The 72,089-nt window shown below is 40.2% G+C and overlaps 2 protein-coding genes across 5 annotated transcripts; both read left to right on the forward strand.

The window, feature by feature from the left end:
• The first annotated feature begins 5,118 nt into the window (after positions 1–5,118).
• LOC139416903 (tumor necrosis factor receptor superfamily member 14-like) lies at positions 5,119–46,934 on the forward strand. Of its 4 annotated transcripts, none has more exons than XM_071166074.1 (11): positions 5,119–7,875; positions 9,771–9,890; positions 10,153–10,252; positions 10,522–10,650; positions 10,773–10,928; positions 11,088–11,175; positions 11,290–11,468; positions 11,638–11,657; positions 11,896–11,938; positions 12,157–14,039; positions 46,148–46,934. In XM_071166074.1, exons 2-10 carry the CDS (start codon positions 9,861–9,863, stop codon positions 12,180–12,182), a joined length of 771 nt encoding a protein of 256 aa, XP_071022175.1. In that variant the 5' UTR covers positions 5,119–7,875; positions 9,771–9,860; the 3' UTR covers positions 12,183–14,039; positions 46,148–46,934. The 4 variants fall into 4 exon arrangements, with proteins under 4 accessions (XP_071022175.1, XP_071022177.1, XP_071022174.1 ...); XM_071166076.1 differs by having other exon boundaries at positions 11,415–11,468; XM_071166075.1 differs by lacking the exons at positions 5,119–7,875; positions 9,771–9,890; positions 10,153–10,252 and adding an exon at positions 10,372–10,410.
• Positions 46,935–50,947: 4,013 nt separating this feature from the next.
• Positions 50,948–62,693, forward strand: LOC139416908 (tumor necrosis factor receptor superfamily member 14-like). Its single transcript, XM_071166084.1, has 11 exons — positions 50,948–53,027; positions 53,086–55,640; positions 57,525–57,644; positions 57,972–58,071; positions 58,168–58,293; positions 58,425–58,580; positions 58,741–58,828; positions 58,943–59,124; positions 59,504–59,523; positions 59,762–59,804; positions 60,023–62,693. Exons 3-11 carry the CDS (start codon positions 57,615–57,617, stop codon positions 60,046–60,048), a joined length of 771 nt encoding a protein of 256 aa, XP_071022185.1. The 5' UTR covers positions 50,948–53,027; positions 53,086–55,640; positions 57,525–57,614; the 3' UTR covers positions 60,049–62,693.
• The last annotated feature ends 9,396 nt before the right edge of the window (positions 62,694–72,089 follow it).

The raw sequence follows: 72,089 nt of genomic DNA on the forward strand, positions 1-72,089 counted from the left end.
GACTCAGGTGGCAAAAATAACCATCATTGGGACGGCACACATATGATTTCTGTGAGTGCTGGTGTGCCATCCTGAACAAATGCTCTATTGATTTAATGACATTAATTGTTGACCAGTTGAAGAAGGATTTTATTGAAATGGATAACACGATTAAAGACAAACGCACAGCTCTACAAACAGTTGTTCATGATGATGGCATATTCAATGAACTGATGAAAACTAACCAAGTGCTCTATGACAAGTTGTCTACAGAAATAAAGGAACTTAAAATCAAGAAATTCAACCATGACAAAAAAGACAAGGCCGATGGTAAAGTCTACTTCTGGAGAAACCCTGACAAAAGAGGTCCTGCTCCCCCTCTCCCTGACAGACGCAGGAGGGATGCCGCTTACTTCTATCCACCCTTGTCTGATCAACGCTCCGCAACCAGCGCCTCATCGGCTTCCAGTGGTAGTTTTTTATTAAACGAGAGACTGGACGGACGGAAGGGCGGAGGAGGCCGCAGGCACGCGCATCGACGAGATGTCGCACCCGATGGGGTAAGAAGAAACGACTATCAGAGGCAGAGGAGACCGTTCACACGGTCCCAGAACTTACGGGACTGAGTGTTTTTAATTTATCAAGCAAGATATTGAGCCCTGCCCATTTCTCTTTGCTTAATAAAGGGTTATCTTTTGTGCCTACAACCCAGTGCAACGATTTTGATGTTAAGGTAGACATGTTTAAGTTTTTTTTTTAGAAACATCCGTTTAAGGGAATACTTTAGCTCCCCTAATTCTGACACTTCTATTGAACCAGTAGGTTGCTCTCCTGCACATACTCCGACTCCTTTTAGAAGCAAGAGTTATTTTATACCTCCAGCCAATCGCAATCACTCTATCGAGACATATTGCAGACTTGTGGAAAATGATTTTGGACATCTCCTTAAGAATAAACAGGGATCCAAATCTTTCCATAATTTACCTAAGAATGAAAAACAAGCTTTGCTTGATTTACAATCCGATACGTCAGTCCTTATTCGTCCCGCTGATAAGGGTGGGTCGGTTGTACTCGTGGATAGGACAGCTTATGTACATGAGTGTCATAGACAGCTGCTTGACAACACCTTTTACAAGAAACTCAGAAGTGACCCCACTTCCCAATTTCAGAATACTATCTTGTCTGTCCTAGATGGGTATTTAAGTTCTGGTCAGATAACCAAAAAAGAACATGCTTCAACACCCTAAAATTGCCACTTTCTATACTTTGCCGAAATTACACAAGAATGTTACACAACCTCCAGGGCGCCCTATTGTAGCGGGCATTGATGCAGTAACGGCCCCTCTATCTACTTTTGTTGACTTTTTTATTAGACCACTCGCAGAACAGCTCCCCTCCTTTGTAAAGGACACCAGCAGTATGATCTCTATCATTGAATCTCTTGATCCTCTCCCTGAGAATACCTTGTTAGTTACTTTTGATGTTGAGTCGTTATACACTAATATTCCACACGAGGGCGGTATTGAAGCTATGGAACATTTTCTTCTGCAACGTGACCCTAATGAACTACCTTCCAGTGCATGCATTGTAACATTGGCTGAAATAGTACTCACTACCCGCTATTCAAAGTGCTCTGAACAAATTAAGGGAATTGTTCACAAACATTGGCACATCCTAAAATCCGATGATAGTCTCGGTAATGTGTTTTCGGACCTTCCCTTGGTCGTATTCTCGCGGGGCAGAAATCTCAGAGACCAATTGGTAAACTCTGATTTACCACCCCAAGATATTCCTGAACAACGTCTATTTGCGCCCCTACTGGATGGAAATTACAAATGTAATGGCTGTGCTCAATGCACTGGCACTTATAAATGTAGATCCTTCAAACACCCACAAACAGGGAAATCGATCCCAATAAAAGGTGTTATTACGTGCTCTAAGGCAGTTATTTATCTTATAACTTGTCCTTGTGGTAAAAATTATGTAGGTAAAACAAAGCGCGAATTAAAAGTATGTATCTCAGAGCATCGTAGCACCATTAGGTGTAAAAACTTTACTTATCCAGTTGCGGCCCACTTCTTGGAGGCAGGCCACTCGATTTCGTCTCTGCGTTATATTGGCATCGAACATGTCACCCTCCCTAGGAGAGGGGGTGACCTTGATAATTTATTGTTAAAACGAGAGGCTGCCTGGATCTTTAATTTAAAGACCCTTGCGCCCTTCGGTCTCAACGTAGACTTTGATCTGAAGCCATTCTTGTGATTATTGTGACTTGTTATAGGCTTGTTAAGAGTGGCCTAATATCATTGGTTAATAATCAAATATTAAAATGTCATACAAAGAACAGCATACAAACAACAAATGTAATTGTTTGTAAGCTTGTGTAGTCAAATTAATCTATGATCGTATGCTATCCATTTGTTGTTTGTATGCTGTTCTTTGTATGACATTTTAATATTTGATTATTAACCAATTATATTAGGTCACTCTTGGCCATGATTACAGACACCTGTGTCTTTTGACACTATATAAACGAGTCTTATTTTCAGGAATTTCTATTACCTCAAGGTTTGCACTTTTAGTTTTATTGAGTTGAGGTTTCCTTTTACTAGGTATCAGACAGAAGGAACATCAATGCTGTTTGTGGGAACAAGAACAGGTAAGGTAGCCTATAACATCAGAATGGTACAGTATACTTGAGTTGTCACGTTCTGACCTTTTATTTTCCTTTTGTCTTTATTTAGTCTGGTCAGTGCGTGAGTTGGGGTGGGCAGTCTATGTTTTGTGTTTCTATGTTTAGGTTTCTGTTTCGGCCTAGTATGGTTCTCAGAGGCAGGTGTCGTTAGTTGTCTCTGAGAATCATACTTAGGTAGCCTGGGTTTCACTGTTGGTTTGTTTCCTGTGTCCGTGTTTGCCACACGGGACTGTTTCGGTTATATTCACTTTGTTATTTTGTATTGTGTCATGTTAAGTTTATTCTTTTAAAAACATGGACACTTACCACGCTGCGTTTTGGTCCGATCCCTGCTACACCTCCTCTTCAGACAATCTGCCGTCACATGAGTTCATGAATTTCAGCCAGATTTGAGCTAAAATGTGTTATGAATATTATACAGATTCAAGCCTCCAGAACATTCTTCAGAACAATCCAGTCTAATGTGTGGTTCATTGGCTTGAAAACTAGACTAGGCAGTAGGGCCCAATTTCTGTCCACTACATGGTGAATGTGAGCTAGACTTTGTTTTTAAATAGAAGTTGGAGGCTGGCACATTTGTTTTGTGGTGTAAAGATTAAAAAGGCCATGACCTTGATAGACAGGCTGTCTTCCAATACTGGGGATGAAGATGGAAACCTTCGGAGCCTGGTCTGTTCTGGGAAAGGTCAGGTGTGTCCATGATTTCAAATGGTCAGTCCAAGTCAGTTGACGGTAATTGGAATAAAACACAAAGGAGATTTTGTAAGACACTGCACCTGGTCTTTGGATGCTGGTGCCAGATACATTGAGCAAATGCCCTTGAACTGAGGAAGTCTACAGATCACAACATCTCCATGGACCTTATGGAACTTGTGATGTACTGTAGATTCTGTTGAGACAAACTGTGTAAAGGACATACGAATGACATTTCCTGGACACAGGTATGGGAAAAAAATAGACTCCACTTGTTGAGTGTGACCCAAATTTGACTTTGTTAAACTAGGCAAGTCCGTTAAGAAAGTCTTATTTACAATGACGTCCATGACGATTGTGGGGACCCTATGGGACTCCCAATCACGGTCGGATGTGATACAGCCTGGATTAGAACCAGGGACTACGGTGACACCTCTTGCACTGAGATGCAGTGCCACTGGGGAGCTCTGAAGCAAAGCAATGGGACGAATGTTTTGTATACAGTTCTATTCTTAGTCCTCCTAAAATATATATTTTGTCACACGCTGGGATACGTACTGTGAAATATGTTTTACAGGGTCAGCCATAGTAGTACTCTGCCCCTGGAACAAATTAGGTTTATGTGCCTTGCTCAAGGACACATACAGATTTTTCACCTTGATTGTATAGTTATTTGTATCTTTGCTTTGTGTATTTTGTAGGTATTGTATTATACGTTGCACATTGATTGTATTGATGTTTTTGATTCCATGGGTTTAAAGTCTATTCTATTGAATCCATTTGCTTCTCTGTAAGTCATGGGTTATGCTTGTTTCACCAGCCATCAGTGCTCAGTCTGATATATATTGTTCCTGTAAGTGTATTGCTGGTGACGAATGTCCCCTCTTGGGATTAATAAATAGAGGATCTGCAATACAATTAAGCCAGCTAACTTTCTTATGTTCAAGTGTCCCAATGATGTTAGCTACATTGTAAAAATGCTATTGAATAAAGCACAATGTGAAAACTGCAAGGGAGTGAGTAGGTCTGTTTAGTTCATCTGTATAATGAACCTCCTGATATTTCAGACGTGTATTATTGACTAAATTCCAAAACGATTCTTAATATCTTTAGAGATTCCAAACGAGAAGGATTATATTGACCTTCCTTTAAAGTGCATCCTTCCTTGAAGACTTGCACGCAGGCGGTTTGGGTTCCGTGTGTGTGCCATCGTACATACACTGATTTTGTTAAGAGTCATCAGCCAGTTGGGAAATTTTGATTTCTTTGTTAAATGGTTAAGCCGTACAGATTTGCATTATTCAGAATATCTAGAGATAGAAGTTCAACAACCTAAATGGCGAAATTGGGCATCCCTGTCGTACACTTCTGTTGATACTGAATCTTTTGGAAGTATTAAGGTTTAACACGGAACTATTTTATATCTTTGTAAAACATGCGAATGACTTCAATATAAATTTCACAGAATCCAAAAAGTTTAAGTGACCTAAAGAGATTCATCTTCAATTGTGTCAAAGGCTTTACAGAAGTCCAGAAATGAGACAAATGCATCTGAGTCCATTGCATCTTAATAATCTATTAGGTCCAAGACTAAACAAATGTTAGTTTGATGGCCCTTCATAAATCCTGTTCGAGTCTCATTTATAATGGTATCTATTCCTTTAATATTAAAAAAAAAAAACAGAGCAATCAATTAGTAATATTTAATAAAGTAATTGGTCTCCAATTATCAATGAGAGAAGGGTCTTTATCAGGCTTCGGGATCCGTGAAATAAGGCCCTGTTTCATAGTGGAGACCATTTCCCCCTTTTTAATGCAATCTTAAAACATGTTAAAAATAGGGTCTTCTAGTAACTCAAACTGTCTACAGAATTCAACTGACAGGTCATCCGGGCCAGGTGATTTCCCTTTTTTCATTGACACAGGTGAATCGCAAACTGAGTGGAAATCATCCTCAATTACAGGGACATTAATTCTGAATGTGGCAGATGTAGCTTTCCCAACCATCTTCCAGAAATTGTGAGTTGTAAAGGTTTCATAAAAATAATTTACAAATGTTTTTGTAATGGGATCTTTGCATAAAACATTAATTTTGAGTGCAGTTAGATTTTTTTGTAGTTTCTCTTTTCAAGTGCAAAAAAAGTCACTAGTGTTTCTTTCCCACTCTTCAATCCATTTTGCTCTTGACTTTACAAAGGCACCCTTTGCCAGGTCCGTGTAAAGCTGTTCTAATTCTAGTTGTAAAAACTTAAATACAGACTCTCCAACTTGAGTTTTCTAAAGAAAGGTAATCTGTCAAGCTTGCTCATCAACTCCTTTTCTCTAAGGTTCTTTAAGTGCATCAGCTCTTTGGCACGTTTAATGGCAACAACTCTGATTTTATATTTGAAAAATTGCCAAATACTTTCATGACCCAAGACTTTACTTGCAAAACAATTTGTTTCCAATGAGAGTAGGATCTTTAAGTGTGTTTAATCTCCAATATCCTCCAGTACCTTTTAGATTTTTTTTAGTAGCTTGCAAATTCAGGGAAATTAAGTGATCAGAAAAGGGAGTCAACTGATGATCTACATCTATAACAAAATGGGAGAAATTAGGAATAATCTATTCTAGATTTACGTGACATAGTTTGGTTGGTCCAGGTATAACCCTTTGTATCCGGATTGAAATAATGCCAGGCATCAACAGAGATCCTTGCATAATGTAGTGATGATATTGCTATTTTGAAGGCTTTGACTCGTTCTAGGAGGAAAACGATCAACAGATGCATCAGGTGTTTAATTAAAATCCCTTGAAATAATTAGAAACGCCTCTGAGTATTTGTGTAAATCCTGTACTTTTCTGGTAAATTGGGTAAAAAGGGTCTTATTAGGAGCATGTGAGTTATGTCCATATACATTACAGATGATGAAAATAACATTGTCAAGTTTAACAGTTACTATGACCCATCTCCCATCCTGTGAAGATGTGGATTCTAGAATGTCACCTTTAAACTTGTGAATGTGTCAGTGTCAAAACACCAGAATGATTTGATCCATGACTGAAATAGACCATATCTCCCCATTGTGATTACAAAAATTTCAAATCACTTTCACCCGAAATGAGTTTCCTGCGTTTACAATATAAAAATAAGGCTTTCCTTTTTTGTAAGATCTCTCAAACCCCTAGCATTCAGACTAAGGATATTGAGTGAGTTGAAAACTACCTCCTGCATTTAAAAAAAGAACAAATTAGATAAAAGAAGTGGTAATGTGAACAATAAAACAGTGAACCTTGAGAGGGATTACTCCGACGGAAAATTACGCACAGCTGAGGTAGCGGTGGTTAACAGCAAAAATGTTAATTTCCTTTATTTTTGGGCAAGTGTTCATAGGTTAACTTAGTTCATGCAGTACATTTACTCATGGCAGTACTCACAGTTCCAGTTCGGTTAATGTCAACAGAGTTACCCAGTAATCATTATTTTTTCGATAAACGCGTGTGGGCCCTTGAACCCAGCCTTCTTTTCCTCTTGTCGTGCCTTGCCTTCTGTATAAGCGGCCACACTTTCTCCCTGGCAGCCTGATCCTGCGGTATCAGAGCCTCTTTGATGCGGAGCTTCTTCTCGTCCAGAAACGTGTTCCCCTTGGTCATTTTCCAGATTATGTCCCTGTAATGGCGCATAGTTAAGCGCAAAATGATATTGCGAGGTGGTCCATCATATCTTCGTTTCCCAAGTCGATCACGTCTCTTAGCTTGTCTTTGATGCACGGAGTCACCTTTCCCAGGATATTAATGATTGCTTCCCTAATATTCCTCTACCTCTTTTACACCTTGGATTTTCAGATTCCACCTGCGAAAGTAGCTTTGAAGTTCAGCTACATTCTCACAGGTCATTATTTGGGGGTTGCAGTTTCTAAAACTCATTCTCTAGGAACGTTATATTTTCCTCGTTTTCGCTCACAATTTTGTGAAGCTGACTGACAGTTTTTGACAACTGATCGATCTTCTTTGATGTATCTTCGGTGGCCCGCTCTGATGGACTCACTGAAGAACGTGGCGTCTTGTTTAGTGGACAGGGACTGGATTGCAGAGAAAAGTTAAGACATGGAAATGTCTTACTTTTTTCACCGGTGGATTTTTAATTGGAGTCTGAGGTAAAAAAAGGTCGCAGGACTTTCATCCTGGTCTGTTTTGTTCTTTCTCTTGCTTGAGCTCGCAGCATCTTGTGTATCCATGCTGCTTTGGTTCTCGTCGTGGCCAGCTAGCATGTCTGCCGTCTTCTGTGAGGCTTGGATATTCCGTTTATTATTGTCTTTCTGTCGTGTTCTTCCAATTCAACTTGACAAAAACGAAATCTAAACTTATCCTATGCCGCTAAAACAAGTTGTAGTTAGTTTCTTTCAACAGTGATAGCCAATGAAAGACTGTTAAAACCACTTAACCCTCAATGTTGCTTTGACAAGCGAGAGAACACGCCCTCAGCGACGCCATCTTAGACATCCTGAGGAATCTACTTCGAGACTGCGGTAATATAAATATGACGTATTTACGTAGAAATAACCTACTTTACATGTTCCGCGTTGTAGCATAACTTTAAGAATATTATATTTTCATATTGATGAATGATTGTGTCATTTTACTACAACGAATAGGCAGGCCTACGCTATGCTGTTTTCTCGCTTTCGTTTTCAACATACTGTTGGTTCTACCTCTGCATCTCCCGTAACTCTCTTCTGATTTTAAAAGTGCGCTGCTAAAACTCACTCGAATTGTCACAGTTCTTGAAATATTAAACGCTATGGCCTTGTCATTATTCATGAATGCTTTCTTGTTTGATTGCAACTGAATAAACCGACAAAATAATATAAGGAACACAACATCACATGATTGCCAGTCAGCAGCCCAGACAGACTTTGCTCTGCTGTGGTGGTAGAATGCTTGCGAAACACACGAAACAGACCTGGGGGTTCATTTATAAACCGTGTGTATGTAAAAACAACTGACCCCAAAACATGCACACTTTCACTGCGGCACATAGAATAGTTGTTGCTCTAAAAGCCAGTATGTATTCCATATACAGTGAGTTTATTTGTGGTGAATAATGGGTGGAGTTAAAGGCCATCAACACTGTATTTATTTAAGCAGGGAGTCATGCTGAGACCATGGTCTGTTTTGCAGATGAGCCCTGCATGAACATCAATCAACAACAATTACACTAAACATATCTATATACACAAATTACACAATAAATGAAAAGCAAACACAAAAATCTACCTGATGATGATTTCAGCAACCATATTCATTAACTGTCAAGTATTGACCCATCAGTGCAGATGAAAGGGGTGGAGAGAATAGATCCTCAAAACAACATTTTATAAATAATTGACTAGGAAATAGATGCCTATGTCCTTTTAAAATGCAAAGATTAACTAAATAGATTCTCTCTTCTAACTAATGGTAAAGGATTGCATTTTGTTATTAACCTTATTGTTATGAATAAACCTGTCCATCATATTCCCCCCCATTTGCACACAATACTAGTCTACTTGCCTATTTTCAATGCTATACTTCACCAACTAGAAACTTTGCATAGGCATGGTCTAAAGTTTGTGGGAAGGTGAGCACATTTTCATGTCAAGTTCAGATTTTATAAATTACAATTTTTGTTTTAAAACTGTCACGCAGGTTTTATGGTCCATTTTGTACATATGAACGGTTTATAAATACCGGTTTTGAAAAATTCCGCATTAGTTGGACATTTTCTCAATCTAAAAGGCACAACCTAGATTGGAGCCAATGCCTTAAGTAGTTGAACATGTTATTACTTCAACCTCGTGAAAGTGACAAATTCACACGTTTTCATTTTCGTCAAAAACAATTCTATATCGAAGGAGGGAGGGCCTTTGAGTTGATATTTTGCACATGCGCAGTTCAGCTCTACGAGCGTTACACCCGATGACGTGTTTCTACGCATGAGTTTGGCAAGCCAATGTAGCCATGACATCGCCTACAATTGTGATCGAGGATTTCTATTGGTGAATCAGTTTGTCTGTCTTCATACTGTGCTGTCTTTGGTAAAATTGACTTTACTCAATGTACAAGGCTACTTCACCACAAGATGGCAGCATTCTCTAATAATAATTTGCCATTTTCTGTTTCACACTTCTCAGATGAGCTTATTACAAACTTTTTTCTGTGATTTAATTCGGCAAGATCATCATTTACAAAAATAAAGGTAATTTTTTATTATGATTCAGTAAACTTTTAGTCACCACCATCAATGTGAATAACTCAGGGGTGGCCAGCCAACGTACATTACTATATTATATGTAATAACTGTGCAGTGTATGCAATATTTAAGCAGAATATAAGAGCTATTCTTACTATGCAGTGCATGTACTAAAATACATTAAGTCAACAGGTCTGTTCATCTCAATACTTCAAAACTCCTAAACACGTCACAAATCTGGTACGTGGGTCTTTCCAGTGAGTTGGGGAAGAATGAGGAACCATGGCACAGTTTGAAAGCCTGATATGGACTGTAAGAGAAACATTTCTGACTTGCACATTTTGTGGCTTTGAGTCTTTTTACTAGCCTTGTACGCCGTGAAACAGAATGTAAACTCATGAAATCAGGATGGTTTGTACGAGGCTCTTTTCACGCAACAGAAATTCCTGGCACCAAACAGTGTGCTCAATTCACAGTACGACACCACATTTACAAAAGCCAGTTTAAAAAATAGTTCTATATAATTACATATTTGAATAGTGAGTGAATAGTGTATTTCTTTCTCTATTTCCAGGTACCTATTATATTGGTGCTTGAAAGCATTGGATCCTGTATTGCATGTGGTAGAGCTGAGTACAGAATAAGGGATGAATGTTGTCCCATGTGTTGGCCAGGTAAGGACCGTCTCTATACATCATATGAATCACCAGACGTCAATACATCATCAACACTAACATATAACTTTTCTACTTCTAAACATTGATCACAGTTTCACATAATGATCCAGCCATCTATAAAATAGGTGATAGAGATTGCAGAATGTGTAGGCCTGGTAAGGACCTTGTGTATTTTTATGAGGGGTTAATAATAATAATAACAACAATAATAATTATGATAATAATAATACCAAAACGGCATTATTTTCTGTTTATCTTTTCAACAGGACATCGTGTACATAGTCATTGTACTAAATCTAAACATACACCTTCCTGTATGCCCTGTATTGACTCCACCTTCCTTGATGAGCCCAGTGGTAAAACAACATGCAACAACTGTAACACATGTGATCCAGGTGAAAATTCTGTGTTCTGGGCATAAACACTGAGCTACTTTACTATATCAGCTGTTGTTTTAATGAAATACAACAGACTTTACATTGGGTTTCAGATACCAAGTGACATGTTTTCTCTCTAGGTTTGGGTTTGATGGTAAAGCAGCCATGTACACCTTCATCAGACACTGTCTGTGGGACACTGGAGGGGTTCTACTGTCTAGACCCAACTAAGGATGGTTGTAGAGCAGCCCAGAGACACAGCAGCTGTAAACCTGGTCAATACATCAGTCACACAGGTTGGTCTTCTGTCTCATCATAATACTAATTGTGTTGTTTTAATTCAATTGAGTCAATTTGTTAACTTCAGTGTGAATCATCATTACAGTAAATGGAATTAAATAAATGGGGGGGGGCAAATGAATTTTTCATTAATATTTCAACATGTATTTCTGCAGGAACAACATCTACAGATACTGTGTGTGCTGTCTGCCCTGGTAAAACTTATTCAGATGGATCATTAACATCTTGTCAACCACATACAGAGTAAGTGTGGACATTTATTAGTTAGTTCAAAAGGTTATTCCCCTGAAGATATAAATACATTAATATACTCAAATAGAAACTTTAAAAAACATACCTCTGTTTTGTCTTTAACAGATGTGAATTCTTGGAAATTAAACCAGGAACTCCTTTTTCGGATTCAGAATGTGGAGTATCCTCACTTCCCACAGCTGGAATCATAGCTGGTGTTCTGATAGGTGTTCCATTTTTTCTGACCATAGCTGGTGTTTGTTTATTTATGAGAAGAGAAATGGTGAGAACAAGACACAACTTAGGTAAGATGACTGGAATTGTATTTAACATTCATTGTTTTCATTGCCTGTGATATTCAGTTTACTTTGTGAATGCTACATGTTCTACTTCTCAGATTGTAGATTACTGTTTGTTAACGTCATGGTTACATGGTATGTTTATTACAATAGTGAACATCTGTCTTTTTTATAGGCCATCAAATACCTACACAGGTATGTTTGGAAATCTATGAATATCTTTCATCACATTGTACTACTTTGTGCTTTCTTCTGTGAAACTTGAATTTATTGGGCCAGTTTCCCAGACAGAGATTACACCTAGTTTTGGAATAAAAAGCACTTTAAAATGGAAAATCTTCATTGAATGTGCTTCTTAGTCCAGGACTGAGAGTAATCTCTGACCGGGAAACTAGCCCAATGTGTTTTACTAATTACTGTTTCTATCTGATAGGCATCCCCAGATCAGGAAATACCAATGCTGCCTGGGGGAAATGGTAAGGCACACCTTCAAGGTTTTCTAAATATGTGTACAGAATAGTTTGAGTTAAAATAATTTCAAACATATTCATAAGTAAATGTATATGGTATATAACTTCATCAATGCTAAGACCAATGATATGATACAATAATATAGGACAAGCTATTGTACTACAAAACATTGTCCAGGATGTAAATGAATTACTGATGAATTACAAATGACTTCTCTCCCCAGATTCGAGCCCCCGTCACAGCCAGTGACTCTGCATTCTGTAATCTGTGTTCCACTGGCTGGCTGGTCCAGCCATCTATAGTGTATCTTAACACTACATGTTAAATGTGGTATTGTAGAATCTGGTTGATTTAAAAACAGGATTCTACAGCACATTCAATTGTAGTGTAAAGAAATGAAACAACGTCCAGTAATTAGAATGACTTCTAGACACTTGTTGGGAGAGGACCACTGTCTTTGTATCACATGGGGATGTTTGAAACTTACTCATCAGCCTGAACTGTCCCCACTTGGGTCACTGAATAGCTAGCTTTTCATGTGGGCACCACTGGTAAGATGCTTCGGAAGGGTGGTCACATATCAGCTTCTGCCTACAGCCTGTTCTAAAATGGAAAGGACCATGTGATGAGTATAAATTAGCTTCACCTTGCAAGGTAACAGCTTCAGTAGCTGAGAACCCTCAGCTCTGCCCAGGGGGAAGTCAAATGTGTGTATAACTTCAGGACCACAACATCTATGTCAGCCCAGACTATGGAACTCCAAATGGGACTTGATAATATCTTGAGACACAGATTACTGGATACTGGTGCAGGATGCAGCGTTCACTTGGAGAAGATTCCCCAGAAATTAAAGAACATCAAACATGGTTAAATGGATAACTTTACACTACAAGAAAATGAAGATCAGGCTCATAGAAGTAGACGAGGACATCAACAAACAGATACAACTTTACTATAGACTGTATGGATCACAGAAGGGTGAAAAGACAATATTTCAGGAACTATCCTGAACGGCTTCCACTCCATCTCTCATTAAAATTCAGGATAATTATTGTTGAAGAGTGCAGGTCCACTCAGTCCCCTGTGGTGTCCCCCACCCGGTTCATCCTCTGCCTACTTCCACTCGGCCATGTAGTCAGGTGACTTGGGGTCCACTTCAACAGTTTTGCAGACGACATCCATGTTTTCATCAAAAACGGACCCAAATCCCTCAAAGTACAGGCTTGGTTAATTAAAGTTCAACATTCAAAAACATGTAACAAGCTGTCCTTCAGGGGGCAGTCTGGTGGTGTTTAGCTCCAGGAAAAGAGGACACAGCCTGGATGATCTTCAATCTCAGCCTCTTATGCTGGAAGACATTACATAAACTCTTTATGAATCCTTCATTAAGTATGCCTTACTATTAATGCCTTGCATGATTGTTATAGAAATGTTTGTGGTCATATGCACATCCTTTAAAACTTACAGTACCAGTCAAAAGTTGACACACCTAGTCATGTTTTTTTCTTTATTTTGACTATTTTTGTACATTGTAGAATAATAGTGAAGACATCGAAACTTTGAAATGACACATATGGAATCATGTGTTAACCAAATTTAATTGTATTTTAGAATCTTCAAAGTAGCGACCCTTTGCCAGCTTTGTAAACTCTTGGCATTCTCTCAACCAGCTTCACCTGGAATGTGTTTCCAACAGTCTTGTTGGCTGCATTTCCTTCACTCTGCGGTCCAACTCATCTCAAACCAACTCAATTGGGTTCAGGTCAGGTGATTGTGTAGGCCAGGTCATCTGATGCAGCACTTCATCACTCTCCTTGGTCGAATAGCCCTTACACAGCCTGGAGGTGTGTTGGATCATTGTCCTGTAGAAAAACAAATGATAGTCCCACTAAGCGTATTTCTGTGGTAGCCATACTGGTTAAGTGTACCTTGAATTCTAAATAAACCACACGTGGGAACCACACATGCAGAGATCATCCGCTCACCTAGACACGGAGGTTGGAACAAAACATTTCAGATTTGGTCTCATCCGACCAAAAGACTGATTTCCACCGGTCTAATGTTCATTGCTCGTGTTTCTTGGCCCAAAGAAGTCTCTTCTTATTAGTGTTTTTTTTGCAGTAATTTGACCATGAAGACCTCATTCACATAGTCTCCTCTGAACAATTGATATGAAGATGTGTCCGTTTAACTATGTGAAGCATTTATTTGGGCTGCAATTTCTGAGGCTGGTAACTCTAATGCACTTATCCTCTGCAGCAGAGGTAACTCTGGGTCTTCCTTTCCTGTGTCGGACCTCATGAGAGCTAGTTTCATCATAGCGCTGAAAGTTTCTTCTAGTGCAGTCGAGAAAACCATTCTGAATGTTCCGTATGGACTGTTGTTTTTCTTTGCTTATTTGAGCTGTATTTACCTTGCCGTTCTTTACCAAATAGGGCTGTCTTCTGTATACCACCCATACCTTGTCACAACAACTGATTGGCTCAAACGCATTAAGAAGGAAATAAATTCCACAAATTACCTTTTAACAAGGCACACTCCAGGTGACTACCTCAGGAAGCTGGTTGAGATAATGCCAAGAGTGTGCAAAGCTGTCATCAAGGCAAAGTGTGCCTACTTTGAAGAATCTCAAATATAAACTATATTTGGATTGGTTTAACACTTTTTTTGGTTACTACGTGATTCCATATGTGTTAATTCATAGTTTGTACAATAATAGTGAAGACATCCAATGTAGAAAATAGTAAATATAAAGAAAAACCCATGAATGAGTAGGTGTGTCCAAACTTTGGACTGGCACTGTAGGTGCTGGCCTATTAAAGTCTAGATAAAAAAGGATTGAACTGTTGTCATTAAAGGTGGTATTAATTAAGGAGCATATACAGTGTCCAGGCCTTTCTGTTATTTTTATAACTACTTCATTGGTGACCACATTGGTTACTAGATCATTGCTTACGGTGACAGCATGATAAGGATGACTATGAATAAGGAGTGAGGACAGTCATACCCTGGTCTGTACTCCAGATGACTATGAATGAGGAGAGCGATCAGTCATAATGTATTTTGGTGAAATTAAGAACTTTGCAAGGCTTCTCTCTAAGAACCACAAAAACCTGACTCAAGCAGAAAGAGGTGTAACCATGTAATGTAGGGTTTGGAACACTTCTGTTCTGTGGTTAGAAAGAGAGTGTTTTTTCAAGTTTCACTTCAACTTCGTCTTATTGTAACAGTCACAAACACAGCAAGTTTCCAACCACACACAGTAGATATGCTGTATTCTATTCTAGTGTACATTATAAAGACACACAAGTATTTAGTTTTCCTAACCATGAGCCAGGCTTTCTAACGTTGTCTCCTTAAGAGGAAGTGTCAAGTGTAAACAAAGTTATCTGATTAAGTAACAGGGAAGGTGTGTCCCAACCTGCCTCAGGGTGTCATTCTTCTCCTCCAGCATCACCATGAGTTCCTCATTGGTTTTCCCATCACATAACCAGGTGAACTGAAAGTAAAGGTAAGTCATAGAGAAGCCACATTAAATTCTTGAGGTGTCCTTGATTTAGCTTGTGTGGAACCCATAGTCTCACACGTAGCCTAATATGCAAATATACCCACTCAAAGCATGTTCATACCTTCCTGGACATGGCCTGTAGCTGAACCAACCTGTTCTTCACCATCTTCCTGGACATGGGCTGTAGCTGCACCAACCTGTCCTTCACTACCTTCCTGGACATGGCCTGTAGCTGAACCAACCTGTCCTTTACTATCTTCCTGGACATGGCCTGTAGCTGGTCCAACTGGTTCTTCTGCTGTCTCAACTCATCCTGCTGGCCTTTAGCAGTGATCAGCTCTCCCTCTCTCCTTTATGGACAGAGTTCTACACAAGGAACTCACTGTACCTGCAGAGTACAAATGCAGTATTGATGGGAATAATATCTATCTACCTATCCAATCCTCTCATATCTCTGCAAGTACATAAATGGACAGGGGTCAATTTGGGATTAGGGTCTCAACCAACCAGTTTAGGGTTCTAAACCTGTTTAATAAATGCAAATACAGTAGTGGTTAGGATAATATAAGTGTCAGCTGTAGTTCACAGGTTTGTTCACACCTATCCAAACCTTTCAGTTCTCAGAGTAAATAAGAGTAAGGGCTAGGGATCAATTTGGGATTGAGGGCTCATCCACCCACAGATAAAATTAAGGCTACTTGATACAGTACATGTTTATATACACTACCGTTCAAAAGTTTGGGGTCACTTAGAAATGTCCTTGTTTTTGAAAGAAAAGCACATTTTTTGTCCATTAAAATTACATAAAATTGATCCGAGTGTAGACGTTGTTAATGTTGTAGATCACTATTGTAGCTGGAATAGAATATCTACATAGGTGTACAGAGGCCAATTATCAGCAACCATCACTCCTGTGTTCCAATGGCACGTTGTGTTATCTAATCCAAGTTTATCATTTTAAAAGGCTAATTGATCATTAGAAAACCCTTTTGCAATTATGTTAGCACAGCTGAAAACTGTCGTTCTGATTAAAGAAGCAATAAAACTGGCCTTTAGACTAGTTGAGTATCTGGAGCATCAGCATTTATAGGTTCGATTACAGGCTCAAAATGGCCAGAAACAAATAACTTTCTTCTGAAACTCATCAGTCTATTCTCGTTCTGAGAAATGAAGACTATTCCATGTGAGAAATTGCCAAGAAACTGAAGATCTCGTACAACGCTGGGTACTACTCTCTTCACAGAACAGAGCAAAGTGTATCTAACCAGATTAGAAAGAGGAGTGGGAGGCCCCGGTGCACAACTGAGCAAGAGGACAAGTACATTAGAGTGTCTAGTTTGAGAAACAGACGCCTCACAAGTCATTAACAATGTCTACACTGTATTGCCGATCAATGTGGTGTTGCTTTAAATGGACAAAAAAAGTGCTTTTCTTTCAAAAACAAGGACATTTCTAGTGTGTACGTGCAAAGTTCATACAAACCAGAGGAGATCACATGATTCTTCCTGGCCTCTAACTCCTGGATCAGTGGTTTGTTGGTTCTCTCCATTTCTCTCATCTGTTCAGTAAGTGATACTCTGTTGTCTTCCTCCTCACTGTCCACAGCATTCTCTGTAACTCTGAAGAGCTGTGTTTCTGGCCATGTTCCAAGACAGACAAGGCTACCATGCACTATTAGATCAGTTTTAGGTCTTATACCAGACTATAACATTTCATGCAGCCTTCATATACATTTCAAACATTAACAAATTATTAATTCCTAACTCTGACCATGTTAACTAAGGGTTAACCTCATGCTGTATGGTTTGGTGTTCTGTCTCTGAGTGAGTTGCTTCTCTGTCCAGCAGGGCTAGGAACTCTCCTCGTTCAGGACCCCACCCATGGCTGGCCTCTCTCAGCTTGTGGAGGTCCTCTTCTAGCCTGGCTATCTGCTGGCTCTTCTCCTGCACTTCCTTCTCCACCTCCCTCTGATTCCTGACCTCCTCTGACAGACGCACTATCAACTCCACCTTCAATACAAAGAAACACAGGGTGAAACACAGGGAGAAGTTTTTCCTCATGTCTTCTATCATTCGTCCTCTTCCAGACAACTTTTCAAAACGTCATAAGGAGGAGAAGAATGTTAATTGTATGTAGAAATCATTTTTGTCACTTCAACTTGTCTAGTTGTTAATTTGTTCTCTTATTTAATTAGAATTTAATTCATGCCAATTTTAGTGTACATTTTACAGCAGGCTATCTTTCAATCCATTTTAGACTGAGTGGAAGAGAATTGCATGAGGATTTCGTTCAAGGCCTTCAAAACAAAGAAACAAACAGAAACATATGCGAGATGACCAAAGTCAGTACAATTTTGGATTTAATTTATGTTTCATTTTAATTCTAGATGTGTGTTGTGCTCTGTTGGTTCTGGTATCCGTTTTAGTTTGAACGTTCTAATTCTAGATCTGTTGGTTCTTTTTTGTTTATATTCCTTTAGTTTAAATGTTAGTCAACCTTGAGGGTTCAAATGCAGATGGATAGATGACACTATTATAGTTAGATCACTTTTATACTGTAGTTAGTCAGGGATAGATGACACTGTTATAGTTACAGTACTTTTATACTGTAGTTAGTGTCAGGGATAGATGACACTGTTATAGTTACAGTACTTTTATACTGTAGTTACTGTCAGGGATAGAAGGATAGATGACACTGTTATAGTTACAGTACTTTTATACAGTAGTTAGTGTCAGGGATAGAAGGATAGATGACACTGTTATAGTTACAGTACTTTTATACTGTAGTTAGTGTCAGGGATATATGGATAGATGACACTGTTATAGTTACAGTACTTTTATACTGTAGTTAGTGTCAGGGATAGATGACACTGTTATAGTTACAGTACTTTTATACTGTAGTTAGTGTCAGGCATAGAAGGATAGATGACACTGTTATAGTTACAGTACTTTTATACTGTAGTTAGTGTCAGGGATAGATGACACTGTTATAGTTACAGTACTTTTATACTGTAGTTAGTGTCAGGGATAGATGACACTGTTATAGTTACAGTACTTTTATACTGTAGTTAGTGTCAGGCATAGAAGGATAGATGACACTGTTATAGTTACAGTACTTTTATACTGTAGTTAGTGTCAGGGATAGATGGATAGATGACACTGTTATAGTTATGGTACTTTTATACTGTAGTTAGTCAGGGATAGATGACACTGTTATAGTTACAGTACTTTTATACTGTAGTTAGTGTCAGTGATAGATGGATAGATGACACTGTTATAGTTATGGTACTTTTATTTTTAACTAGGCAAGTCATTAAGAACAAATTCTTGTTTACAATGATGGCCTACCCCGGCCAAACCCTAACCCGGACGACGCTGGGCCAATTGTGTGACGCCCTATGGCACTCCCAATCACAGTCGGTTGTGATACAGCCTGGAATCAAACCAGGGTCTGTAATGACGCCTCTATAGCACTGAGATGCAGTGCCTTAGACCACTGCGCAAGTCAGAGCCCAAAATATATACTGTATTTATACTGTGGTTATACAACTTTTATTCTGTGGTTAAGGTCAGGGACAGAGGGATAGATGGCACTGTTAAAGTTATAGCACTGCTGTGGTAATCAGTGTCTACAGGGAGATATTCAGACTGGCCCACACCAATCTGTGTAAAATGATGAACCTTCTCATGTAGTAGGGTCATGTACCATGGTACCTTCCCCCCTGTGTCCTCAGCCATGGTGGTAGTGGTGAAGTTAGACTTGTTCTGATGTCTCTCTCTTGCTCCTCCGGGGTCCAAGCAGGCTAATCCTAACATTTCCTTTTGTGGAGCCGTTCGTTTACCTGCAGACTTCAGTTACATGCAAGAAACATTCATTAACTTTCACTTCATTCATTTAAAGTATAGATTTATTTTTTAATAAATGTTTATTTGGATTCCTAAGTGGATTCCTAAGCGTGATTAAATGAAAAATGTAAATCACCGTTAATGAACTGGATTCAAAGTGGAGTTCCCACCAGACCAGGAAGGTTGAGTTTGACAGTCAGATGCTGCTACAGACCGTTTCAACATTATAGAACATGTCTGGGTACCTGGTTTTCCTGGGAGAATGGAGGGGTCCATAAGTTCTTTCCAAGAGCAGATGTATAGTAGAAAGTCTGTTGGTTCCTTGAGTATACAGCATATTGCACTTTCCCTGTAAATCTGTAGCTATAATGAATTATAATGTGTCGTTTCTGTGTTTTCATGTTTGTTTGTACCGTCTTAAGCACATGACCAAATTAATTTCCCCCTAGTGGGATAATAAAGTTGATCTGAATCTGAATGTTGCGTCTTGGCTGCACTCATGGCTGTGTTTGGCCTACCTGGTGACTCGCCTGCTCCTCTCATCGTCGTTTACCTTGGAGGGATATACTGCAGTTGGAAACCACCTTCAGGAAATGTTTACTAAATGTATCTTTAGAATGTCAAGAAAGTTAATGTAGCATATTGTTGTAGAAAGCAGTGATAGACGTCACCTATCTTAATAATAATTTAGATGTTAGGCGACCAGAACATTTGAAAATTTTGTTTACATTTTATTTTAAATGTTGTTTAAATTTTACCAAGATCAGTGGAACCTATATGCATGTATTTTGGAGCTGTAGGGAGATTGCCAGATTCTGGCAATCTGTACATACTGCTGCACAGAAAATACTAGATGTACAGTTTGATATGACCCCGTGTATCTATCTTCTTAATGCCCAGCAGGACTTTGTTCTTGATCCTGACAGAGAAAATTTGCTTATGACTATTACATACTTTGCTAAGAAATGTATTCTTCTATTGTGGGCCTCTAATACCCCTCCTACATTTAAAATGTGGATTGACCAGATTGTTGACTTTCTTCCTCTTGAAAAGCTCACTTATGACCTCCACAAGAGACAGCCCAAGTTTGATAGACTCTGGTCTCCACTATTCAACTATATTTCAAACTGGACAGAGTGAACGGGGTGACTAGGGAAATGCGCAGATACATGTTGTGTAAGGTACTGTAAAACCTAAAAACAAATTATTGGCCCGTCGTCTCAGCGAATGCTTGAAATAGCTGATAAGAACCTTGATAGTGCTGCTGCAAGTGTTATATATGTTTTTTTTTGTTTTTTTTTGTGTGTGTTTTTATTTTAATTTCATTTTTGAGTACGTGTGCGTAGGTGTGTGTGTATGTACGTACGTATATATATATATACCAAGGAAAATATATAGATTAAGAAAAATAAATGCTTTTATTTGACTTTATCATTCATTTTAATTGTATTTTTATTTTTTCAAAAGTATTATTATTTTTTTATTTTTTATTTTTTTAAAGCCTGTCACATCTGTGAATGTGGAATGTGTTTTGTTGGTTGATTGAAAAACAAGAAAACTTAATAAAACTTAATTGAAAACATTTTTTTTTTACCAAGATCATATATCCCATATATGGTTATTACATAGACGGTTTAAACGTTACATCTCAAAGAATAGGGTTTTTCTATGAGACTGCCATCATAGAGATGACATCATAGAGATGACATCACAGAGATGCCATCACAGAGATGCTATCATAGAGATGAAACACGTTCTATCGCCATGGCTGGTGATGTCATAAAGTGGTTGTTACATAGAATAGAATGAATTGCCAGGGTTAGAGGTTCCAAGCCTGTTATATATTCATTATATGTAGATCCTATTAAATTATGTCAATCTAAACAATGGCATTTGAGGGTCAAATTCAGAAATAATGAGAATGGGGTTAATAATTTGGTACACTGTTTAGATTGAGCACATCTACGAAATCTATACTTTGTCATGACGATATAAAATGGATTGTAACGGAAATGCTGGGAGTGGAGAAGCAGGTGCAGGGGGGGGGGGGGGGTGAAGTTCAGGTCTTTCTCATGATGGTGCGCATAACGATTGTGCCAGGTGTGGTTGTCAGAGGCAGTGAAACCGGCGATGTTGAACGCTGGAGAGGGAAAGCAGGAGTAGACGTGACACGGATGTGTTCCAGACAAATATGGCCGTACCATCCATATATTGCAGGGGTTCTTAAACTTTTTCAGCCTGGGACCCAAAAGAGAAATTCTGTGTTTTCCTGGGACCCAAGCTTATGAAAATATGCAACTATGCACGGATATTGGTACATTTAACAGGTATCAAAAAGAGTGATACATACAGCACTCAGACCAGCAGGTATCTGTGAGAAATGACATACCAGCTGCAGCAGAATGATTCAGTAGGATGGGCATTTGATTTCTATAGGAGGGCCCGTTGTAATGTGTGGCCTTCAGAGTGCATCCCAGTAGTCAAGCCTGCTTGCATGGATGAGTATCAGCCTGTGAGAGAAATGGCCACACCTTCCTCAGGTGGTAAAAAAAACTATTTTGGTCACATTCCTAATGTGTGAATGGTAATTGAGTTCAGAAGCTACAATAACACCTAGGTTTTTTATCTTTATTCCCCAATAATTAAAATGTGCTTCCAGATTCTCTCTCTGTGCTTTGGCTCCAACAATAAGTACCTCGGTCTTGTCTTGGATTTAGCTGGAGGGAGTTGTGAGCCATCCAAATATTTAAATCACTAATACACTCTAATCAATGTATCCATGGAACTAAAATCCTCTGGTGACACAAATGTAAAGTTGTGTATCGTCTGCGTAGCAGTGAAAATCAATGCTGTGCTTTCCAATTACGCTGCCAAGGGGTAATAATAGTGAAGGCATCAAAACAATGAAATGACACATATGGAATCATGTAGTAAGAAAAAAAAGTGTTGAACAAATCAAAATGTATTTTATGTTTGATTATTCAGCTTCGCACACTCTTGGCATTATCGACGTCCACAGGTGGGGGTTGTGCTTACAGCCCAACACCGTGCAGGACGTTTGGCATTTGCCAGAGAACACCAAGATTGGCAAATTCACCACTGGCGCCCTGTGCTCTTCACAGATGAACGCCGGTTCACACTGAGCACATGTGACAGACATGACAGTCTGGAGACGCCGTGGAGAACGTTCTGCTGTCTGCAACATCCTCCAGCACCGGTTTGGCGGTGGGTCAGTCATGGTGTGGGGTGGCATTTTTTTGGGGGCCCGCACAGCCCTCCATGTGCTCGCCAGAGGTAGCCTGACTGCCATTAGGTACCGAGATGAGATCCTCAGACCCCTTGTTAGACCATATGTTGGTGCGGTTGGCCCTGGGTTCCTCCTAATGCAAGACAATGCTAGACCTCATGTGGCTGGAGTGTGTCAGCAGTTCCTGCAAGAGGAAGGCATTGATGCTATGGACTGGCCCGCCCGTTCCCCAGACCTGAATCTAATTGAGCACATCTGGGACATCATGTCTCGCTCCATCCACCAACACCACGTTGCACCACAGACTGTCCAGGACTTGGCGGATGCTTTAGTCCAGGTCTGGGAGGAGATCCCTCAGGAGACCATCCGCCACCTCATCAGGAGCATGCCCAGGTGTTGTAGGGAGGTCATACAGGCACGTGGAGGCCACACACACTACTGAGCCTAATTTTGACTTGTTTTAAGGACATTACATCAAAGTTGGATCAGCCTGTAGTGTGGTTTTCCACTTTAATTTTGAGTGTGACTCCAAATCCAGACCTCCATGGGTTGATACATTTGATTTCCATTGATCATTTGTGTGATTTTGTTGTCAGCACATTCAACTATGTAAAGAAACAAGTATTTAATAAGAATATTTCATTCATTCAGATCTAGGATGTTTTATTTTAGTGTTCCCTTTATTTTTTTGAGCAGTGTATAAACATCAGGGGACCAAGCAGCCGTCATACCGCTCAGGAAGGAGACACATTCTGTGAAAAGCACAAATCAATCTCAGAACAGCAAAGGACCTTGTGAAGCTGCTGGAGGAAACGGGTACAAAAGTACAGTGCCTTGCGAAAGTATTTTGCCCCCTTGAACTTTGCGACTTTTTGCCACATTTCAGGCTTCAAACATAAAGATATAAAACTGTATTTTTTTGCGAAGAATCAACAACAAGTGGGACACAATCATGAAGTGGAACGACATTTATTGGATATTTCAAACTTTTTTAACAAATCAAAAACTGAAAAATTGGGCGTGCAACATTATTCAGCCCCTCTTACTTTCAGTGCAGCAAACTCTCTCCAGAAGTTCAGTGAGGATCTCTGAATGATCCAATGTTGACCTAAATGACTAATGATGATAAATACAATCCACCTGTGTGTAATCAAGTCTCCGTATAAATGCACCTGCACTGTGATAGTCTCAGAGGTCCGTTAAAAGCGCAGAGAGCATCATGAAGAACAAGGAACACACCAGGCAGGTCCGAGATACTGTTGTGAAGAAGTTTAAAGCCGGATTTGGATACAAAAAGATTTCCCAAGCTTTTAACATCCCAAGGAGCACTGTGCAAGCGATAATATTGAAATGGAAGGAGTATCAGACCACTGCAAATCTACCAAGACCTGGCCGTCCCTCTAAACTTTCAGCTCATACAAGGAGAAGACTGATCAGAGATGCAGCCAAGAGGCCCATGATCACTCTGGATGAACTGCAGAGATCTACAGCTGAGGTGGGAGACTCTGTCCATAGGACAACAATCAGTCGTATATTGCACAAATCTGGCCTTTATGGAAGAGTGGCAAGAAGAAAGCCATTTCTTAAAGATATCCATAAAAAGTGTTGTTTAAAGTTTGCCACAAGCCACATGGGAGACACACCAAACATGTGGAAGAAGGTGCTCTGGTCAGATGAAACCAAAATTGAACTTTTTGGCAACAATGCAAAACGTTATGTTTGGCGTAAAAGCAACACAGCTCATCACCCTGAACACACCATCCCCACTGTCAAACATGGTGGTGGCAGCATCATGGTTTGGGCCTGCTTTTCTTCAGCAGGGACAGGGAAGATGGTTAAAATTGATGGGAAGATGGATGGAGCCAAATACAGGACCATTCTGGAAGAAAACCTGATGGAGTCTGCAAAAGACCTGAGACTGGGACGGAGATTTGTCTTCCAACAAGACAATGATCCAAAACATAAAGCAAAATCTACAATGGAATGGTTCAAAAATAAACATATCCAGGTGTTAGAATGGCCAAGTCAAAGTCCAGACCTGAATCCAATCGAGAATCTGTGGAAAGAACTGAAAACTGCTGTTCACAAATGCTCTCCATCCAACCTCACTGAGCTCGAGCTGTTTTGCAAGGAGGAATGGGAAAAAATGTCAGTCTCTCGATGTGCAAAACTGATAGAGACATACCCCAAGCGACTTACAGCTGTAATCGCAGCAAAAGGTGGCGCTACAAAGTATTAACTTAAGGGGGCTGAACAATTTTGCACGCCCAATTTTTCAGTTTTTGATTTGTTAAAAAGGTTTGAAATATCCAATAAATGTCATTCCACTTCATGATTGTGTCACACTTGTTGTTGATTCTTCACAAAAAAAAATAGTTTTATATCTTTGTTTGAAGCCTGAAATGTGGCAAAAGGTCGCAAAGTTCAAGGGGGCCGAATACTTTCGCAAGGCTCTGTATATATCCACAGTAAAACGAGTCCTATATCGACATAACCTGAAAGGCCGCTCAGCAAGGAAGAAGCCACTGCTCCAAAACCGCCATAAAAAATCCAGACGACAGTTTGCAACTGTACATCGGGACAAAGCTCGTACTTTTTGGAGAAATGTCTTCTGGTTTGATAAAACAAAGAACTGTTTGGCCATAATGATCATCGTTATGTTTGGAGGAAAAAGGGGGAGGCTTGCAAGTCGAAGCATCATGTTGTGGGGGTGCTTTGCTGCAGGAGGGACTGGTGCACTTCACAAAATAGATTTTTACTAGGATTAAATGTCAGGAATTGTGAAATTTAGTTTAAATGTATTTGGCTATGGTGTATGCAATCTTCTGACTTCCAACTGTATATAGGCTTAAGTGGCAGTCTGTAAAGCCATGTTCACATTGGCAGTTTGAAGTGACTTATACAATTTTGGGGGGGTAATTTCCAATTAGAATCTTATGTTTCTTGCAGTCTTAACATCCAAAAAACACATGGTATCAGATATTTCAAGCCACATTTCAAACCACCTTTGTAGCATCCAATTTCCATGGCATTTTGGAATGTTTTATCAACTGATGCTGGATTGCCATGGTAATGTAGAGCGTTAATTAAAATAATGCTAACTGATGTGACTCATGCAATGGAATTTATTTGTTTGCAAAATGGCTGCCATTCCACCCATTATTCCATCATTGACATGAATGGAAACGCGCTTTCGATTCGTTCTTATTTCTATGGCGCACACGCCTGTCATTACTATGGTAACTAGTGTAGCCATGTCGGCAAATGACAGCTTTCTGACTCTAAACACATCCGAATCAGTCATTTGTAACTTTGTTTGGACAGTCACTGTTCCTAAACGTATTAATCGTCATGCCCTTGACAATGACATTAGAGTTGACAATAGCACAAACCGACAGGAATTTATAATTAAAACGGTAATTATAACTAACTTTCCCCCACTAATAAGTGGAAATCTACTGGACAACAGCGATCTGGACGTCAAGTGTTTCTACACTAAAAGTCCAAGCTGCATCCACCCGTGCCAAGTTTGACTTGAAAAGAGCGACCTTGTAAACCTCACTTGTGTACAGGGTTGGGGACTAATGTAAGGAATTACAAAAAACAGTAACTAATCTGTTACGTTACCAACAAATGTTGTAATCGAATTACAGATATTTGAAAAACCTAATACTTCAAGGATTACTTTTAAATTCAGAAATTAACTTTTAGTTTGCCAAAAATATATATTTTGACACTTCTGTTCTCGACATTCCAAATCAGCATTGAAAAAGACGCACGTTTAAGTTTGTTCCACCTGAGTGAGTCTGACCACAAATCAGAGACCACTATGATGACACACCAACTGTGTTTGATGTATCTTGGGAAAAGAGCAGCAATAGGCTTTTGTAGGTTACAGTCCAAGCTATGTCTTCTAATGGTGCCACTGCTGTCAGCATCCAAAGATTATCCAACTTGAATAAACGCTTGAAGTTAAGGATGACATGCAGTGGTGTCGTCTACGGCGATAGAGATACTTATTGATATCTACATGGCAGCAGTGGTGTCGTCTACGGCGATAGAGATACTTATTGATATCTACATGGCAGCAGTGGTGTAGTCTACGGCGATAGATACTTATTGATATCTACATGGCAGCAGTGGTGTAGTCTACGGCGATAGAGATACTTATTGATATCTACATGGCAGCAGTGGTGTAGTCTACGGCGATAGAGATACTTATTGATATCTACATGGCAGCAGTGGTGTAGTCTACGGCGATAGAGATACTTATTGATATCTACATGGCAGCAGTGGTGTCGTCTACGGCGATAGAGATACTTATTGATATCTACATGGCAGCAGTGGTGTAGTCTACGGCGATAGAGATACTTATTGATATCTACATGGCAGCAGTGGTGTAGTCTACGGCGATAGAGATACTTATTGATATCTACATGGCAGCAGTGGTGTAGTCTACGGCGATAGAGATACTTATTGATATCTACATGGCAGCAGTGGTGTAGTCTACGGCGATAGAGATACTTATTGATATCTACATGGCAGCAGTGGTGTAGTCTACGGCGACAGAGATACTTATTGATATCTACATGGCAGCAGTGGTGTAGTCTACGGCGATAGAGATACTTATTGATATCTACATGGCAGCAGTGGTGTCGTCTACGGCGATAGATATACTTATTGATATCTACATGGCAGCAGTGGTGTAGTCTACGGCGATAGATATACTTATTGATATCTACATGGCAGCAGTGGTGTAGTCTACGGCGATAGAGATACTTATTGATATCTACATGGCAGCAGTGGTGTAGTCTACGGCGATAGAGATACTTATTGATATCTACATGGCAGCAGTGGTGTAGTCTACGGCGATAGAGATACTTATTGATATCTACATGGCAGCAGTGGTGTAGTCTACGGCGATAGAGATACTTATTGATATCTACATGGCAGCAGTGGTGTCGTCTACGGCGATAGATATACTTATTGATATCTACATGGCATTAGTGGTGTAGTCTACGGCGATAGATATACTTATTGATATCTACATGGCAGCAGTGGTGTAGTCTACGGCGATAGAGATACTTATTGATATCTACATGGCAGCAGTGGTGTAGTCTACGGCGATAGAGATACTTATTGATATCTACATGGCAGCAGTGGTGTCGTCTACGGCGATAGAGATACTTATTGATATCTACATGACATGCAGTGGTGTCGTCTACGGCGATAGAGATACTTATTGATATCTACATGGCAGCATTGGTGTCGTCTACGGCGATAGATACTTATTGATATCTACATGACATGCAGTGGTGTAGTCTACGGCGATAGAGATACTTATTGATATCTACATGGCAGCAGTGGTGTCGTCTACGGCGATAGAGATACTTATTGATATCTACATGGCAGCAGTGGTGTAGTCTACGGCGATAGAGATACTTATTGATATCTACATGGCAGCAGTGGTGTCGTCTACGGCGATAGAGATACTTATTGATATCTACATGGCAGCAGTGGTGTAGTCTACGGCGATAGAGATACTTATTGATATCTACATGGCAGCAGTGGTGTCGTCTACGGCGATAGAGATACTTATTGATATCTACATGGCAGCAGTGGTGTAGTCTACGGCGATAGAGATACTTATTGATATCTACATGGCAGCAGTGGTGTAGTCTACGGCGATAGAGATACTTATTGATATCTACATGGCAGCAGTGGTGTCGTCTACGGCGATAGAGATACTTATTGATATCTACATGGCAGCAGTGGTGTAGTCTACGGCGATAGAGATACTTATTGATATCTACATGGCAGCAGTGGTGTCGTCTACGGCGATAGAGATACTTATTGATATCTACATGGCAGCAGTGGTGTCGTCTACGGCGATAGAGATACTTATTGATATCTACATGGCAGCAGTGGTGTAGTCTACGGCGATAGAGATACTTATTGATATCTACATGGCAGCAGTGGTGTCGTCTACGGCGATAGAGATACTTATTGATATCTACATGGCAGCAGTGGTGTAGTCTACGGCGATAGAGATACTTATTGATATCTACATGGCAGCAGTGGTGTCGTCTACGGCGATAGAGATACTTATTGATATCTACATGGCAGCAGTGGTGTAGTCTACGGCGATAGAGATACTTATTGATATCTACATGGCAGCAGTGGTGTCGTCTACGGCGATAGAGATACTTATTGATATCTACATGGCAGCAGTGGTGTAGTCTACGGCGATAGAGATACTTATTGATATCTACATGGCAGCAGTGGTGTAGTCTACGGCGATAGAGATACTTATTGATATCTACATGGCAGCAGTGGTGTCGTCTACGGCGATAGAGATACTTATTGATATCTACATGGCAGCAGTGGTGTAGTCTACGGCGATAGAGATACTTATTGATATCTACATGGCAGCAGTGGTGTAGTCTACGGCGATAGAGATACTTATTGATATCTACATGGCAGCAGTGGTGTAGTCTACGGCGATAGAGATACTTATTGATATCTACATGGCAGCAGTGGTGTAGTCTACGGCGATCCTATTAGATCCTATTAAATTATGTCAATCTAAACACTGGCATTTGAGGGTCAAATTCAGAAATAATGAGAATGGGGTTAATAATTTGGTACACTGTTTAGATTGAGCACATCTACGAAATCTATACTTTGTCATGACGATATAAAATGGATTGTAACGGAAATGCTGGGAGTGGAGAAGCAGGTGCAGGGGGGGGGGGGGGGGTGAAGTTCAGGTCTTTCTCATGATGGTGCGCATAACGATTGTGCCAGGTGTGGTTGTCAGAGGCAGTGAAACCGGCGATGTTGAACGCTGGAGAGGGAAAGCAGGAGTAGACGTGACACGGATGTGTTCCAGACAAATATGGCCGTACCATCCATATATTGCAGGGGTTCTTAAACTTTTTCAGCCTGGGACCCAAAAGAGAAATTCTGTGTTTTCCTGGGACCCAAGCTTATGAAAATATGCAACTATGCACGGATATTGGTACATTTAACAGGTATCAAAAAGAGTGATACATACAGCACTCAGACCAGCAGGTATCTGTGAGAAATGACATACCAGCTGCAGCAGAATGATTCAGTAGGATGGGCATTTGATTTCTATAGGAGGGCCCGTTGTAATGTGTGGCCTTCAGAGTGCATCCCAGTAGTCAAGCCTGCTTGCATGGATGAGTATCAGCCTGTGAGAGAAATGGCCACACCTTCCTCAGGTGGTAAAAAAAACTATTTTGGTCACATTCCTAATGTGTGAATGGTAATTGAGTTCAGAAGCTACAATAACACCTAGGTTTTTTATCTTTATTCCCCAATAATTAAAATGTGCTTCCAGATTCTCTCTCTGTGCTTTGGCTCCAACAATAAGTACCTCGGTCTTGTCTTGGATTTAGCTGGAGGGAGTTGTGAGCCATCCAAATATTTAAATCACTAATACACTCTAATCAATGTATCCATGGAACTAAAATCCTCTGGTGACACAAATGTAAAGTTGTGTATCGTCTGCGTAGCAGTGAAAATCAATGCTGTGCTTTCCAATTACGCTGCCAAGGGGTAATAATAGTGAAGGCATCAAAACAATGAAATGACACATATGGAATCATGTAGTAAGAAAAAAAAGTGTTGAACAAATCAAAATGTATTTTATGTTTGATTATTCAGCTTCGCACACTCTTGGCATTATCGACGTCCACAGGTGGGGGTTGTGCTTACAGCCCAACACCGTGCAGGACGTTTGGCATTTGCCAGAGAACACCAAGATTGGCAAATTCACCACTGGCGCCCTGTGCTCTTCACAGATGAACGCCGGTTCACACTGAGCACATGTGACAGACATGACAGTCTGGAGACGCCGTGGAGAACGTTCTGCTGTCTGCAACATCCTCCAGCACCGGTTTGGCGGTGGGTCAGTCATGGTGTGGGGTGGCATTTTTTTGGGGGCCCGCACAGCCCTCCATGTGCTCGCCAGAGGTAGCCTGACTGCCATTAGGTACCGAGATGAGATCCTCAGACCCCTTGTTAGACCATATGTTGGTGCGGTTGGCCCTGGGTTCCTCCTAATGCAAGACAATGCTAGACCTCATGTGGCTGGAGTGTGTCAGCAGTTCCTGCAAGAGGAAGGCATTGATGCTATGGACTGGCCCGCCCGTTCCCCAGACCTGAATCTAATTGAGCACATCTGGGACATCATGTCTCGCTCCATCCACCAACACCACGTTGCACCACAGACTGTCCAGGACTTGGCGGATGCTTTAGTCCAGGTCTGGGAGGAGATCCCTCAGGAGACCATCCGCCACCTCATCAGGAGCATGCCCAGGTGTTGTAGGGAGGTCATACAGGCACGTGGAGGCCACACACACTACTGAGCCTAATTTTGACTTGTTTTAAGGACATTACATCAAAGTTGGATCAGCCTGTAGTGTGGTTTTCCACTTTAATTTTGAGTGTGACTCCAAATCCAGACCTCCATGGGTTGATACATTTGATTTCCATTGATCATTTGTGTGATTTTGTTGTCAGCACATTCAACTATGTAAAGAAACAAGTATTTAATAAGAATATTTCATTCATTCAGATCTAGGATGTTTTATTTTAGTGTTCCCTTTATTTTTTTGAGCAGTGTATAAACATCAGGGGACCAAGCAGCCGTCATACCGCTCAGGAAGGAGACACATTCTGTGAAAAGCACAAATCAATCTCAGAACAGCAAAGGACCTTGTGAAGCTGCTGGAGGAAACGGGTACAAAAGTACAGTGCCTTGCGAAAGTATTTTGCCCCCTTGAACTTTGCGACTTTTTGCCACATTTCAGGCTTCAAACATAAAGATATAAAACTGTATTTTTTTGCGAAGAATCAACAACAAGTGGGACACAATCATGAAGTGGAACGACATTTATTGGATATTTCAAACTTTTTTAACAAATCAAAAACTGAAAAATTGGGCGTGCAACATTATTCAGCCCCTCTTACTTTCAGTGCAGCAAACTCTCTCCAGAAGTTCAGTGAGGATCTCTGAATGATCCAATGTTGACCTAAATGACTAATGATGATAAATACAATCCACCTGTGTGTAATCAAGTCTCCGTATAAATGCACCTGCACTGTGATAGTCTCAGAGGTCCGTTAAAAGCGCAGAGAGCATCATGAAGAACAAGGAACACACCAGGCAGGTCCGAGATACTGTTGTGAAGAAGTTTAAAGCCGGATTTGGATACAAAAAGATTTCCCAAGCTTTTAACATCCCAAGGAGCACTGTGCAAGCGATAATATTGAAATGGAAGGAGTATCAGACCACTGCAAATCTACCAAGACCTGGCCGTCCCTCTAAACTTTCAGCTCATACAAGGAGAAGACTGATCAGAGATGCAGCCAAGAGGCCCATGATCACTCTGGATGAACTGCAGAGATCTACAGCTGAGGTGGGAGACTCTGTCCATAGGACAACAATCAGTCGTATATTGCACAAATCTGGCCTTTATGGAAGAGTGGCAAGAAGAAAGCCATTTCTTAAAGATATCCATAAAAAGTGTTGTTTAAAGTTTGCCACAAGCCACATGGGAGACACACCAAACATGTGGAAGAAGGTGCTCTGGTCAGATGAAACCAAAATTGAACTTTTTGGCAACAATGCAAAACGTTATGTTTGGCGTAAAAGCAACACAGCTCATCACCCTGAACACACCATCCCCACTGTCAAACATGGTGGTGGCAGCATCATGGTTTGGGCCTGCTTTTCTTCAGCAGGGACAGGGAAGATGGTTAAAATTGATGGGAAGATGGATGGAGCCAAATACAGGACCATTCTGGAAGAAAACCTGATGGAGTCTGCAAAAGACCTGAGACTGGGACGGAGATTTGTCTTCCAACAAGACAATGATCCAAAACATAAAGCAAAATCTACAATGGAATGGTTCAAAAATAAACATATCCAGGTGTTAGAATGGCCAAGTCAAAGTCCAGACCTGAATCCAATCGAGAATCTGTGGAAAGAACTGAAAACTGCTGTTCACAAATGCTCTCCATCCAACCTCACTGAGCTCGAGCTGTTTTGCAAGGAGGAATGGGAAAAAATGTCAGTCTCTCGATGTGCAAAACTGATAGAGACATACCCCAAGCGACTTACAGCTGTAATCGCAGCAAAAGGTGGCGCTACAAAGTATTAACTTAAGGGGGCTGAACAATTTTGCACGCCCAATTTTTCAGTTTTTGATTTGTTAAAAAGGTTTGAAATATCCAATAAATGTCATTCCACTTCATGATTGTGTCACACTTGTTGTTGATTCTTCACAAAAAAAAATAGTTTTATATCTTTGTTTGAAGCCTGAAATGTGGCAAAAGGTCGCAAAGTTCAAGGGGGCCGAATACTTTCGCAAGGCTCTGTATATATCCACAGTAAAACGAGTCCTATATCGACATAACCTGAAAGGCCGCTCAGCAAGGAAGAAGCCACTGCTCCAAAACCGCCATAAAAAATCCAGACGACAGTTTGCAACTGTACATCGGGACAAAGCTCGTACTTTTTGGAGAAATGTCTTCTGGTTTGATAAAACAAAGAACTGTTTGGCCATAATGATCATCGTTATGTTTGGAGGAAAAAGGGGGAGGCTTGCAAGTCGAAGCATCATGTTGTGGGGGTGCTTTGCTGCAGGAGGGACTGGTGCACTTCACAAAATAGATTTTTACTAGGATTAAATGTCAGGAATTGTGAAATTTAGTTTAAATGTATTTGGCTATGGTGTATGCAATCTTCTGACTTCCAACTGTATATAGGCTTAAGTGGCAGTCTGTAAAGCCATGTTCACATTGGCAGTTTGAAGTGACTTATACAATTTTGGGGGGGTAATTTCCAATTAGAATCTTATGTTTCTTGCAGTCTTAACATCCAAAAAACACATGGTATCAGATATTTCAAGCCACATTTCAAACCACCTTTGTAGCATCCAATTTCCATGGCATTTTGGAATGTTTTATCAACTGATGCTGGATTGCCATGGTAATGTAGAGCGTTAATTAAAATAATGCTAACTGATGTGACTCATGCAATGGAATTTATTTGTTTGCAAAATGGCTGCCATTCCACCCATTATTCCATCATTGACATGAATGGAAACGCGCTTTCGATTCGTTCTTATTTCTATGGCGCACACGCCTGTCATTACTATGGTAACTAGTGTAGCCATGTCGGCAAATGACAGCTTTCTGACTCTAAACACATCCGAATCAGTCATTTGTAACTTTGTTTGGACAGTCACTGTTCCTAAACGTATTAATCGTCATGCCCTTGACAATGACATTAGAGTTGACAATAGCACAAACCGACAGGAATTTATAATTAAAACGGTAATTATAACTAACTTTCCCCCACTAATAAGTGGAAATCTACTGGACAACAGCGATCTGGACGTCAAGTGTTTCTACACTAAAAGTCCAAGCTGCATCCACCCGTGCCAAGTTTGACTTGAAAAGAGCGACCTTGTAAACCTCACTTGTGTACAGGGTTGGGGACTAATGTAAGGAATTACAAAAAACAGTAACTAATCTGTTACGTTACCAACAAATGTTGTAATCGAATTACAGATATTTGAAAAACCTAATACTTCAAGGATTACTTTTAAATTCAGAAATTAACTTTTAGTTTGCCAAAAATATATATTTTGACACTTCTGTTCTCGACATTCCAAATCAGCATTGAAAAAGACGCACGTTTAAGTTTGTTCCACCTGAGTGAGTCTGACCACAAATCAGAGACCACTATGATGACACACCAACTGTGTTTGATGTATCTTGGGAAAAGAGCAGCAATAGGCTTTTGTAGGTTACAGTCCAAGCTATGTCTTCTAATGGTGCCACTGCTGTCAGCATCCAAAGATTATCCAACTTGAATAAACGCTTGAAGTTAAGGATGACATGCAGTGGTGTCGTCTACGGCGATAGAGATACTTATTGATATCTACATGGCAGCAGTGGTGTCGTCTACGGCGATAGAGATACTTATTGATATCTACATGGCAGCAGTGGTGTAGTCTACGGCGATAGATACTTATTGATATCTACATGGCAGCAGTGGTGTAGTCTACGGCGATAGAGATACTTATTGATATCTACATGGCAGCAGTGGTGTAGTCTACGGCGATAGAGATACTTATTGATATCTACATGGCAGCAGTGGTGTAGTCTACGGCGATAGAGATACTTATTGATATCTACATGGCAGCAGTGGTGTCGTCTACGGCGATAGAGATACTTATTGATATCTACATGGCAGCAGTGGTGTAGTCTACGGCGATAGAGATACTTATTGATATCTACATGGCAGCAGTGGTGTAGTCTACGGCGATAGAGATACTTATTGATATCTACATGGCAGCAGTGGTGTAGTCTACGGCGATAGAGATACTTATTGATATCTACATGGCAGCAGTGGTGTAGTCTACGGCGATAGAGATACTTATTGATATCTACATGGCAGCAGTGGTGTAGTCTACGGCGACAGAGATACTTATTGATATCTACATGGCAGCAGTGGTGTAGTCTACGGCGATAGAGATACTTATTGATATCTACATGGCAGCAGTGGTGTCGTCTACGGCGATAGATATACTTATTGATATCTACATGGCAGCAGTGGTGTAGTCTACGGCGATAGATATACTTATTGATATCTACATGGCAGCAGTGGTGTAGTCTACGGCGATAGAGATACTTATTGATATCTACATGGCAGCAGTGGTGTAGTCTACGGCGATAGAGATACTTATTGATATCTACATGGCAGCAGTGGTGTAGTCTACGGCGATAGAGATACTTATTGATATCTACATGGCAGCAGTGGTGTAGTCTACGGCGATAGAGATACTTATTGATATCTACATGGCAGCAGTGGTGTCGTCTACGGCGATAGATATACTTATTGATATCTACATGGCATTAGTGGTGTAGTCTACGGCGATAGATATACTTATTGATATCTACATGGCAGCAGTGGTGTAGTCTACGGCGATAGAGATACTTATTGATATCTACATGGCAGCAGTGGTGTAGTCTACGGCGATAGAGATACTTATTGATATCTACATGGCAGCAGTGGTGTCGTCTACGGCGATAGAGATACTTATTGATATCTACATGACATGCAGTGGTGTCGTCTACGGCGATAGAGATACTTATTGATATCTACATGGCAGCATTGGTGTCGTCTACGGCGATAGATACTTATTGATATCTACATGACATGCAGTGGTGTAGTCTACGGCGATAGAGATACTTATTGATATCTACATGGCAGCAGTGGTGTCGTCTACGGCGATAGAGATACTTATTGATATCTACATGGCAGCAGTGGTGTAGTCTACGGCGATAGAGATACTTATTGATATCTACATGGCAGCAGTGGTGTCGTCTACGGCGATAGAGATACTTATTGATATCTACATGGCAGCAGTGGTGTAGTCTACGGCGATAGAGATACTTATTGATATCTACATGGCAGCAGTGGTGTCGTCTACGGCGATAGAGATACTTATTGATATCTACATGGCAGCAGTGGTGTAGTCTACGGCGATAGAGATACTTATTGATATCTACATGGCAGCAGTGGTGTAGTCTACGGCGATAGAGATACTTATTGATATCTACATGGCAGCAGTGGTGTCGTCTACGGCGATAGAGATACTTATTGATATCTACATGGCAGCAGTGGTGTAGTCTACGGCGATAGAGATACTTATTGATATCTACATGGCAGCAGTGGTGTCGTCTACGGCGATAGAGATACTTATTGATATCTACATGGCAGCAGTGGTGTCGTCTACGGCGATAGAGATACTTATTGATATCTACATGGCAGCAGTGGTGTAGTCTACGGCGATAGAGATACTTATTGATATCTACATGGCAGCAGTGGTGTCGTCTACGGCGATAGAGATACTTATTGATATCTACATGGCAGCAGTGGTGTAGTCTACGGCGATAGAGATACTTATTGATATCTACATGGCAGCAGTGGTGTCGTCTACGGCGATAGAGATACTTATTGATATCTACATGGCAGCAGTGGTGTAGTCTACGGCGATAGAGATACTTATTGATATCTACATGGCAGCAGTGGTGTCGTCTACGGCGATAGAGATACTTATTGATATCTACATGGCAGCAGTGGTGTAGTCTACGGCGATAGAGATACTTATTGATATCTACATGGCAGCAGTGGTGTAGTCTAAGGCGATAGAGATACTTATTGATATCTACATGGCAGCAGTGGTGTCGTCTACGGCGATAGAGATACTTATTGATATCTACATGGCAGCAGTGGTGTAGTCTACGGCGATAGAGATACTTATTGATATCTACATGGCAGCAGTGGTGTAGTCTACGGCGATAGAGATACTTATTGATATCTACATGGCAGCAGTGGTGTAGTCTACGGCGATAGAGATACTTATTGATATCTACATGGCAGCAGTGGTGTAGTCTACGGCGATAGAGATACTTATTGATATCTACATGGCAGCAGTGGTGTAGTCTACGGCGACAGAGATACTTATTGATATCTACATGGCAGCAGTGGTGTAGTCTACGGCGATAGAGATACTTATTGATATCTACATGGCAGCAGTGGTGTAGTCTACGGCGATAGAGATACTTATTGATATCTACATGGCAGCAGTGGTGTCGTCTACGGCGATAGATATACTTATTGATATCTACATGGCAGCAGTGGTGTAGTCTACGGCGATAGATATACTTATTGATATCTACATGGCAGCAGTGGTGTAGTCTACGGCGATAGAGATACTTATTGATATCTACATGGCAGCAGTGGTGTAGTCTACGGCGATAGAGATACTTATTGATATCTACATGGCAGCAGTGGTGTAGTCTACGGCGATAGAGATACTTATTGATATCTACATGGCAGCAGTGGTGTAGATATCTACATCTACGGCGATAGATACTTATTGATATCTACATGGCAGCAGTGGTGTAGTCTACGGCGATAGAGATACTTATTGATATCTACATGGCAGCAGTGGTGTCGTCTACGGCGATAGATATACTTATTGATATCTACATGGCATTAGTGGTGTAGTCTACGGCGATAGATATACTTATTGATATCTACATGGCAGCAGTGGTGTAGTCTACGGCGATAGAGATACTTATTGATATCTACATGGCAGCAGTGGTGTAGTCTACGGCGATAGAGATACTTATTGATATCTACATGGCAGCAGTGGTGTCGTCTACGGCGATAGAGATACTTATTGATATCTACATGACATGCAGTGGTGTCGTCTACGGCGATAGAGATACTTATTGATATCTACATGGCAGCATTGGTGTCGTCTACGGCGATAGATACTTATTGATATCTACATGACATGCAGTGGTGTAGTCTACGGCGATAGAGATACTTATTGATATCTACATGGCAGCAGTGGTGTCGTCTACGGCGATAGAGATACTTATTGATATCTACATGGCAGCAGTGGTGTCGTCTACGGCGATAGAGATACTTATTGATATCTACATGGCAGCAGTGGTGTAGTCTACGGCGATAGAGATACTTATTGATATCTACATGGCAGCAGTGGTGTAGTCTACGGCGATAGAGATACTTATTGATATCTACATGGCAGCAGTGGTGTCGTCTACGGCGATAGAGATACTTATTGATATCTACATGGCAGCAGTGGTGTAGTCTACGGCGATAGAGATACTTATTGATATCTACATGGCAGCAGTGGTGTCGTCTACGGCGATAGAGATACTTATTGATATCTACATGGCAGCAGTGGTGTCGTCTACGGCGATAGAGATACTTATTGATATCTACATGGCAGCAGTGGTGTAGTCTACGGCGATAGAGATACTTATTGATATCTACATGGCAGCAGTGGTGTCGTCTACGGCGATAGAGATACTTATTGATATCTACATGGCAGCAGTGGTGTAGTCTACGGCGATAGAGATACTTATTGATATCTACATGGCAGCAGTGGTGTCGTCTACGGCGATAGAGATACTTATTGATATCTACATGGCAGCAGTGGTGTAGTCTACGGCGATAGAGATACTTATTGATATCTACATGGCAGCAGTGGTGTCGTCTACGGCGATAGAGATACTTATTGATATCTACATGGCAGCAGTGGTGTAGTCTACGGCGATAGAGATACTTATTGATATCTACATGGCAGCAGTGGTGTAGTCTACGGCGATAGAGATACTTATTGATATCTACATGGCAGCAGTGGTGTCGTCTACGGCGATAGAGATACTTATTGATATCTACATGGCAGCAGTGGTGTAGTCTACGGCGATAGAGATACTTATTGATATCTACATGGCAGCAGTGGTGTAGTCTACGGCGATAGAGATACTTATTGATATCTACATGGCAGCAGTGGTGTAGTCTACGGCGATAGAGATACTTATTGATATCTACATGGCAGCAGTGGTAGAGATACTTATTGATATCTACATGGCAGAGTGGTAGAGATACTTATTGATATCTACATGGCAGCAGTGGTGTAGTCTACGGCGACAGAGATACTTATTGATATCTACATGGCAGCAGTGGTGTAGTCTACGGCGATAGAGATACTTATTGATATCTACATGGCAGCAGTGGTGTAGTCTACGGCGATAGAGATACTTATTGATATCTACATGGCAGCAGTGGTGTCGTCTACGGCGATAGATATACTTATTGATATCTACATGGCAGCAGTGGTGTAGTCTACGGCGATAGATATACTTATTGATATCTACATGGCAGCAGTGGTGTAGTCTACGGCGATAGAGATACTTATTGATATCTACATGGCAGCAGTGGTGTAGTCTACGGCGATAGAGATACTTATTGATATCTACATGGCAGCAGTGGTGTAGTCTACGGCGATAGAGATACTTATTGATATCTACATGGCAGCAGTGGTGTAGTCTACGGCGATAGAGATACTTATTGATATCTACATGGCAGCAGTGGTGTCGTCTACGGCGATAGATATACTTATTGATATCTACATGGCATTAGTGGTGTAGTCTACGGCGATAGATATACTTATTGATATCTACATGGCAGCAGTGGTGTAGTCTACGGCGATAGAGATACTTATTGATATCTACATGGCAGCAGTGGTGTAGTCTACGGCGATAGAGATACTTATTGATATCTACATGGCAGCAGTGGTGTCGTCTACGGCGATAGAGATACTTATTGATATCTACATGACATGCAGTGGTGTCGTCTACGGCGATAGAGATACTTATTGATATCTACATGGCAGCATTGGTGTCGTCTACGGCGATAGATACTTATTGATATCTACATGACATGCAGTGGTGTAGTCTACGGCGATAGAGATACTTATTGATATCTACATGGCAGCAGTGGTGTCGTCTACGGCGATAGAGATACTTATTGATATCTACATGGCAGCAGTGGTGTAGTCTACGGCGATAGAGATACTTATTGATATCTACATGGCAGCAGTGGTGTAGTCTACGGCGATAGAGATACTTATTGATATCTACATGACAGCAGTGGTGTCGTCTACGGCGATAGAGATACTTATTGATATCTACATGGCAGCAGTGGTGTCGTCTACGGCGATAGAGATACTTATTGATATCTACATGGCAGCAGTGGTGTCGTCTACGGCGATAGAGATACTTATTGATATCTACATGGCAGCAGTGGTGTCGTCTACGGCGATAGAGATACTTATTGATATCTACATGGCAGCAGTGGTGTAGTCTACGGCGATAGAGATACTTATTGATATCTACATGGCAGCAGTGGTGTCGTCTACGGCGATAGAGATACTTATTGATATCTACATGGCAGCAGTGGTGTCGTCTACGGCGATAGATACTTATTGATATCTACATGGCAGCAGTGGTGTAGTCTACGGCGATAGAGATACTTATTGATATCTACATGGCAGCAGTGGTGTAGTCTACGGCGATAGATACTTATTGATATCTACATGGCAGCAGTGGTGTAGTCTACGGCGATAGAGATACTTATTGATATCTACATGGCAGCAGTGGTGTAGTCTACGGCGATAGAGATACTTATTGATATCTACATGGCAGCAGTGGTGTAGTCTACGGCGATAGATACTTATTGATATCTACATGGCAGCAGTGGTGTAATCTACGGCGATAGAGATACTTATTGATATCTACATGGCAGCAGTGGTGTAGTCTACGGCGATAGATACTTATTGATATCTACATGGCAGCAGTGGTGTAGTCTACGGCGATAGAGATACTTATTGATATCTACATGGCAGCAGTGGTGTAGTCTACGGCGATAGAGATACTTATTGATATCTACATGGCAGCAGTGGTGTCGTCTACGGCGATAGATACTTATTGATATCTACATGGCAGCAGTGGTGTAGTCTACGGCGATAGAGATACTTATTGATATCTACATGGCAGCAGTGGTGTAGTCTACGGCGATAGATACTTATTGATATCTACATGGCAGCAGTGGTGTCGTCTACGGCGATAGAGATACTTATTGATATCTACATGGCAGCAGTGGTGTAGTCTACGGCGATAGAGATACTTATTGATATCTACATGGCAGCAGTGGTGTAGTCTACGGCGATAGAGATACTTATTGATATCTACATGGCAGCAGTGGTGTAGTCTACGGCGATAGAGATACTTATTGATATCTACATGGCAGCAGTGGTGTAGTCTACGGCGATAGAGATACTTATTGATATCTACATGGCAGCAGTGGTGTAGTCTACGGCGATAGAGATACTTATTGATATCTACATGGCAGCAGTGGTGTCGTCTACGGCGATAGAGATACTTATTGATATCTACATGGCAGCAGTGGTGTCGTCTACGGCGATAGATACTTATTGATATCTACATGGCAGCAGTGGTGTAGTCTACGGCGATAGATATACTTATTGATATCTACATGGCAGCAGTGGTGTAGTCTACGGCGATAGAGATACTTATTGATATCTACATGGCAGCAGTGGTGTAGTCTACGGCGATAGAGATACTTATTGATATCTACATGGCAGCAATGGTGTCGTCTACGGCGATAGAGATACTTATTGATATCTACATGGCAGCAGTGGTGTAGTCTACGGCGATAGAGATACTTATTGATATCTACATGGCAGCAGTGGTGTCGTCTACGGCGATAGAGATACTTATTGATATCTACATGGCAGCAGTGGTGTAGTCTACGGCGATAGAGATACTTATTGATATCTACATGGCAGCAGTGGTGTAGTCTACGGCGATAGAGATACTTATTGATATCTACATGGCAGCAGTGGTGTCGTCTACGGCGATAGAGATACTTATTGATATCTACATGGCAGCAGTGGTGTAGTCTACGGCGATAGAGATACTTATTGATATCTACATGGCAGCAGTGGTGTAGTCTACGGCGATAGAGATACTTATTGATATCTACATGGCAGCAGTGGTGTAGTCTACGGCGATAGAGATACTTATTGATATCTACATGGCAGCAGTGGTGTAGTCTACGGCGATAGAGATACTTATTGATATCTACATGGCAGCAGTGGTGTAGTCTACGGCGATAGAGATACTTATTGATATCTACATGGCAGCAGTGGTGTAGTCTACGGCGATAGAGATACTTATTGATATCTACATGGCAGCAGTGGTGTAGTCTACGGCGATAGAGATACTTATTGATATCTACATGGCAGCAGTGGTGTAGTCTACGGCGATAGAGATACTTATTGATATCTACATGGCAGCAGTGGTGTCGTCTACGGCGAAAGATATACTTATTGATATCTAAATGGCAGCAGTGGTGTAGTCTACGGCGATAGATATACTTATTGATATCTACATGGCAGCAGTGGTGTAGTCTACGGCGATAGAGATACTTATTGATATCTACATGGCAGCAGTGGTGTAGTCTACGGCGATAGAGATACTTATTGATATCTACATGGCAGCAGTGGTGTAGTCTACGGCGATAGAGATACTTATTGATATCTACATGGCAGCAGTGGTGTAGTCTACGGCGATAGAGATACTTATTGATATCTACATGGCAGCAGTGGTGTCGTCTACGGCGATAGATATACTTATTGATATCTACATGGCATTAGTGGTGTAGTCTACGGCGATAGATATACTTATTGATATCTACATGGCAGCAGTGGTGTAGTCTACGGCGATAGAGATACTTATTGATATCTACATGGCAGCAGTGGTGTAGTCTACGGCGATAGAGATACTTATTGATATCTACATGGCAGCAGTGGTGTCGTCTACGGCGATAGAGATACTTATTGATATCTACATGACATGCAGTGGTGTCGTCTACGGCGATAGAGATACTTATTGATATCTACATGGCAGCAGTGGTGTCGTCTACGGCGATAGATACTTATTGATATCTACATGACATGCAGTGGTGTAGTCTACGGCGATAGAGATACTTATTGATATCTACATGGCAGCAGTGGTGTCGTCTACGGCGATAGAGATACTTATTGATATCTACATGGCAGCAGTGGTGTAGTCTACGGCGATAGAGATACTTATTGATATCTACATGGCAGCAGTGGTGTAGTCTACGGCGATAGAGATACTTATTGATATCTACATGACAGCAGTGGTGTCGTCTACGGCGATAGAGATACTTATTGATATCTACATGGCAGCAGTGGTGTCGTCTACGGCGATAGAGATACTTATTGATATCTACATGGCAGCAGTGGTGTCGTCTACGGCGATAGAAATACTTATTGATATCTACATGGCAGCAGTGGTGTCGTCTACGGCGATAGAGATACTTATTGATATCTACATGGCAGCAGTGGTGTAGTCTACGGCGATAGAGATACTTATTGATATCTACATGGCAGCAGTGGTGTCGTCTACGGCGATAGAGATACTTATTGATATCTACATGGCAGCAGTGGTGTCGTCTACGGCGATAGATACTTATTGATATCTACATGGCAGCAGTGGTGTAGTCTACGGCGATAGAGATACTTATTGATGTCTACATGGCAGCAGTGGTGTAGTCTACGGCGATAGATACTTATTGATATCTACATGGCAGCAGTGGTGTAGTCTACGGCGATAGAGATACTTATTGATATCTACATGGCAGCAGTGGTGTAGTCTACGGCGATAGAGATACTTATTGATATCTACATGGCAGCAGTGGTGTAGTCTACGGCGATAGATACTTATTGATATCTACATGGCAGCAGTGGTGTAATCTACGGCGATAGAGATACTTATTGATATCTACATGGCAGCAGTGGTGTAGTCTACGGCGATAGATACTTATTGATATCTACATGGCAGCAGTGGTGTAGTCTACGGCGATAGAGATACTTATTGATATCTACATGGCAGCAGTGGTGTAGTCTACGGCGATAGAGATACTTATTGATATCTACATGGCAGCAGTGGTGTCGTCTACGGCGATAGATACTTATTGATATCTACATGGCAGCAGTGGTGTAGTCTACGGCGATAGAGATACTTATTGATATCTACATGGCAGCAGTGGTGTAGTCTACGGCGATAGAGATACTTATTGATATCTACATGGCAGCAGTGGTGTCGTCTACGGCGATAGAGATACTTATTGATATCTACATGGCAGCAGTGGTGTAGTCTACGGCGATAGAGATACTTATTGATATCTACATGGCAGCAGTGGTGTAGTCTACGGCGATAGAGATACTTATTGATATCTACATGGCAGCAGTGGTGTAGTCTACGGCGATAGAGATACTTATTGATATCTACATGGCAGCAGTGGTGTAGTCTACGGCGATAGAGATACTTATTGATATCTACATGGCAGCAGTGGTGTAGTCTACGGCGATAGAGATACTTATTGATATCTACATGGCAGCAGTGGTGTCGTCTACGGCGATAGAGATACTTATTGATATCTACATGGCAGCAGTGGTGTCGTCTACGGCGATAGATACTTATTGATATCTACATGGCAGCAGTGGTGTAGTCTACGGCGATAGATATACTTATTGATATCTACATGGCAGCAGTGGTGTAGTCTACGGCGATAGAGATACTTATTGATATCTACATGGCAGCAGTGGTGTAGTCTACGGCGATAGAGATACTTATTGATATCTACATGGCAGCAGTGGTGTAGTCTACGGCGATAGAGATACTTATTGATATCTACATGGCAGCAGTGGTGTAGTCTACGGCGATAGAGATACTTATTGATATCTACATGGCAGCAGTGGTGTCGTCTACGGCGATAGAGATACTTATTGATATCTACATGGCAGCAGTGGTGTAGTCTACGGCGATAGAGATACTTATTGATATCTACATGGCAGCAGTGGTGTAGTCTACGGCGATAGAGATACTTATTGATATCTACATGGCAGCAGTGGTGTCGTCTACGGCGATAGAGATACTTATTGATATCTACATGGCAGCAGTGGTGTAGTCTACGGCGATAGAGATACTTATTGATATCTACATGGCAGCAGTGGTGTAGTCTACGGCGATAGAGATACTTATTGATATCTACATGGCAGCAGTGGTGTCGTCTACGGCGATAGAGATACTTATTGATATCTACATGGCAGCAGTGGTGTCGTCTACGGCGATAGAGATACTTATTGATATCTACATGGCAGCAGTGGTGTCGTCTACGGCGATAGAGATACTTATTGATATCTACATGGCAGCAGTGGTGTCGTCTACGGCGATAGAGATACTTATTGATATCTACATGGCAGCAGTGGTGTAGTCTACGGCGATAGAGATACTTATTGATATCTACATGGCAGCAGTGGTGTAGTCTACGGCGATAGAGATACTTATTGATATCTACATGGCAGCAGTGGTGTCGTCTACGGCGATAGAGATACTTATTGATATCTACATGGCAGCAGTGGTGTAGTCTACGGCGATAGAGATACTTATTGATATCTACATGGCAGCAGTGGTGTAGTCTACGGCGATAGAGATACTTATTGATATCTACATGGCAGCAGTGGTGTAGTCTACGGCGATAGAGATACTTATTGATATCTACATGGCAGCAGTGTGATTCACATCATTGCGCTGTCATTGCTATTTGTGCCTTACGGATTGTGGATGGCTGTTCATAAATCTAAATGTGTATTTGAACCCAATAAATGGTTGAATTCAAGAGGTTTAAGCTGCCTATCAATATTTTTTAACCAGTGAAAAATGTGCTCTTGCAACAGTTGCATAGTGCGGCTCCAAGCCTATGGAATAAAAGTGGGTCTTTTTGCTCAATCTAATAAAACGAATCCTTAGGCCTAATGGACACATGCTCCAACTCACACTTAGTATAACTTATAAATGTCTCATGAGTTCAGTTCAACTGTCACTCCACGAGAACCCAAAAATATAAGCTTGTTTTACTCCAATGTTTGTAAACATTGCAAATGTAAACACACTGTACAGCCTCATAACATGGTTAAAACCATTTTGATATCATGGGTCAGTCCTTGCATCCATAGCTCTGTCTATTCATCTGAGAGTGGTTACATTTCTCCAGGCACATCCCTCAGCTTTTTAGGCGGGGCAACTTTAATGTTTTTTTTTGCAGCAATTGGACCATGAAGGCCTCATTCACGTAGTCTCCTCTGAACAATTGATATGAAGATGTGTCTGTTTAACTAGGTGAAGCATTTATTTGGCCTGCAATTTCTGAGGCTGGTAACTCTAATGCACTTATCCTCTGCAGCAGAGTGAACTCTAGGTCTTCCTTTCCTGTGTCGGACCTCATGAGAGCCAGTTTCATCATAGCACTGAATGGTTTTCTCGACTGCACTAGAAGAAACTTTCAAAATGTTCCGTATGGACTGTTGTTTCTCTTTTCTTATTTGAGCTGTTCTTACCTTGCTGTTCTTTACTAAATAGGGCTATCTTCTGTATACCACCCATACCTTGTCACAACAACTGATTGGCTCAAACGCATTAAGAAGGAAATAAATTCCACAAATTAACTTTTAACAAGGCACACTCCAGGTGACTACCTCAGGAAGCTGGTTGAGATAATGCCAAGAGTGTGCAAAGCTGTCATCATGGCAAAGGGTACCTACTTTGAAGAATCTCAAATATAAACTATATTTGGATTTGTTTAACACTTTTTTTGGTTATTATGTGATTCCATATGTGTTATTTCATAGTTTGTACAATAATAGTGAAGACATCCAATGTAGAAAATAGTAAATATAAAGAAAAACCCATGAATGAGTAGGTGTGTCCCAACTTTGGAGTGGTACTGTAGGTGCTGGCCTAATAAAGTCTAGATAAAAAAGGATTGAACTGTTGTCATTAAAGGTGGTATTAATTAAGGAGCATATACAGTGTCCAGGCCTTTCTGTTCTTTTTATAACTACTTCATTGGTGACCAAATCATTGGTTACTAGATCATTGCTTACGGTGACAGCATGATAAGGATGACTATGAGTGAGGTCAGTCATGTCCTGGTCTGTAATTACTCCAGGACCACTAGGCTGTTGTTGCTCTGCAGGTTCAGAGTCAATGGTCTCCTGGCAGACATGGGCCTCTCTCCTCAGGCTCCTCTGGGCTTTCCCCAGGTGAGCTGCTTCGTTTGACCTTTAACCTCAGCTGCTTCCTGTTTCTTCTGGAACACTTCCTCCAGCAACTAGACTACAACCTGGAGGATCACAGAATCAGTGGATCAATGACAAATACCTTGTATTGACATTAGATTTACTTCATGTCTGTTAATGCTACTGACACTAGAGGGCAGTACAACCTATCCTGTGACCGGATGTAAGCCCTGTGTTGCTGGATACATTATCTAAACCCTTTCTTTTACAGTGAACTCAGCTGCTTCCTGTTTAGTCTTAGTTAATATATGTTAATGCTAATGACACTAGAGGTCAGTACAACCTAGCCAGTGACACGATGTATGCTCTTTCTAAATATGTATTTTGTGACAATGGACTCACTAGTGTGCAGACTCACCAAAACAGATCTATTATATTTCAGCACATACTGACATGGTGATAAGGACATGGACAGAGTCAACTGATAATATGATTATATTTGTGACAATCCTCTTGTGGTTCTGTAAAATAATATGATTGGAGCTGTAGCGTTCTATGGCATCAGTCAGAATAAAGGATCAGTTGGAAGATTGTTATGACTCGCTTCACTTGACTCAACCACTTTCAGGATCTCTCATTGAAGACACGTTTATTATGATCCCCAGTAGCTACTGTTCCTGGGGAAGCTGGGATTCTGAGCCTCCATACATCTACAAGGTCTAACGATCAAATCATATTTGATTTTGTTGATCACAGTTGATGATGATCACTGAATGATCATTGAATGATTCCATTCACAATTCAGAGTTAAAGACAGACCTGTGTTCCTGGAGATACATGATCTACACCAGTGGGGGCTGCTGAGGGGAGGACGGCTCATAATAATGTCTGGAACGGAGCAAATGGAATGGCATCAAACACATGGAAACCATATTCCGCGCCAGACTTTACCATGAACCCATCCTCCCCAATTAAGGTGCCACCAACCTCCTGTGATCTGCACGATTCTTTTACATTACCTGCCAATCTTTGAGGTTTCTCATGGAAACATTCCTTGACATAATCAATGTACTTGCAATAGTCTATTTTCTTAGACGTCCATAAGCAAAAGTTACATCCCCCTATTATGTATTTTGGTGAAATTAAGAACTTTGCAAGGCTTCTCTCTAAGAACCACAAAAACCTGACTCAAGCAGAAAGAGGTGTAACCATGTTTCAGACTGGAAATGTAGGGTTTGGAACACTTCTGTTCTGTGGTTAGAAAGAGAGTGTTTTTTCAAGTTTCTCGTCAACTTCAACTTTGCCTTATTGTAACAGTCACAAACACAGCAAGTTTCCAACCACACACAGTAGATATGCTGTATTCTATTATAGTGTACATTATAAAGACACACAAGTATTTAGTTTTCCTAACCATGAGCCAGGCTTTCTAACGTTGTCTCCTTAAGAGGAAGTGTCACGTGTAAACAAAGTTATCTGATTAAGTAACAGGGAAGGTGTGTCGCAACCTGCCTCAGGGTGTCATTCTTCTCCTCCAGCATCACCATGAGTTCCTCATTGGTTTTCCCATCACACAAACAGGTGAACTGAAAGTAAAGGTAGGTCATAGAGAAGCCACATTAAATTCTTGAGGTGTCCTTGATTTAGCTTGTGTGGAACCCATAGTCTCACACGTAGCCTAATATGCAAATCTACCCACTCAAAGCATGTTCATACCTTCCTGGACATGGCCTGTAGCTGAACCAACCTGTCCTTCACTACCTTCCTGGACATGGCCTGTAGCTGAACCAACCTGTCCTTCACTACCTTCCTGGACATGGCCTGTAGCTGGACCAACCTGTCCTTCACTATCTTCCTGGACATGGCCTGTAGCTGAACCAACCTGTCCTTTACTATCTTCCTGGACATGGCCTGTAGCTGAACCAACCTGTCCTTTACTATCTTCCTGGACATGGCCTGTAGCTGAACCAACCTGTCCTTTACTATCTTCCTGGACATGGCCTGTAGCTGAACCAACCTGTCCTTTACTACCTTCCTGGACATGGCCTGTAGCTGGTCCAACTGGTTCGTCAGCCTCTGTCTCAACTCATCCTGCTGGCCTTTAGCAGTGATCAGCTCTCCTTCCTTTACACAAGGAACTCACTGTACCTGCAGAGTACAAATACAGTATTGATTGGGATTACATACAATAAGAGTCATCTGTTCAAAGTGTTCGTTTCAGCTATCCAATCCTGTCAGATCTACACCAGTCATAAGGGGGTAGGGGAAAGGGACTAGGGGCAGATTTGGTATTGGGGGCTCATCCTCCCAAAGTTTTTGCTCTACTGCTGTGTTTGATACTGTATCTCCATGAGAACACACCAGAATAGATCACATGATTCTTCCTGTCCTCCTCTTAACTCATCAGTTGTTCATTGTTTCTCTCTACTTCTCATCTGTTCAGTAAGTGATACTCTGTCTTCCTCCTCACTGTCCACATAATTCTCTATCTGAAGAGCTGTGCTTGTGACCATGTTCCAAGACACAAACAAGGCCACCATACAAGATTAGATCAGTTTTAGGTCATATTTCAGAAAATAACATTGTGTGCAGCCTTTATATCAATTTCAAATGCTAACAAATTATTAATTCCTAACTCTGTCCAAGTTAACTAAGGGTTAACCTCAGGCTGTGTGGCTTGGTGTTCTGTCTCAGTGAGTTGCTTCTCTGTCCAACAGGGCTAGGAACCCTTCATGTTCAGGACCCAACACAGGGCTGGCCTCTCACCCTGTGGAGCTCCTCTTCTAGTCTGGCTATCTGCTGGCTTTTCTCCTGCTCCTCCTTTTTCACCTCCCTCCAATTCCTGACCTCCTGACAGATGCACTATCAACTCCACTTTCAAAACAAAGAAACACACAAGTATGAGTTGACCAAGGTTACTTCAGCTCTGCATTTTCACTTTTTCTATACAATTTTGGCTTTTCATTGGTTTTATTTTAGTGTGACAGGTTTTATATTTAATAATAGATGTGTGTTCTCTGTTGGTTCTGGTATCAGTTTAAGTTTCAAGAGTCTTGTAAACTGAAGCTTCAAGTTTTTACTTTATTTTGTTTCTTTTTCATTTAGTTTTAGTTTCAATGTTGGTCCACCTTTATGGTTCAAAGGCAGATGGACAGATGGCACTGCTATAGTTAGAACGCTGCTGTGATAATCAGTATATGGCTGTATACACATTAAACCTTATCAAATGGACAAAGGACACAACTTGTTGTTCAGTACATGAGCTGAAATACTCACAGAACTCTGAACTATACAGTACAGAGAAGTTCCTACTTCCTACCTGACCTCTGACCACATCCTCATTATGAGAAATTATCAGTTGTCAGCTCCTCCTGAAGCACAGTGATCTCTTGGTCTATCTTCACCTCTTCAAACTGACAGATGAGTGATTTCCTCACCTACCATCAGTATTTTCTGATCCTTTAAAAAGAGGGGTTACAATACTACAACTACCTCAACCTCCAATATGGTGCACACCCCACTGAGCCAAACATATTTTTTATTTTATTTATTTCATCTTTATTTAACCAGGTAGGCTAGTTGAGAACACCTTTATTTAACCAGGTAGGCCAGTTGAGAACACCTTTATTTAACCAGGTAGGCCAGTTGAGAACACCTTTATTTAACCAGGTAGGCTAGTTGAGAACACCTTTATTTAACCAGGTAGGCCAGTTGAGAACACCTTTATTTAACCAGGTAGGCCAGTTGAGAACACCTTTATTTAACCAGGTAGGCTAGTTGAGAACACCTTTATTTAAGGTTAATGTTTTAATAAGTTACATTCAATCAAATGTGTAATTTTGGAATTTGTGTATAGTATTTGGCAACAAGAATAAAAAAAATTAAAAAATCATTTCAATGGTCTTGTTATCATTGCAATAGTAACATTATTCTATCCTTCATGTCAAAAACATGGGTAGTGTTCATAATGGTAAAGTGTTCTGCAAGGTTTTCCCAAAATTCTGACACAAATTTACATTCAAAGAACAAGTGAGACAGATTCTCACCTTTTTCACAGAAAACACAGATATCATCCATCAATAGCCACATTTGGATAACACAAAATATATCCATGTAATTCTATGTAAAATGAAAGTCCACTTCCTTAAATTTGTTTGGTATACACTATTTGTAAGGCCTTAACCATGGTTTTTTTCCCCAGACAATGTCAGGAATAAACCTGTTCCAGAAATATTTCTCTCTGTGTAACTTGGTTTTGTGAATGGAGAAGTTGTCTTATATATTTATTACAACAAGATCTCAAGTAAGCCCACGCCAATCTGAGTTCTGGATAAACTGTGTGATCATTACCAAAGCTAAGATGAGTTTTCATTAGTGTAGTTAGACCACTGGTAACGGCTTTGATCACAGAAATAAACTCTGAAAGGTATTGGAAACTGTTTCAATGTTATAAATTGTTCATATGTAAGAATATTACCCCTGTTGTCAAACATCAAGAACAAAGTCAATATTCCTCTCATGCCAGCTGGGGTAGAACAATGACGTATTCCTTACAGTTATGTCTGAATTATTCCACAAAAGGGCTTTGTGGGAAAAAATTGCGCAGGAAACATTTCAGGCCATTAAAGCTTGTTGGTGAAACCTAGCCAATTTAGCGGGTGATCTTTCAGGAATATAATTACGTTTCAGTAAAATTGAAGACCACCCAACTACACATTATTTGGAATGAAATACCATATTGAATCAGTATTGATAAAAACATATTTTCAACCAGTTAATCTTGATAGTGTTATGTCAAAATCCAACACTTCCAGACTGCCTTCAGCTCTTTTATTAGAGGACTGACGGTTTTTAGTTTGACTTATTTTTCCAGATGAAGTCAAGAAAGGTCTTTTTGATCTCTTTACAAGTAGAAGGATTTACAAATAAAGACAATGAGGGGTACACAAAACGAGACAGCCCTTCTGCCTTGGACAGAAGTACTCTCCCAAGTATAGAAAGATCTCTTTGTAGCCAATTATTAAATATATTCTTAATTTTAGGAGAAATTCAAATGTCTGACTACGTGGTGTTTTGGCAGATGTATTCCTAAATATTTAACACAGTCCTTTACAGGAATATTTTCTTTCTTTATCAGAGTCAAATGAAGGTAAGATTTTACATTTTAGAAACATTCAGTTTTAATCCTGATGCAATAGAAAAAATATATTTTAGCATTAAGGGCATGTGCGACCTGGTCTTTGTCTCTTAAAAAAAGAGTAGTATCATCAGCCAGTTGGGAAATTTTGATTTCTTTGTTAAATGGTTAAGCCGTACAGATTTGCATTATTCAGAATATCTAGAGATAGAAGTTCAACAACCAAAATGACAATAAATGGCGAAATTGGGCATCCCTGTCGTACACTTCTGTTGATACTGAATCTTTTGGAAGTATTAAGGTTTAACACAGAACTTTTTTATATATTTGTAAAACATGCGAATGACTTCGACATAATTTTCACCAAATCCAAAAAGTTTAAGTGACCTAAAGAGAGATTCATCTTCAATTGTGTCAAAGGCTTTACAGAAGTCCAGAAATAAGACAAATGCCTCTGAGTCCATTGCATCTTAATAATCTATTAGGTCCAAGACTAAACGAATGTTAGAGTTTTTGACGGCCCTTCATAAATCCTGTTCACGAGTCTCATTTATAATGGTATCTATTCCTTTAATCTTTTCAAATAAAGCAGAGCAATCAACATTTAATAAAGTAATTGGTCTCCAATTGTCAATGAGAGAAGGGTCTTTATCAGGCTTCGGAATCAATGAAATAAGGCCCTGTTTCATAGTGGAGACCATTTCACCATTTTAATGCAATCTTGAAACATGTTAAAAATAGTGTCTTCTAGTAACTCAAACTGTCTACAGAATTCAACTGACAGGTCATCCGGGCCAGGTGATTTCCCTTTTTTCATTGACACAGGTGAATCGCAAACTGAGTGGAAATCATCCTCAATTACAGGGACATTAATTCTGAATGTGGCAGATGTAGCTTTCCCAACCACCTTCCTGAAATTGTGAGTTGTAAAGGTTTCACAAAAATAATTTTACGAATGTTATTGTAATGGGATCTTTGCATAAAACATTCATTTTGAGTGCAGTTATAGATTTTTTTTGTAGTTTCTCTTTTCAAGTGCAAAAAAAGTCACTAGTGTTTCTTTCCCACTCTTCAATCCATTTTGCTCTTGACTTTACAAAGGCATCCGTTGCCAGGTCTGTGTAAAGTTGTTCTAGTTGTAAAAACTTAAATACAGACTCTCCAACTTGAGTTTTCTAAAGAAAGGTAATCTGTCAAGCTTGCTCATCAACTCCTTTTCTCTAAGGTTATTTAAGTGCATCAGCTCTTTGGCACGTTTAATGGCAACAACTCTGACTTTATATTTGAAAAATTGCCAAATACTTCCATGACCCAAGACTTTACTTGCAAAACAATTTGATGTTTCCAACGAGAGTAGGATCTTTAAGTGTGTTTAATCTCCAATATCCTCCAGTACCTTTTTTAGATTTTTTTTTAATAGCTTGCAAGTTCAGGGAAATCAAGTGATCAGAAAAGGGAGTCAACTGATGATCTACATCTATAACAAAATGGGAGAAATTAGGAATAATCTATTCTAGATTTACGTGACATAGTTTGGTTGGTCCAGGTATAACCCTTTGTATCCGGATTGAAATAATGCCAGGCATCATCAACAGAGATCCTTGCATAATGTAGTGATGATATTGCTATTTTGAAGGCTTTGACTCGTTCTAGGAGGAAAACGATCAACAGATGCATCAGGTGTTTAATTAATTGGGTAAAAAGGGTCTTATTAGGAGCATGTGAGTCATGTCCATATACATTACAGATGATGAAAATAAAATTGTCAAGTTTAACAGTTACTATGACCCATCTCCCATCCTGTGAAGATGTGGATTCTAGAATGTCACCTTTAAATTTGTGAATGTGTCAGTGTCAAAACACCAGAATGATTTGATCCATGACTGAAATAGACCATATCTCCCCATTGTGATTTCCAAAATTTCAAATCACTTTCACCCGAAATGAGTTTCCTGCGTTTACAATATAAAAATAAGGCTTTCCTTTTTGTAAGATCTCTCAAACCCCTAGCATTCAGACCAAGGATATTGAGTGAGTTGAAAACTACCTCCTGCATTTAAAAAAAGAAAGAACAAATTAGATAAAATAAGTGGTAATGTGAACAATAAAACAGTGAACCTTGAGAGGGATTACTCCGACGGAAAATTACGCACAGCTGAGGTAGCGGTGGTTAACAGCAAAAATATGTTAATTTCCTTTTCTTTTTTTGGCAAGTGTTCATAGGTTAATTTAGTTCATGCCGTACTACCATGAGTAAATGTACTCACAGTTCCAGTTCGGTTAATGTCAGAGTTACCCAGTAATCATTATTTTTTCGATAAACGCGTGTGGGCCCTTGAACCCAGCCTTCTTTTCCTCTTGTCGTGCCTTGCCTTCTGTATAAGCGGCCACACTTTCTCCCTGGCAGCCTGATCCTGCGGTATCAGAGCCTCTTTGATGCGGAGCTTCTTCTCGTCCAGAAACGTGTTCCCCTTGGTCATTTTCCAGATTATGTCCCTGTAATGGCGCATAGTTAAGCGCAAAATGATATTGCGAGGTGGTCCATCATATCTTCGTTTCCCAAGTCGATCACGTCTCTTAGCTTGTCTTTGATGCACGGAGTCACCTTTCCCAGGATATTAATGACTGCTTCCCTAATATTCCTCTACCTCTTTTACACCTTGGATTTTCAGATTCCACCTGCGAAAGTACCTTTGAAGTTCAGCTACATTCTCACAGGTCATTATTTGGGGGTTGCAGTTTCTAAAACTCATTCTCTAGGAACGTTATATTTTCCTCGTTTTCGCTCACAATTTTGTGAAGCTGACTGACAGTTTCTGACAACTGATCGATCTTCTTTGATGTGTCTTCGGTGGCCCGCTCTGATGGACTCACTGGAGAACGTGGCGTCTTGTTTAGTGGACAGGGACTGGATTGCAGAGAAAAGTTCAGACATGGAAATGTCTTACTTTTTTCACCGGTGGATTTTTAATTGGAGTCTGAGGTAAAAAGGTCGCAGGACTTTCATCCTGGTCTGTTTTGTTCTTTCTCTTGCTTGAGCTCGCAGCATCTTGTGTATCCATGCTGCTTTGGTTCTCGTCGTGGCCAGCTAGCATGTCTGCCGTCTTCTGTGAGGCTTGGATATTCCGTTTATTATTGTCTTTCTGTCGTGTTCTTCCAATTCAACTTGACAAAAACGAAATCTAAACTTATCCTATGCCGCTAAAACAAGTTGTAGTTAGTTTCTTTCAACAGTGATAGCCAATGAAAAACTGTTAAAACCACTTAACCCTCAATGTTGCTTTGACAAGCGAGAGAACACGCCCTCAGCGACGCCATCTTAGACATCCTGAGGAATCTACTTCGAGACTGCGGTAATATAAATATGACGTATTTACGTAGAAATAACCTACTTTACATGTTCCGCGTTGTAGCATAACATTAAGAATAGTGTATTTTCATATTGATGAATGATTGTGTAATTTTACTACAACGAATAGGCAGGCTACGCTATGCTGTTTTCTCGCTTTCGTTTTCAACATACTGTTTGTTCTACCTCTGCATCTCCCGTAACTCTTCTGATTTTAAAAGTGCGCTGCTAAAACTCACTCGAATTGTCACAGTTCTTGAAATATTAAACGCTATGGCCTTGTCATTATTCATGAATTCTTTCTTGTTTGATTGCAACTGAATAAACCGACAAAATAATATAAGGAACACAACATCACATGATTGCCAGTCAGCAGCCCAGACAGACTTTGCCCTGGTGTGGTGGTAGAATGGTTGCGAAACACACCAAACAGACCAGGGGCCTCATTTATAAACCGTGTGTATGTAAAAACAACTGACCCCAAAACATGCACACTTTCACTGCGGCACATAGAATAGTTGTTGCTCTAAAAGCCAGTATGTATTCCATATACAGTGAGTTTATTTGTGGTGAATAATGGGGGAATAGAGTGAGTTTATTTGTGGTGAATAATGGGTGGAGTTAAAGGCCATCAACACTGTATTTATTTAAGCAGGGAGTCATGCTGAGACAATGGTCTCTTTTGCAGATGAGCCCTGCATGAACATCAATCAATAACAATTACACAATACATGAAAAGCAAACACAAAAATCTACCTGATGATGATTTCAGCAACCATATTAACTGTCAAATATTGACCCATCAGTGCAGATGAAAGGGGTGGAGAGAATAGATCCTCAAAACAACATTTTATAAATAATTGACTAGGAAATAGATGCCTATGTAATTATTTTAAAATGAAAAGATTAACTAAATAGATTCTCTTCTAACTAATGGCAAATGATTGCATTTTGTTATTAACCTTATTGTTATGAATAAACCTGTCCATCATATCCCCCCCATTTGCACACAATACTAGTCTGCTTGCCTATTTTCAATGCTATACTTCACCAACTAGAAACTTTGCATGGTCTAAAGTTTGTGGGAAGGTGAGCACATTTTCATGTCAAGTTCAGATTTTATAAATTACAATTTTTGTTTTAAAACTGTCACACGCAGGTTTTATGGTCCATTTTGTACATATTAACGGTTTATAAATATCGGTTTTGAAAAATTCCGCATTAGTTGGACATTTTCTCAATCTAAAAGGCACAACCTAGATTGGAGCCAATGCCTTAAGTAGTTGAACATGTTATTACTTCAACCTCGTGAAAGTGACAAATTCACACGTTTTCATTTGTCAAAAACAATTCTATATCGAAAGAGGGCCTTTGAGTTGATATTTTGCACATGCGCAGTTCAGCTCTACGATTGTTACACCCGATGACGTGTTTCTACGCATGAGTTTGGCAAGCCAAAGTAGCCATGACATCGCCTACAATTGTGATCGAGGATTTCTATTGGTGAATCAGTTTGTCTGTTCATACTGTGCTGTCTTTGGTAGAATGGACTTTACTCAATCTACAAGGCTATTCTCAAATAATATACAATATACAAAGCATTCTCTAATAATAATTTGCCAATTTCTGTTTCACACTTCTCAGACGAGCTTATTAAACTTTTTTCTGTTATTTAATTCGGCAAGATCATCATTTACAAAAATAAAGGTAATTTTTTATTATGATTCAGTAAACTTTTAGTCACCACCATCAATGTGAATAACTCAGGGGTAGCCAGCCAACGTACATTATTATATTTATTAACTGCGCAGTGTATGCAATATTTAAGCAGAATATAAGAGCTATTCTTACTATACAGTGCATGTACTAAAATACATTAAGTCAACAGGTGTGTTCATCTCAATACTTCAAAACTCCTAAACACGTCACAAATCTGGTACGTGGGTCTTTCCAGTGAGTTGGGGAAGAATGAGGAACCATGGCACAGTTTGAAAGCCTGATATGGACTGTAAGAGAAACATTTCTGACTTGCACATTTTGTGGCTTTGAGTCTTTTTACTAGCCTTGTACGCCGTGAAACAGAATGTAAACTCATGAGATCAGGATGGTTTGTACGAGGCTCTTTTCACGCAACAGAAATTCCTGGCACCAAACAGTGTGCTCAATTCACAGTACGACACCACATTTACAAAAGCCAGTTTAAAAAATAGTTCTATATAATTACATATTTGAATAGTGAATATTTTAGTTAGGAAAATTAACTTGTTCTGTAAGTTTTATGAATACACATCAGTTTCAATTTGAGTGAATAATGTACTTCTTTCTCTACTTCCAGATACCTATTATATTGGTGCTTGAAAGCATTGGATCCTGTATTGCATGTGGTAGAGCTGAGTACAGAATAAGGGATGAATGTTGTCCCATGTGTTCACCAGGTAAGGACCCTCTCTTTACATCATATGATTCACCAGACGTCAATACATCATCAACACTAACAGAAAAACATGACATTGTGATTCTCTTTTCCCCAGGAAATCGTGTACATAGGCATTGTACTGAATTCACCAGTACCAGCTGTGTGCCCTGTGTTGATTCTACTTTCCTTGATGAGCCCAATGGTCTCATAAAATGCAAAGTGTGTACCAACTGTGATCCAGGTAAGAGTGGTGCTGTGTGTCTGTACCAAAACCCAGACACAAACACTGATATGTTAGTCTGTGTTGTTATGCTATGAGGATATGTCAGTTGTCATCTACATCAGATAATAGATGCCATGTTTTCTCTCTAGGTTTGGGTTTGAAGGTAAAGCAGCCATGTACACCTTCATCAGACACTGTCTGTGGGACACTGGAGGGGTTCTACTGTCTAGACCCAACTAAGGATGGTTGTAGAGCAGCCCAGAGACACAGCGGCTGTGAACCTGGTCAATACATCAGTCACACAGGTTGGTCTTCTGTCTCACTCATTACACTAATTGTGTTGTCATAATTCAATTGAGTCAAGTTGTTATCTTCAGTGTGAACAATCATTACAGTTTATGGAATTAAAAATAAAGGGGGGAACAAATGCGATTTTCATTCATATTTCAACATGTATTTCTGCAGGAACAACATCTACAGATACTGTGTGTGCTGTCTGCCCTGATAAAACTCATTCAGATGGATCATTAACATCTTGTCAACCACATACAGAGTAAGTGTGGACATTTATTAGTTAGTTCAAAAGGTTATTCCCCTGAAGATATAAATACATTAATATACTCAAATAGAAACTTTAAAAAACATACCTCTGTTTTGTCTTTAACAGATGTGAATTCTTGGAAATTAAACCAGGAACTCCTTTTTCGGATTCAGAATGTGGAGTATCCTCACTTCCCACAGTTGAAATCATAGCTGGTGTTCTGATAGGTGTTCTATTTTTTCTGACCATAGCTGGTGTTTGTTTATTTATGAGAAGAAGAAAAATGGTGAGAACAAGACAAAACATAGGTAAGATGACTGGAATTGTATTTGTACCATTCATTGTTTTTTTTAACCTTTATTTAACTAGGCAAGTCTGTTAAGAACAAATTATTATTTTCAATGATGGCCTAAGAACAGTGGGTTAACTGCCTGTTCAGGGGCAGAACGACAGATTTGTACCTGGTCAGCTCGGGTTTGAACTTGCAACCTTCCGGTTACTAGTCCAACTCTCTAACCACTAGGCTTTCATTGCCTGTGATATTCAGTTTACTCTGTGAATGCTACATGTTCTCATATAATATATATATATATATATATATATATATATATATATATATATATATTTGTTATCGTCATGGTTACATGGTATGTTTATTACAATAGTGAACATCTGTCTTTTTTACAGCCCATCAAATACCTACACAGGTATGTTTGGAAATCTATGAATATCTTTCATCACATTGTACTACTTTGTGCTTTCTTCTGTGAAACTTGAATTTATTGGGCCAGTTTCCCAGACAGAGATTACACCTAGTTTTGGAATAAAAAGCACTTTAAAATGGAAAATCTTTATTGAATGTGCTTCTTAGTCCAGGACTGAGAGTAATCTCTGACCGGGAAACTGGCCCAATGTGTTTTACTAATTACTGTTTCTATCTGATAGGCATCCCCAGATCAGGAAATATCAATGCTGCCTGGGGGAAACGGTAAGGCACACCTTCAAGGTTTTCTAAATATGTGCACAGAGTAGTTGGAGTTAAAAGAATTTCAAACATATTCATAAGTAAATGTATATGGTATATAACTTCATCAATGCTAAGACCAATGATATGATACAAGAATATAGGACAAGCTATTGTACTACAAAACATTGTCCAGGATGTAAATGAATTACTGATAAATTACAAATGACTTCTCTCCCCAGATTCGAGCCCCCGTCACAGCCAGTGACTCTGCATTCTGTAATCTGTGTTCCACTGGCTGGCTGGTCCAGCCATCTATAGTGTATCTTAACACTACATGTTAAATGTGGTATTGTAGAATCTGGTTGATTTAAAAACAGGATTCTACAGCACATTCAATTGTAGTGTAAAGAAATTAAACACAACCTCCAGTAATTAGAATGACTTCTAGACACTTGTTGGGAGAGGACCACTGTGTCTTTGTATCACATGGGGATCACATGGGGATGTTCAGTTCATCAGCCTGAACTGTCCCCACTTGGGTCACTGAATAGCTAGCTTTTCATGTGGGCACCACTGGTAAGATGCTTCGGAAGGGTGGTCACACATCAGCTTCTGCCTACAGCCTGTTCTAAAATGGAAAGGAGCATGTGATGAGTATAAATTAGCTTCACCTTGCTAGGTAACAGATTCAGTAGCTGAGAACCCTCAGCTCTGCCCAGGGGAAATTCAAATGTGTATAACTTCAGGACCACAACATCTATGTCAGCCCAGACTATGGAACTCCAAATGGGACTTGATAATATCTTGAGACACATATTACTGGATACTGGTGCAGGATGCAGCGTTCACTTGGGGAAGGTTCCCCAGAAATTAAAGAACATCAAACATGGTTAAATGGATAACTTTACACTACAAGAAAATCAAGATCACGCTCATAGAAGTAGACGAGGACATCAACAAACAGATACAACTTTACTATAGACTGTATGGATCACAGAAGGGTGAAAAGACAATATTTCAGGAACTATCCTGAACGGCTTCCACGCCATCTCACATTAAAATTCAGAATAAGTATTGTAGAAGAGTGCAGGTCCACTCTGTCCCCTGTGGTGTCCCCCACCCGGTTCATCCTCTGCCTACTTCCACTTGGCCATGTAGTCAGATGACATGCTCTTACACAGTTTTGCGGATGACATGCATGTCCACATCAAAATGGCCCCAAATCCCTCAAAGTACATGCTTGGTTAAAGCTCAACATTCAAAAACATGTAACAAGCTGTCCTTCAGGGGGCAGTCTGGGGGTGTTTGGCTCCAGGAGAAGAGAACACCGCCTGGATGATCTTCAATCTCAGCCTCTTATGCTAGAAGACATGACATAAACTCTTTATGAATCCTTCATTATGTATGCCTTACTATTAATGCCTTGCATGATTGTTATAGAAATGTTTGTGGTCATACGCACATCCTTCAAAACTTACAGTACCAGTCAAAAGTTGACACACCTAGTCATGTTTTTTTCTTTATTTTGACTATTTTCTACATTGTAGAATAATAGTGAAGACATCGAAACTATGAAATGACACATATGGAATCATGTGTTAACCAAATTTAATTGTATTTTAGATTCTTCAAAGTAGCGACCCTTTGCCAGCTTTGTAAACTCTTGGCATTCTCTCAACCAGCTTCACCTCAAATGCGTTTCCAACAGTCTTGTTGGCTGCATTTCCTTCACTCTGCGGTCCAACTCATCTCAAACCATCTCAATTGGGTTCAGGTCAGGTGATTGTGGAGGCCAGGTCATCTGATGCAGCACTTCATCACTCTCCTTGGTCGAATAGTCCGTATACAGCCTGGAGGTGAATTGTCCTGTTAAAAAACAAATGATAGTCCCACTGAGTGTATTGTTGTGGTAGCCATACTGGTTAAGTGTACCTTGAATTCTAAATAAACCACACATGTGGGAACCACACATGCAGAGATCATCCGCTCACTTACTCTGAGTCTCACAAAGACACGGAGGTTGGAACAAAACATTTCAGATTTGGTCTCATCCGACCAAAAGACTGATTTCCACCGGTCTAATGTCCATTGCTCGTGTTTCTTGGCCCAAAGAAGTCTCTTCTTATTGGTGTCCTTTATTAGTGGTTTTTTTTGCAGTAATTTGACCATGAAGGCCTCATTCACGTAGTCTCCTCTGAACAGTTGATATGAAGATGTGTCTGTTAAACTATGTGAAGCATTTATTTGGCCTGCAATTTCTGAGGCTGGTAACTCTAATGCACTTATCCTCTGCAGCAGAGGTAACTCTGGGTCTTCCTTTCCTGTGTCGGTCCTCATGAGAGCTAGTTTCATCATAGCGCTGAAAGTTTCTTCTAGTGCAGTCGAGAAAACCATTCTAAATGTTCCGTATGGACTGTTTTTCTTTGCTTATTTGAGCTGTTTTTACCTTGCCGTTCTTTACCAAATAGGGCTATCATCTGTATACCACCCATACCTTGTCACAACACAACTGATTGGCTCAAACGCATTAAGGAAATAAATTCCACAAATTAACTTTTAACAAGGCACACTCCAGGTGACTACCTCAGGAAGCTGGTTGAGATAATGCCAAGAGTGTGCAAAGCTGTCATCAAGGCAAAGTGTGCCTACTTTGAAGAATCTCAAATATAAACTATATTTGGATTTGTTTAACACTTTTTTTGGTTACTATGTGATTCCATATGTGTTGTGTCATAGTTTGTACAATAATAGTGAAGACATCCAATGTAGAAAATAGTAAATATAAAGAAAAACCCATGAATGAGTAGGTGTGTCCCAACTTTGGAGTGGTACTGTAGGTGCTGGCCTAATAAAGTCTAGATAAAAAAGAATTGAACTGTTGTCATTAAAGGTGGTATTAATTAAGGAGCATATACAGTGTCCAGGCCTTTCTGTTCTTTTTATAACTACTTCATTGGTAACCACATTGGTTACTAGATCATTGCTTACGGTGACAGCATGATAAGGATGACTATGAATAAGGAGTGAGGTCAGTCATACCCTGGTCTGTACTCCAGATGACTATGAATGAGGAGAGCGATCAGTCATGATGTATTTTGGTGAAATTAAAAACTTTGCAAGGCTTCTCTCTAAGAACCACAAAAACCTGACTCAAGCAGAAAGAGGAGTAACCATGTTTCAGACTGGAAATGTAGGGGTTGGAACATTTTTGTTCTGTGGTTAGAAAGAGTGTTTTTTCAAGTTTCACTTCAACTTCAACTTTGTCTTATTGTAACAGTCACAAACACAGCAAGTTTCCAACCACACACAGTAGATATGCTGTATTATATTCTAGTGTACATTATAAAGACACACAAGTATTTAGGTTTCCTAACCATGAGCCAGGTTGTCTCCTTAAGAGGAAGTGTCACGTGTAAACAAAGTTATCTGATTAAGTAACAGGGAAGGTGTGTCCCAACCTGCCTCAGGGTGTCATTCTTCTCCTCCAGCATCACCATGAGTTCCTCATTGGTTTTCCCATCACATAACCAGGTGAACTGAAAGTAAAGGTGGGTCATAGAGAAGCCACATTAAATTATTGAGGTGTCCTTGATTTAGCTTGTGTGGAACCCATAGTCCCACACATAGCCTAATATGCAAATCTACCCACTCAAAGCATGTTCATACCTTCCTGGACATGGCCTGTAGCTGAACCAACCTGTTCTTCACTATATTCCTGGACATGGCCTGTAGCTGAACCAACCTGTTCTTCACTATATTCCTGGACATGGCCTGTAGCTGAACCAAGCTGTCCTTCACTACCTTCCTGGACATGGCCTGTAGCTGGTCCAACTGGTTCTTCTGCTGTCTCAACTCATCCTGCTGGCCTTTAGCAGTGATCAGCTCTCCCTCTCTCCTTTATGGACAGAGTTCTACACAAGGAACTCACTGTACCTGCAGAGTACAAATACAGTATTGATGGGAATAATATCTATCTACCTATCCAATCCTCTCATATCTCTGCAAGTACATAAATGGACAGGGGTCAATTTGGGATTAGGGTCTCAACCAACCAGTTTAGGGTTCTAAACCTGTTTAATAAATGCAAATACAGTAGTGATTAGGATAATATAAGTGTCAGCTGTAGTTCACAGGTTTGTTCACACCTATCCAAACCTTTCAGTTCTCAGAGTAAATAAGAGTAAGGGCTAGGGATCAATTTGGGATTGAGGGCTCATCCACCCACAGATTAAATTAAGGCTACTTGATACAGTACATGTTTATATACACTACCGTTCAAAAGTTTGGGGTCACTTAGAAATGTCCTTGTTTTTGAAAGAAAAGCACATTTTTTGTCCATTAAAATTACATAAAATTGATCCGAATGTAGACGTTGTTAATGTTGTAGATCACTATTGTAGCTGGAATAGAATATCTACATAGGCGTACAGAGGCCAATTATCAGCAACCCTCACTCCTGTGTTCCAATGGCACATTGTGTTAGCTAATCCAAGTTTATCATTTTAAAAGGCTAATTGATCATTAGAAAACCCTTTTGCAATTATGTTAGCACAGCTGAAAACTGTCGTTCTGATTAAAGAAGCAATAAAACTGGCCTTCTTTAGACTAGTTGAGTATCTGGAGCATCAGCATTTATAGGTTCGATTACAGGCTCAAAATGGCCAGAAACAAATAACTTTCTTCTGAAACTCATCAGTCTAATCTCGTTCTGAGAAATGAAGACTATTCCATGTGAGAAATTGCCAAGAAACTGAAGATCTCGTACAACGCTGTGTACTACTCTCTTCACAGAACAGAGCAAAGTGTATCTAACCAGATTAGAAAGAGGAGTGGGAGGCCCCGGTGCACAACTGAGCAAGAGGACAAGTACATTAGAGTGTCTAGTTTGAGAAACAGACACCTCACAAGTCATTAACAATGTCTACACTGTATTGCCGATCAATGTGGTGTTGCTTTAAATGGACAAAAAAAGTGCTTTTCTTTCAAAAACAAGGACATTTCTAGTGTGTACGTGCAAAGTTCATACAAACCAGAGGAGATCACATGATTCTTCCTGGCCTCTAACTCCTGGATCAGTGGTTTGTTGGTTCTCTCCACTTCGCTCATCTGTTCAGTAAGTGATACTCTGTTGTCTTCCTCCTCACTGTCCACAGCATTCTCTGTAACTCTGAAGAGCTGTGTTTGTGGCCATGTTCCAAGACAGACAAGGCTACCATGCACGATTAGATCAGTTTTAGGTCTTATACCAGACTATAACATTTCATGCAGCCTTCATATACATTTCAAACATTAACAAATGATTAATTCCTAACTCTGACCATGTTAACTAAGGGTTAACCTCATGCTGTATGGTTTGGTGTTCTGTCTCTGAGTGAGTTGCTTCTCTGTCCAGCAGGGCTAGGAACTCTCCTCGTTCAGGACCCCACCCATGGCTGGCCTCTCTCAGCTTGTGGAGGTCCTCTTCTAGCCTGGCTATCTGCTGGCTCTTCTCCTGCACCTCCTTCTCCACCTCCCTCTGATTCCTGACCTCCTCTGACAGACGCACTATCAACTCCACCTTTAATACAAAGAAACACAGGGAGAAGTTTTTCCTCATGTCTTCTATCATTGGTCCTCTTCCAGACAACTTTTCAAAACGCCATAAGGAGGAGAAGGATGTTAATTGTATGTAGAAATCATTTGTCACTTCAACTTGTCTAATTGTTAATTTGTTCTTTCTTATTTAATTAGAATTTAATTAATGCCAATTTTAGTGTACATTTTACAGCAGGCTATCTTTCAATCCATTTTAGACTGAGTGGAAGAGAATTGCATGAGGATTTCGTTCAAGGCCTTCAAAACAAAGAAACAAACAGAAACATATGCAAGATGACCAAAGTCAGTACAATTTTGGATTTAATTTATGTTTCATTTTAATTCTAGATGTGTGTTGTGCTCTGTTGGTTCTGGTATCAGTTTGTTTGAACAGTCTAATTCTAGATCTCTGTTGGTTCTGGTATCAGTATTAGTTTGAACATTCTAATTCTAGATCTCTGTTGGTTCTGGTATCAGTTTTAATTTGAACAGTCTAATTCTAGATCTCTGTTGGTTCTTTTTTGTTTATATTCCTTTAGTTTAAATGTTAGTCAACCTTGAGGGTTCAATTGCAGATGGATAGATGACACTGTTAAAGTTACAGTACTTTTATACTGTAGTTAGTGTCAGTGATAGAAGGATAGATGACACTGTTATAGTTAGATCACCCTTATACTGTAGTTAGTGTCAGGGATAGAGGGATAGATGACACTGTTATAGTTATAGCACTTTTATTTTTAACTTATTTAACTAGGCAAGTCATTAAGAACAAATTCTTGTTTACAATGACAACCTACCCCGGCCAAACCCTAACCCGGACGATGCTGGGCCAATTGTGTGGCACTCCCAATCACAGCCGGTTGTGATACAGCCTGGAATCAAACCAGGGTCTGTAATGACGCCTCTATAGCACTGAGATGCAGTGCCTTAGACCACTGCGCAAGTCGGAGCCCAAAATATATACTGTATTTATACTGTGGTTATACAACTTTTATTCTGTGGTTAAGGTCATGGACAGAGGGATAGATGGCACTGTTAAAGTTATAGCACTGCTGTGGTAATCAGTGTCTACAGGGAGATATTCAGACTGGGCCACACCAATCTGTATAACATGATGAACCTTCTCATGTAGTAGGGTCATGTACCATGGTACCTTCCCCCCTGTGTCCTCAGCCATGGTGGTTCTGGTGAAGTTAGACTTGTTCTGATGTCCCTCTCTTGCTCCTCCGGGGTCCAAGCAGGCTAATCCTAACATTTCCAATTGTGGAGCCGTTCGTTTACCTGCAGACTTCAGTTACATGCAAGAAACATTCATTAACTTTTACTTCATTCATTTAAAGTATAGATTTATTTATTACACAACCTGTTTGTTTTACCTATCCAACACTAAACAAATGTTTATCTGGATTCCTAAGTGGATTCCTTTATCTGGATTCCTAAGCGTGATTAAATGAAAAATGTAAATCACCGTTTATGAACTGGATTCAAAGTGGGGTTCCCACCGGACCAGGAAGGTTGAGTTTGACAGTCAGATGCCGCTACAGACCGTTTCAACATTATAGAACATGTCTGGGTACCTGGGAGAATGGAGGGGTCCATAAGTTCTTTCCAAGAGCAGATGTATAGTAGACAGTCTGTTGGTTCCTTGAGTATACAGCATATTGCACTTTCCCTGTAAATCTGTAGCCATAATGAATTATATTGTGTCGTTTCTGTGTTTTCATGTTTGTTTGTACCGTCTTTTTAAGCACATGACCAAATTAATTTCCCGCTAGTGGGATAATAAAGTTTATCTGAATCTGAGTGTTGCGTCTTGGCTGCACTCATGGCTGTGTTTGGCCTACCTGGTGACTCGCCTGCTGCTCTCATCGTCGTTTACCTTGGAGGGATATACTGCAGTTGGAAACCACCTTCAGGAAATGTTTACTAAATGTATCTTTAGAATGTCAAGAAAGATAATGTAGCATATTGTTGTAGAAAGCAGTGATAGACGTCACCTATCTTAATAATAATTTAGATGTTAGGCGACCAGAACATTTTAAAATGTTGTTTACATTTTATTTTAAATGTTGTTTAAATTTTACCAAGATCATATATCCCATATATGGTTATTACATAGACGGTTTAAACGTTACATCTCAAAGAATAGAGTTTTTCTATGAGACTGCCATCATAGAGATGCCATCATAGAGATGACATCATAGAGATGACATCACAGAGATGCTATCATAGAGATGAAACACGTTCTATCGCCATGGCTGGTGATGTCATAAAGTGGTTGTTACATAGAATAGAATGAATTGCCAGGGTTAGAGGTTCCAAGACTGTTATATATTCATTATATGTAAATTAGTTGTTAGCCTACCACAGAGATCCTATTAAATTATGTCAATCTAAACAATGGCGTTTGAGGGTCAAATTCAGAAATAAAGAGAATGAGGTTAATAATTTGGTACACTGTTTAGATTGAGCACATCTACGAAATCTATACTTTGTCATGACGATATAAATGGATTGTAACGGAAATGCTGGGAGTGGAGAAGCAGGTGCGGGGGGGGGGGGGGGGGGTGAAGTTCAGGTCTTTCTCATGATGGTGCGCATAACGATTGTGCCAGGTGTGGTTGTCAGAGACAGTGAAACCGCCGATGTTGAACGCTGGAGAAGGAAAGCAGGAGTAGACGTGACACGGGTGTGTTCCAGACAAATATGGCTGTACCATCCATATATTGCAGGGGTTCTTAAACTTTTTCAGCCTGGGACCCAAAAGAGAAATTCTGTGTTTTCTTGGGACCCAAGCTTATGAAAATATGTAACTATGCATGGATATTGGTACATTTAACAGGTATCAAAAATAGTGATACATACAGCACTCAGACCAGCAGGTATCTGTGAGAAATGACATACCAGCTGCAGAATGAATCAGTAGGATGGGCATTTGATTTCTATAGGAGGGCCCGTTTTCTTTCACGGGACCTCCTGTGTGCACGCGCTGGGGGCATAATAACTACAGGCTGACTCTTCACGCCTTTTGGTCCAAGGCTTTGGAATAGTTAAAAGGCCAGTGCATCTGAGGGACCTACTGGGTACATAACTCAAAAGCATGTCTGACATGTATTGTGGAGCACAATCGTGGATTGATTTAAAAACCAATAGAATAATCATTAAATTAATTCTAAAACTGACAGGCAGCCAGTGCTGAGACCTTAAAACCGGTGTAATGTGACCTTCAGAGTGCATCCCAGTAGTCAAGCCTGCTTGTAATAAAAGCATGGATGAGTATCAGCCTGTGAGAGAAATGGCCACACCTTGGCAATTTTCCTCAGGTGGTAAAAAACTATTTTTGGTCACATTCCTAATGTGTGAATGGTAATTGAGTTCAGAAGCTACAATAACACCTAGGTTTTTTATCTTTATTCCCCAATAATTAAAATGTGCTTCCAGATTCTCTCTCTGTGCTTAGGCTCCAACAATAAGTACCTCGGTCTTGTCTTGATTTAGCTGGAGGAAGTTGTGAGCCATCCAAGTATTTAAATCACTAACACACTCTAATCAATGTATCCATGGAACTAAAATCCTCTGGTGACACAAATGTAAAGTTGTGTATCGTCTGAGTAGCAGTGAAAATCAATGCTGTGCTTTCCAATTACGCTGCCAAGGGGTAATAATAGTGAAGGCATCAAAACTATGAAATAACACATGTAGTAACCGAAAAAAAAGTGTTGAACAAATCTAAATGTATTTTATGTTTCTGATTATTCAGCTTCGCACACTCTTGGCATTCTCAACCAGCTTCACCTGGAATGCTTTTCCAACAGGAGTTGACACATGTTGAGCACCTGTTGACTGCTTTTCCTTCACTCTGTCCAACTCATCCTAAACTATCTCAATTGGGTTGAGGTTGGGTGAGTGTGGAGACCAGGTCATCTGATGCAACACTCCATCCCTGTCCTTCTTGGTCAAATAGCCCTTACACAGCCTGGAGGTGTGTCGTCATTGTCCTGTTGAAAAACAAATGATAGTCCCACTAAGCGCAAACCCGATGGGATGGCGTATCGCTGCAGAATGCTGTGGTAGCCAGCTAGTTAAATGTGCCTTGAATTCTAAATAAATCACTGACAGTGTCACCAGCAAAGCATCCCCACACCATCATACCTCCTCCATGCTTCACGCTGGGAACCACACATGCGGAGAGCATCCGTTCACCTACTCAGGACCCAAAAATCTCACATTTGGACCAAGAAACACTAACAGCACACAGACAAGAAACATAAAACAAAAAAAAATAAGCCTGTGGAAGGAACCAAGGGGAGTGACATATATAGAGCAGGAAATCAAGGAGGTGATGGAGTCCAGGTGAGTGTCATTATGTGCTGATGTGTGTAACGATGATGACAGGTGTGCACCATTAACGAGCAGTCTGGTGACCTAGAGGCTGGAGAGGAAGCACACGTGACAAGCACTTAAATGGTTTTCGCGATTGCACTTGAAGAAACTTTCAAAGTTCTTGAAATGTTCTGCTTTGACTGACCTTCATGTCTTAAACTAATGATGGACTGTCATTTCTCTTTGCTTATTTGAGCTGGTCTTGCCATAATATGGACTTGGTATTTTAGCAAATAGGGCTATCTTCTGTATACCACCCCTACCTTGTCACAATACAACTGATTGTCTCAAACACATTAAGAAGGAAAGAAATTCCACAAATGATCTTTTAAAGGCACACCGGTTAATGAAAATGCATTCTAGGTGACTACCTCATGAAGCTGTTTGAAAGAAGGCCAAGATTGTGATTTGATCAACACTTTTTTGGTTACTACATGATTCCATATGTGAATATTTCATAGTTTTAATGTCTTCACTATTCTACAATGTAGAAAATAGTAGAAATAAAGAAAAACCCTGTAATGAGCAGGTGTTTCCAAACGTTTGCCTGGTACTGTGCATATACAGTGCCTTGCGAAAGTATTCGGCCCCCTTGAACTTTGCGACCTTTTGCCACATTTCAGGCTTCAAACAAAGATATAAAACTGTATTTTTTTGTGAAGAATCAACAACAAGTGGGACACAATCATGAACTGGAACGACATTTATTGGATATTTCAAACTTTTTTAACAAATCAAAAACTGAAAAATTGGGCGTGCAAAATTATTCAGCCCCCTTAAGTTAATACTTTGTAGCGCCACCTTTTGCTGCGATTACAGCTGTAAGTCGCTTGGGGTATGTCTCTATCAGTTTTGCACATCGAGAGACTGACATTTTTTCCCATTCCTCCTTGCAAAACAGCTCGAGCTCAGTGAGGTTGGATGGAGAGCATTTGTGAACAGCAGTTTTCAGTTCTTTCCACAGATTCTCGATTGGATTCAGGTCTGGACTTTGACTTGGCCATTCTAACACCTGGATATGTTTATTTTTGAACCATTCCATTGTAGATTTTGCTTTATGTTTTGGATCATTGTCTTGTTGGAAGACAAATCTCCGTCCCAGTCTCAGGTCTTTTGCAGACTCCATCAGGTTCTCTTCCAGAATGGTCCTGTATTTGGCTCCATCCATCTTCCCATCAATTTTAACCATCTTCCCTGTCCCTGCTGAAGAAAAGCAGGCCCAAACCATGATGCTGCCACCACCATGTTTGACAGTGGGGATGGTGTGTTCAGGGTGATGAGCTGTGTTGCTTTTACGCCAAACATAACGTTTTGCATTGTTGCCAAAAAGTTCAATTTTGGTTTCATCTGACCAGAGCACCTTCTTCCACATGTTTGGTGTGTCTCCCAGGTGGCTTGTGGCAAACTTTAAACAACACTTTTTATGGATATCTTTAAGAAATGGCTTTCTTCTTGCCACTCTTCCATAAAGGCCAGATTTGTGCAATATACGACTGATTGTTGTCCTATGGACAGAGTCTCCCACCTCAGCTGTAGATCTCTGCAGTTCATCCAGAGTGATCATGGGCCTCTTGGCTGCATCTCTGATCATGAGCTAAAAGTTTAGAGCAGGGGTGTCAAAGTCAAATGGACGGAGGGCCAAATAAAAAAATCAGCTACAAGACGAGGGCCGGACTGTTCGAATGTTCATTGAACATTTTTTAAATGACGCATATAGTCTAGTGAACCTAATTGAACCTACTGAAAACCTAACAAATATATTACAATATGATCAGATAAATAAAGCAATATTTTCTTATGGCTCTGTCAGTAATCTTTAATTTTCAACAGACACAAAAGACAAATTTCCTTTATATAAATATCCCCATAACATGAACATTAAATGAAAGAAACCGGTATTCAAGGCACCATCAGTAGACTATATTTTCTATTTTAGCAAAAGTGGGCTAAATTTACTTCAAAGAAAAAACAATAATAGCAATTTTCTATCATCCACTCAACTGAAATATTTTTAAAATATAATTGGATTGAAATACAAAAAAATAAAGTGCAAAAATCTATTAATCAAAAACAACACTTTGTTTAAGGAGAAGTAACATGCAGTGAAAACAAATATTAAATTTTAACTTTTAAACTTGAACTGAGTAAAAACTCTAAATATGTGATTGCACAGTAATGTTCACTTGTTTGAGGTTGAGGGTGATACTTGGTGGTGTCCCATCTTTTCCACAAGTTCATCAATGTTCGGGGTAAGGCTCTGAGCTGAAGAAATCCTCAGAATTGAGTGGAGGTGTTCAGCAGTAAGTCGACTTCTGTGTGATGTTTTGTTCAGGTTCATCAAAGAAAACA

This window comes from Oncorhynchus clarkii, chromosome 9 (genome assembly GCF_045791955.1).
Source record: "Oncorhynchus clarkii lewisi isolate Uvic-CL-2024 chromosome 9, UVic_Ocla_1.0, whole genome shotgun sequence".
In the NCBI taxonomy this organism is placed as follows: domain Eukaryota; kingdom Metazoa; phylum Chordata; class Actinopteri; order Salmoniformes; family Salmonidae; genus Oncorhynchus; species Oncorhynchus clarkii.

What these genes read in the sequence shown, in the direction of transcription:
- LOC139416903 (XM_071166073.1), top strand. Translation starts at nt 9,861, where the DNA reads ATGGCACAGTTTGAAAGCCTGATATGGACT. An exon ending in TTGAAAGCCTGATATGGACT is followed by an intron (nt 9,891 to 10,152) that starts GTAAGAGAAACA and finishes CTCTATTTCCAG; the next exon opens with GTACCTATTATATTGGTGCT. An exon ending in TTGTCCCATGTGTTGGCCAG is followed by an intron (nt 10,253 to 10,521) that starts GTAAGGACCGTC and finishes TCTTTTCAACAG; the next exon opens with GACATCGTGTACATAGTCAT.
- LOC139416908 (XM_071166084.1), top strand. Translation starts at nt 57,615, where the DNA reads ATGGCACAGTTTGAAAGCCTGATATGGACT. An exon ending in GTGTACCAACTGTGATCCAG is followed by an intron (nt 58,294 to 58,424) that starts GTAAGAGTGGTG and finishes TTTTCTCTCTAG; the next exon opens with GTTTGGGTTTGAAGGTAAAG. An exon ending in CCCATCAAATACCTACACAG is followed by an intron (nt 59,524 to 59,761) that starts GTATGTTTGGAA and finishes TCTATCTGATAG; the next exon opens with GCATCCCCAGATCAGGAAAT.